The sequence below is a fragment of the Scomber japonicus genome, chromosome 21, assembly GCF_027409825.1.
Source record: "Scomber japonicus isolate fScoJap1 chromosome 21, fScoJap1.pri, whole genome shotgun sequence".
Lineage (NCBI taxonomy): Eukaryota > Metazoa > Chordata > Actinopteri > Scombriformes > Scombridae > Scomber > Scomber japonicus.
In genome coordinates this window covers 27,172,542-27,244,630 of record NC_070598.1, presented here as the reverse complement: position 1 = coordinate 27,244,630, position 72,089 = coordinate 27,172,542, and the positions used below count along the sequence as shown (strand labels likewise).

Here is a 72,089-nt window from a genome sequence, read left to right as displayed (position 1 = left end):
ACCCCTTGGCCTTTGCCCTCAGAACAGCATTGATGTTCATGGCGTCCTGGGACTACAAACAAAACAACTGCATTATATCACAGACAGCATTTAAAACTGATGAAAAGAAAAAAGAAAGCAATTATAATATAATTATTAAATTATCCATCTAAACCGCTGGTTTTAGTAGGCTATAAATTAACATACCTTCTCCTCTAAGTGGCGTACAATTCCAGCATATCCCCTGAGAAAATGGTCAAGTGCTTTGAAGAGATGTGGTAGCCACCGGGTTCCACCTACTCTGGTTGGCATCAAAGCCTTCATATGGAGCTCCCTGAAGTGTTGCTTTAGGCTGGCCCTGTTTACTCCACTCTTATGATGATGATAGAGGTGTAGAGTCCACTCAACAGGTCCTCAACTTCCCTGACCATCACATTTTTCCTTATTCCGTCTGAAAAGGCGAGCTCCAGCTTATGGGCCATGCAGAGGATCCCCAGCAAATTTGGTCCGTCTGCACGCAGTTTTGTAACTACACCATTGTTTGCTCCTGTCATTACAGATGCTCCATCTGTGGTGAGGGCCACCTAGCTTGTCCTTCCAATCAGTGCTGACTTCACTGTCCATTATACTGCACACAGCTTCAGCTATATTTGTAGCATCTGGCTTTGAGACAGCTTTTACCCCGACAAAATCAACTCTGACCTTCCCCTCACTGGCACTCCTGATGTAGACCATTTCTTCTTCCATCACTGCACTGTCTAGAGATCCATCTGACATGACCGAGATGAACTTGCTTTCTGATAATCTTGCCCTCATCTTTCTTCTTTCATCCTCTGCTATGTAATGTATGAACTCTTTTGCCTGGTAGTCATTTGTGTACAGTATGTCTCTCCTATCTTCAAGCCCTTCTTCCTGTCCACCCTGAAATTAATTTTTGTGTAAATGAAGCCACTGTTAGCGCCTACAACACAGTACATTTCAGTGAGATTTTTTCTTTTTAAACCCCCCAAACGTAAAGTTACATCTGTGTCTATGGAAGCATGTATGTCACTATGTATCGTATTAAATACACTGATTCTGAAACATGTAAATAGTAACGTTAATTCACTTACTCACACATCCATGCGAAGTCAGTGAAAGGCCTGCCCTTTTTTCCGATGGCGAAAATGAGAAAAAGCTAAAGTTAGATAAGTTAGTGTGTAGTGTCAATGTGGTAACCACCAATGCTTACCACATGGTTGGTAAGCATTGGTGTTAAGAAATTGTGGTGTAAAATTTGAAGCAATTTCAAACTAACGTGAGCCAAATCCTTATGCTGATAAATTAAATCCTCATTTGATATGCTCTCTCAATAGCCATGCATACGAGAAGGGGTGCTGTGAATCCTGCGCCACCGAAGGGCGACAACAACCCTGTTACGCATGAGGAGAACATTGGTATGTATTGCCATTTAATTTGCTTCTTTTTCTGTACGTTGTCCAAACCATATCAGTCACAGTGGGCTTTGTCATATTTTTTAGGGTTTCAAGCATGTAAGTTAGAGCTGAAACTTTGGTTTTACTGTAACAGTAATTTTATCCTATTGCTACGGTACAAATATATATATAGTAATTGTTGTTGTTGTTGTTATAATTATCATAATTATTATTATTATTATTATTATTATTATCATATTACAGTGAGTTGGTAAAGTTAGAAATGTCATAACAAGCAGCAGAGTGTGTAGTTTTTTAGTAACAACATACACACAGGATTAAGGGCTATGTGTACTTCTATTCTATTATGCTTTAAAATTGCTCAATTTGAATGCATATTTAACGTGTTACAGGTCATAACAACCAAGTATGGAGTTACAGAGTAATAAAATTTATGTCAGCTAATGTAAACTAATTTGTATTTGTTTGTGATCTGTTATGTTGTGTGCAGCACCTACAATCAAGCATGAGCTGGCCTTGATAAAAATTCAGCTGGAGGCAGAAAAAGAACGAGGGCGACTCAGAGAAGAAACTGTAGCAATGCTGAAATCAGACAAAGACTACCTTCAGCAAGAACTGACCAACAAAGATGATTTCCTGCGAGAATTACTCAAGACTGGGAACAGATCGATGGAGCCTTCATCAAGTTCAGGTGATCAATTATATGCCAGGTTGTGTTGCTCATGGGTCATTCCATATAATTTAACACATAAAGTGGATTTTGGACCACCATCTTGAATTGTTCTAAAATGTTTAGTATAGATAGAAACTTAAGCATTCATGTGTTCATAATTTTTTTTTCTTTCTTTTTTTTAAACAACAAAAAAAAAATAACTCTGTGTTTGAGTGTACCTGTCTGATTTATTGCACGAGAGTCTTCCAAGGTTGAACGTCAGTTCAAAAGAGTCTTGATCTCTGATGAAGAGTCTGAAGTCGCTTCGACCTTAGCCATCAGTCATCATTGTCGGACTCATCCTTGGAAGATGACTGCAAGAAGGAGAAAAAATTCAAGAAGAGATCCCCAAAGTTGGTTGGAAGCCCAAAATCAGAAACCAGTCGTGTTTGTGGTGAGATTGTTTTATACATCAGTAATGAATAAAATTTGTGACCTGTAGAATTGGGCACTAACTTGATAAAAAAAATAAATACATAAGGATAAAACATTGGAGAAATCAGTACATACACAATATATATCAAAATGTAATCAAGTCAAGTAAACAGGTCATCTCTTCCAGTGACATTAAGTCATCTTTAAGTTAGTCCCAGTCATTTCTTCGAATTTCTTCTTAGAGACTGACTTATCCTTTTAACCATTTTGTATAGAACCATGTTGCTATATTAGAAATATCGACTTGTGTGTGCCCCCCGCTGATGACGATTTTATAAGGGAGGCAGACTGGCATTCTGCTCAAGGGATTGGCATGAAATAATAACGTGGATATGCATTTAAAAACACTCTTTTTCTTTCAGTGAAAAACTGCAGAGACATCATCAAAAGGTACAAGGCAGTGCTGAAGGTCTACAGCGAGGGAGGGTCCATGAAAGCTACCTTTGAGGAAGTCGGTGTTGACCGCAACAAAACAGCCAGAACAGCAGTCATCGCAGAGCTTAGCCTCGCAGCCCCTGAAGCTTTCAAAGCTGTAGGCCAGTGGAACGAGAAATCCGAAAAGCTCTCCACATTTGTTGATAGGTGTCGTGCAGCCATTACAACTGACATTAAAACGCACATAAGCGAAATGAAGGCGAATGGTACTTTACTGCCCATTGCACATTAAATGTGGATTATCAGCCTCAGAGCTAGTTTGTTTTTGTGAGGTTATAGTTTATTCTCTGAAAAAGAAAATGCATTATTTAATAATTAGATGTTTGGGTTGAAGTTTAAAGATGAATATCTAGATCAGGGGTGTCAAACATGCGGCCCGTGGGCCAGAACCGGCCCGCCAAGAGGTCCAATCCCACCCAGTTTCCTTCTTCCTCTTTTCCTTCCTTCCTTCCTTCCTTCCGGTCTTCTCTTCTCTATCTTCCATCTGTCTTCTCTTCCCTTCCTTCCTTCCTTCCTTCCTTTCGGTCTTCTCTTCTCTTTCTTCCATTTGTCTTCTCTTCCTTCCTTCCTTCCTGTCTTCTCTTCCTTCCATCTGTCTTCTCTTTCCTTCCTTCTTTCCTTCTGGTCTTCCCTTCTTTCCTTCCATCTGTCTTCTCTTCCCTTCCTTCCTTCCTTCCTTCCTTCCTTCCTGTCTTCCCTTCTTTCCTTCCATCTGTCTTCTCTTCCCTTCTTTCCTTCCTTCAGGTCTTCTCTTCCTTCCATCTTTCCTTCCTGTATGCTCTTCCTTCTCATCCCTCTTTTCCTTCCATCCTTCCATCTTTTTAATGATCCCACATGAGATCAAATTGGTCTGTATGTAGCCCTTGAATGAAAATGAGTTTAATTGTTGAGAAGTCAGGTACATTGACCTTGATGGCCAACAGCTGGGTGCTGCTGCTGCGGCAAGTCCTGGCCCTGGTGGCCTTACTGTTTTATTTTGTGTTGAAAAGCTTTGAGCTGTTGAATTATGATTTTATTTTGAAAAGAAAGAATTGAAAGTGAAAATTGAGAGAATACAGTCATCTCAATAACATTTCACATTGGTGTCACTTTACTTAAAGCTCTTAAAGTCATCCTATAGCATATATTGATGTTTATAAGGCATTATTCCACTTCAGAAACTAATTATATGTCTGAGCCGTTTTTTGAGTCTTTATAACTGGATTAAGTTATGATAGTTATAATGTGCTATGTAACTCAGGACTTCAGTTTCTTCCTTCAAACACTGTTGTCACTTTGGCATGGAATTATAAAGCATTATGAATGCTGAATTTATAATGCATTAAGTCTTATAATACTTTATAAACCTTGTTATAAGTTGCCATACATGATTATAAACCTTCATAACGGCTTCTATAAAGCCTTATAAATGCATTATAATGTCTTATGAATGTGCTCATAATGCGCTATACACAAGACCTTCATAGAAAGTGTTACCATCGGTTCTCTTAGAAAATGACCTGCCCATTCTTAAAAGATCCACATTGGTGCGTGGATTGCGAGAGGAGCGCTTAGGAGAGCAAGAATTTTTAGGGATAGATGCAATTTTTTAATTGGCCAAAATATATATTAAAAAAATAATCCTTGAGGCACATGAGGGATATTATTCTGTAGTTTTGACATCTTGAGATCAAAGTGTCAGGGAGCATAATAACTTTATTTATTTATGTGTTGTAATTGTAAAAAAAAAATGACGAAAAGAAATATTAGTAAAATAATCCTTGAGGCACATGAGGGATATTAGTCTGTTATACAGTTGGTTTGACATCATTCACTCAAATGGTTGAAGCGCATAATAGGTTTGTATTTTGAATGTTGAATATTAAACTAATTTAATGTCTCTATGAAAGGAAGGGCACTGAGGAAGCGCTCTGCCCGAAACGTCTGTGCTGTAATAAAGTGACATTGTGTGATCAGAGTGCTGTCCGTTTATATTGTCCAATTTATTAATATTGTAGCTATAATCTCACGAATTTACGCATAAACAGAGTCAGCTATTTTCTGCCAGCATTCCCTCCTGGCCTTTGCTGCTGCATCAGAGTTGCTTTTGGCCTGGATGATGTGTTTGAATTCTTCATATTTTTGAATAATAATTGTCTGCTCCTCCATGGTAAAGTAGGCTGCTCTGCAGGGTTTCTCCATGTTTGTGATTGGTCAGACACTGCAAACACCTCCCCTTTACATGAGCGCACAGTAATTCAGATTGGAAAACCCTGGGTTGATTTACCGAGTTGATAACCAGCTTCGTAGTACCGCTTATCAGGATTGCGAATGTCTGGGTAAGTCAACCCAGGTAACGGAGAGATATCCTGGGTATGTTAATCCAGCTTCGTAGTACAGGCCTCAGGTCTCAGCTCGTCCTTTACCACCTATTGCTGCTGAAGCCGGTCCGGTCTAAACTGCTTTATCCTCTTTCTCTCTTCAAGTGAAAGTCTTATGAAATCATGTTTTTGTAGAGAAATAACCAAATAATCTTCTTTAATTTCTGCTGCTCCACTTTAACGTCATCTCCTGAACAGCAGCAGTTTGTGTGACAGCAGCTGACGGGAGGGCGTGAATGACAGCCAGAACTGTCCAATCAAAGTAGATTAAAAAACATAAAACAACAACAATTCGCTGGAAACAAAAGTGGGTGTGTCCGCACAGAGCTGCGCCCATGGGAAAACTGAAGGAGGCCACTGGATGTCTTATTAAGGTTAGAGTACAGTTAAAGGAGAAGAACTTGACTTGGACTTCTTGGTGAACAATCACATCTCACTTGGGAAACATTTTATTCACAGATGTAAATACGTCAAGATACACATCAACGGTTGGAAGAATGAACTCAAGCTATACAAGCTCAAGCAATAAAAGAAATCCTTGTACTACATCAACGGTTGGAAGAATGAACTCAAGCTATACAAGAAATTCTTGTATTACAAGACAAACAATATTTTTTCTTTTCTTTTGTTTTATTGTATTGGCTTCTCTTCATATTTTACAAGCTGATTCAACATCTATTATGGTATCACAGAATGTGCCTTTAATGTTTATATTGTTATAATACTGGAATAAAAAAAATTAGGCCAGCTCCCCGCACACAGGAAGTACATATAGAAATTAATAAAATACCATTTGAAATCAATTTATAATGAATGCTGACAGGTGCTGAGAGACTAACAAGCAAATACTTTTTATTTCATAATTATTTAGCATTATCTAATTAATTTATATTTAATATGTTTAAGTAGACTTTCTCTAGATATTTGGAGGGGGCCGCTCCCGAGAGCGACTTTCCATTGTCCTCAAGCTGTGGTGGAAGGTAAACATGGTGAAGAGTTGTAACGTGAAGAGGGTCGGTACTATCTAAAAGTTCAACATTTTCCATAAAGATGAAAAGGTCTTTAAAGTAGTACCACCCTGTTTACTTCTCCCCACAATCTTTCAATTCTTTGATTATGAACACTGTGTCCAACCATAAAACTTCTTCTGTTTGCCCCTTGATTCTCAATCATAACCCGTGCAATGTTTTCACTGCCAGCATCACCTCTGATATGATGCAGGGGTCCAAACAGATCAACAGCACCCTGGAAAAGTTGCAAGGCAGTCAATGCTTGGTTGTCTTTGCAACATCTCATGTAGGTAATGCAGCGACTGTAAAATACAGAAATACATTATTATTATTATTATTATTATTATTATTATTATCATCAAGTAGGCTATTGCTACTTGGTAATAAATTTTTTTAAAAATGTTTAAAATTCATCTTAATTTTGTAATTATAATGTTCTTTCATCATGTTTATTTTCCTAACATTTTAAATATTATTGCATTATCTCACATTTTCATCCTAAATCCTTACATCAATCTTTATGACTTGCTTCATTGACCAGCCAGGGAGTAATTACTGTAATCTTATTTAAATTTACAAAACAACACATACCACCCTTGATTTGGGACAGAGACATTGTAGACCCTCCGCTGAATTGCCTTTCTTCCTCATAAGGCTCTTCCCACTGGATCAACTATTCTTAAACGCTCTCGCACTCACCATCGCTGAACTCTGATCCCGCTCTCTCTCCAACTACCTGTGGTGTAGTTCTCTCCTGAACCAGGGGTTTGTCTAAGAACCTCAGTAATAAGATGATAAAGATCAGCATTTGAAACGTCGGTGAAACTCCCATATAGTGGACTATGGTTGTGTCCTGTGGTTGTACAGTGTTCAAATGTTTACAGACAGCATCTGAGATATGGCCATCCAGCTAAATCCTAAATCCTGCATGTGAGTCAGCTGAGCAGCTGGTATGTTGTATGTTGTATGTATAAAATAAATGTATAAATAAATGTGTTAATTCACAGTGTGAATAAATTGTCTTATTACCTTGTAGCCTATTAATAATAATCTAGTTCATGTACTAAGTACATGTTACAATCAATAAGTTGCAATACAGGTTATGTATTCTTGGCCTGCATCAACCTCCATCCCCAAACCCTTATTTAATTTCTATCACTTACCTTGGCCTTCCTCTCTGATGCAGAATATGTGCCCATACCATGCACTTGTATATCAGCTTCTACCTGAAGTGTTATTTCCATCGACATCTCCCTTAAAGATGTAAATTAGAGAGTGTAAATTCCTTCAAGAATGATGCATAATGTTCTTTCAGCAATGTTTTGTTGAACATGATTACTTATAAGCACTTTGAATGTTGCAATAATGGAAATATGATCCTCAAGGTGATGTGATATAGACTCAAAACTGTCATATGGAGTATCACCTGTGGCAAAAACGTTTCCCAGTTCAACAAAGTACTGGTATATTTCAGCAGTATACACATATACACATACTTATACATACTGTATATGTATAGTCGACTTAATAATCATATATATACATTCATACATATATATAGTCGAGTACATAGTCAACTTAATGTGTACGTATGCAAAAATATTTGGACAAGAGATGTAATATTTCAATCCATATGTCTTTAACTACTATTTTCCTGCTAGGAAGCGCCAGGGCCGGTTCTAGGCAGGCATATATGAGGGGGCAGTCAGGGGGCATCATGTGTACACATCATGCTCCAGCACTTTTTTTCTGTGCTTATAGTAACAATGCTTTCTTCATTGAAAGGGGTCTATGTGTCCAACCCCAACCTGGAGAAGTGGATTGCACTTTGTCAGGCCTCTACCTTCAGACCTGTCCAACTTGGGTGTCCCACCTGAACACTAACTGAGGCACGCAAACCCCCTGACCACAATAAGGTGGCAATCCCTCAGGGGGGAGAAACTGAAAAATATAAAAATAAAATGAATAAAATAAAAAATCCTTCATCCAGATTGTATCAACCAACAACATAACATTTATCTTAACTGGATGGCCTAATTCTCAAATACATTTTAACCTAAAGTAGGACTTCACACACTATAGTTAATATTTACAAAACTGAAAGGCAGTCTTATGAATAATAATAATAAATCTTCTCAAACTATTTTATAAAACACAACAGATGTACAGCAGAACATTTTTTTTTGGTTGTTTTTTGTTTTTTTGTTGGCAGCTTAACTTGTTGAGGGGATGGAGGGAGCTGGTGCAGGAGAATCAGTGCTTCCTGATGCTAAAGGTGCAGTATTGCTAGCTGCTGTGATTATTTAAAAAAAACAGTAGAGAACTACAGCCTGGGGCGGGGCTTTACGTAGGGGTCCGTCCATAGACTGTATAAAGGGTCGGTCAGACAGTCTATATACAGTTTATTATATACAGTCTATGGGTCAGACACAGGTCACTTGTCTTCAGTTTGTCACATGCAGTGGACGTGGGCACTCATCTCTATGCTTGTAACGCTGCTGCTCCTTCAAAGTCTAACCCACTCCGTGGCAGTGCTGAAACCAACTGTCAGGGTACGTCTTGGCTCATTTGCATAATGCAACAGTGATTGGATGTTGACTGAGGGCTGAGGGGTGTGTGCGGGTGTGTGTGTGTGCGCTGCGCAGCCTGTGAATACACGCACAGCGGAGGGACAGAGAGATGAGAGGGAAGCCGATACTGTAGTAGGCTATCGTGTGTGTCCCTTTTTCGGCGGATTTTTCCGCTACTGCAGATTATTTTGTCAACTTGTAATGTATATTAATTTTGTGAGTATATTAAAATGTGCTTTCTCAATTTACAAAATTTTGATTTGAGGGGGCAAGACATTTATTTAAGGGGGCTCTGCCCCCTCTTGCCCCTGCGTAGAGCCGGCCTCGGGAAGCGTTGTTTTAAAAGGTATTGGTTACTGATTAGTACATTTAAAATAATGTCTAAAAAGTCAACTAAGATGTGTTTAGTGGATGCATGTCTAGGCGTGTCCCTTATTCTGTTAATTGATTAAGGTCCAGTCTATATAACGACCTCAACCCATGAACTGTTTCTGTTTGTCACTGTGTGTCCCTTCATTGAGGAGTTTGAACATGACAGAGCTGTCATAGTACACAGGGCACTGCAACAAGAGCACACCTTCACAGACAGATCAGACCCATCCAATCGATCAGCAAATTCCTACCAGCCAGAATTTAAACATATGATCACAAAAAATAATAAATAAAACCCAAGATTTTTCTTGGGTTTTATTTATTATTTTTTGTGATCATATGTTTAAATTCTACATATGTGTCCAGCAGAAGTGTGTGCTGCAGACTGCTGCTGCTCTGTTCTCTGCTCTTTTGTGGTGGATTCTGCCATTGTGAATCTGTTTGATCTGTGTTCGACATCATGGGCTGCTCATGAATGGCGTGCACACGCAATTAGTCTGAATACTTGAGCCTATCTTGAATTAGTTCGGCCTTTATGGAACCGCTTTAGCCTGATTTGTTAGGCTCATTCAAGTCAGTTGTTCGACAATAAGTGCAGCTTTTCTGAGCCTGCTTTATGGAACGGACCCCTGGCCTTTATGTCCTTAATGCATGTTTGTAGTTTAGTTAACTGGTTGGATTCATCTGGCTTTATTGATAGATACAATTGAGTATTGTCCGATTAATAATGAAAATGTATCGAGTCTTTTAGAATAATGTTACCTAAAGGAAGCATATATAAGGAGAATAGTATTGGTCCAAGCACTGAACCCTGAGGAACACCATGTCTAACTTTTGTTTGCATGGAGAATTTATCATTAACATTTACAAACTGAAATCTATCAGATAAATATGATTTAAACCATTGCAATGCTGTTCCTTTAATGCCAATTAAATGTTCAAGTCTCTGCAACAGGATTTGATGATCAATAGTGTTGAAGGCAGCACTAAGATCTAACAGGACAAGGACAGAGAGAAGTCCATTGTCTGATGAAGTTAAGAAGTAATTTGTAACTTTTACTAGTGCTGTCTCTGTGCTATGATGAGTCACACAAATGATTGGTGACTGCTTTCTTAAGGATCTTAGAGAGAAAGAGGAGGTTAGATATAGGTCTATAGTGGGCTAAAACCTCTGAATCAATAGTAGGCTTCTAAAGAAGTGGTTTAATTACAGCTACCTTAAAGGACTGTGGTACGTATCCTGTTACTAAAGACAGATTGATCATATCTAATAAGGAAATGCTAACTGAGGGAAAGACTTCCTTAAGCAGCCTAGTTGGAATTGAGTCTAAAAGACAGGATGATGGTTTGGATGAAGTAATCATTGAAGTTAGTTCTGTAAGGTCTGCTGGAGAAAAACAGTCTAAATAAGTATCAGGTTTAACAGCAATTTCTAGGTATCCTGTGTTACAGGATAAATCAGTGCTTATTGAGGGCAGGAGGTGATTAATTTTGTCCCTAATAGTAAACCTTGTATCATGAAAGAAAAAAAATTGATCATCACGACTGAGAGTTATAGGAATAAATGGATCAGTAGAGTTATGACTCTTTGTCAGTGTAACCAAAGTGCTGAAAAGAAACCTTTGACTGTTTTTATTCTCCTCTATTAGTGATGAATAATAGGCTCTGAGGGCCCTCTCAGAGCCTATTATATTTGTCAGACTAAGCGAGATTCTTCTAGTTTGGTGGAACATCATATTCTTTCTAGTTTTTGTGCAGTTTGCTTTAATTGTTGAGTTGTACAATTCTGCCAATGCTGTTCTCTGTTGTTTCATTACCTTCTTTTTTAAAGGAGCAATGGAGTCCAGAGTTGTTCTCAGTGAATCTGCAGCACTATCAACAATATGGTCCATCTGGAAGGGACTAAAATCAGAATAAGAAAACTCTGTCAATTGACACATGGTATTGAATACCCTTTATCATCAATGATAGTTTGATCCATATGCTTACCTTGAACAGCTGTTGACAGAAAGCAGAGCTCTTTACAACAAACCCTCTTGGTTGGCATAGGCAAGCAGTTGCTGCACAGACTCCATGGATTTTGCCCTAGTGTCACCTCCTCACCTCTCTGATCATCTTCATTTTGATTTAAATTTTTTGCTAATGTATGTTATGTTGTCCTCATCACTAACGTTGTGCTCATCTTATAATTGAAAGGCTGAGGAGAAGACATGTTAAACCTGTAGGGTCAAGAGTATGGGACCAAGACTGGTGCACATCACTACTGTACAGTGCTGTCCTGACTGATTGCAATGTGAAGGCTTTTTTTCAAGTTTTATAAAGGCTAAAACATTAGTATAGTATTTTTTATATCACATTTATAAACCTGAGGTCAACGTTAATAAGGCCTACAAGTCTTCATAGTCTTGAGTCCTTTTTTAAAGGGGATGAAGGTAATGAATGTGATTCGCCATGATTGTTACAGCCTCAAACACAGCCACCTACTATATAATGGATTTTTTCGAAGCTAACTATATGTATTGCTAACTATTGATCCCACCCCATATCTATGTGTGCTACACTTAGATATGGCACTGTGCATGGAGATAACAAAAAATAGCACTCCACATGCAATACTTAAATATGTCTCAGCCATTTTAATTGATAAATGAGGAGGTGTAAGATGTAGGAGATGTAAGATGGAGACTCATTTTCAAAACAAACCTGCCCTTCTGAGGAACAAGAAACCAGTCAACCCAATACACAGACACAGTGTTATTTCTATCCATTTAATGGAGACATTGTTGAGGTAACAGTACACAGGTGACTGTTGTAAGACAGTTGTAAGAGTGCCAAGTTTTTATAGTATTGCACACACTACCCTACATATACCTTTGACACCAATACATTGGCGAGGATATAACTTCAAGACAATCGTTGATTATTGAATAAATGGGTTGATTAAGTATTTAAAATCACTTCCTCTGTGCTCTTTCAGCATTCTGTACATGAGATTGACAGAAAAAATAACATCAGTTTATACAACTACAGTATTTCAGTATTTACACGATTTTGTAGATTAGATAAGATACATATTACTGTACATTGATGAACTGTTATTCTCCACTTCTGCATAGTGCCTTTATTTCAAATTGTGAAATATACTTCCAAGGAAAACAAAATCTAAGTCACAAGCTCACTGTATATTGTTATGGAAGGAGGTGCTGATGTACGTATAGCATCTTGACCTTGTTTGCGGACTAGAAGAGGTGTGTATATCAAAACTTAGTGCCAACTACAGAGAACCTAAAAACTTTTTCAAAGGACAAAGACAAAGCAAATCCACTCACCAAGATTGAATTTGGAGTGCATGGCACTATGTTAGCTTAGAGGTATTAAATCCTGGCACCACCATACTTGCTATATATATATGTCACTTGCTTATACGCTGTAGAAAAGCAGTCATAGTGTCTCTTACATACAGTATGACATGATTTACAGAGGAGACCTCAAGTCACACCCATTTTGTCAGTTACTGGAAACAGAAAATCCAAATTTGGTCAGAGAGATGGAGGCCTTAAAGGGGCTGAGGTAGGACCAGCATTCACCAGGGCTGAAACACATCAAACAAAATGTCCCAAAACTTTTAAACTAATGATACAATGATTTTTGAAAGTGTAACCATAGGCCTGTACTACGAAGCTGGATTAACCTATCCAGGATCTCTCTCCGTTACCTGGGTTGACTTAACCAGATCTTCGCGGTCCAGGATAAGCGGTACTACGAAGCTGGTTATCAACTCGGTAAATCAACCCAGGGTTTTCCAATCTGGATCAGTGCGCGTTCACATAAAGGGGAGGTGTTTGCAGCGTCTGACCAATCACAAACATGCAGAAACCCTGCAGAGCAGCCTACTTTACCATGGAGGAGCAGACAATTATTCTTCATAAATATGAAGAATTCAAACACATCATCCAGGCCAAAAGTAACTCTGATGCTGCAGCAAAAGCCAGGAAGGAATGCGGACAGAAAATTGCCGACTCTGTTAATGTGTAAATTCATGAGATCATACAATATTAATTTATCAGACAATATAAACGGACAGCACTCTGATCACACAATGCCACTTTATTACGGCACAGACGTTTGGGGCAGATCGCTTCCTCAGTGCCCTTCCTTTCATAAGAGACATTAAGTTAGTTTAATATTCAACATTCAAAATACAAACCTATTATGCGCTTCAACCATTTGAGTGAATGATTTCAAACCAACTGTATAACAGAATAATATCCCTCATGTGCCACAAGGCTTATTTTACTAATATTTTATTTTTATATTTTTTAAATATATATTTTGGCCAATTAAAAAATTGCATCTATCCCTAAAAACTCTTTCTCTCCTAAGCGCTCCTCTCGCGATCCTCGCACCAATGTTGACAGGATCTTTTAAGAATGGGCAGGTCATTTTCTAAGAGAGCTGATTGGTCAGGAGGTGGTGCTTTTATACTCGTTGATCTCTTATCCAGATCATAACCTGCTCCGGAGCAGGTTAGCCGTTCAGCATAAGTTACCATGGTGATTTACCCCGGTAAGAAGTGAACCAGCTTCGTAGTACGGAAAACCCAGGGTTAACCCTGAAGTTACCTCGATAAGAGAAAATCCAGCTTCGTAGTACAGGCCTCCGGACACTCATTTGGCAAAGTAAACATAAACACTGTAGCATCTTGAAGACGAAAAACAAGTCTTCCTTGTCAAACAAAATCCATGGACTTCTTGGAGTTACTCAGCCATGGTGATTGCTGCTTGGTTGGAACTTGTAAACAACTCAAGTTACCATATTTGATGTGATTCCATGGGAAGAAACTCCCAGATGAGGGAATTCTGTTTGTAATTTCCAGATTTGTTGCCAGTATATACGAACACACTCTATGTGATCTGTTCCAGAAAGAGAGGTAACTGAAACTCAGAGTCAGTCACCATGGTAACCAACTCTGCGAACATAACCTGCTCGCTGGCAGGTTTTCTATAAGAAACTCTGAGTTTCTACCTGCCAGACAGGTTTTCTGTTTCTTCGCAATCTGATAGATATCGAGGCAGAATTCAATGCCTTATGTTGGGGATGTATTCAGGGCTCGATTGGATGTACTTTCATTCCGAGATGAATATCTGTTAGAATGGTATCACTGTTCATTACATCATTTTATATACAGTATTATATCGTCACATTTTAGTCTTAAAATCAATGACTCCAATAAGTATATTATATGTAAAATTGTGTTGAATAAAAGTGTTAAAATTGTGTAAAATGTTAATGAGGATATTAGACGAGAGGACATATGTGTTAAAACAGCTTTCTGTTGGGGGTTTACATTAGGCTACTACTGTACATGTTGAAATAGAAACAGAATCAATATGTACTTTGTTTAATAGCCTACGTCAACTATGAAAAAAATTAAAGCGAGGTACAATCACAGCCTAGCAAAATGTGCCTTACTTTTCTGAATTATGTTTTCTTATTTCATTTTTAGCTGATTCCAATTTTCACCTGTATGCTACATTTTTAAATGAGGAATGTTAAGTCAGTGGAGTGCTTCATTCAAACTTAAGCATTGACTCGGGCAGCAGTTTTTCTCCCATGCTGCTTCTCTCTCCATAGTGTCTGCAGCGGTGTTACTTTTTGTGAAATAAATGATCATATTCACCCTGTGGTGAATGCCTGCAGGGGGAGCTCCAGTCACAGTGAGGTGACGTAACTCCATCTTTTTTTCTCAGTAGTTGCCATGGTGAATCGCAGTATCAGGGCTCCATTGATGATAGCTTTTGATAGCGGCCGTGCTAAACTCAAGGTGAACATACTCAGAGTTGATTGAACTAATTCAGATCAGCTGTTATGGAACCAAATACTCAGAGTTTTCCATCTCAGAGTTCAGGGTTAGACTCAGAGTTTGTTGAACCTTCTTGGAATACCCCTCTGGTCTCTTACCAGCACAGAACAGGGGTTTATAGGTTGTTGTTTAGATTTGAGCAAATTTCTCTTTAATTCCATTATGTTTTTGAACCAGACATAAAGTCACTGTGATACCCACTGTACCTAGATCATGTATGGTGGTTTCCAGCATTTTGTGCAATACCTTACATATTGACATTTCATTACCTGCAACTGAGCAACAAAAAAGAATGTGTAAATATACAGTAGTGAACATTCAGTCCATTACTGCTTTGGCAACCTCTTCTCAAAGGGAAGTGAGCTATATGCCCTTAACAACAAAAATATTTGGCTTTTTAAAAAAAAATAATAAGAACACAATATTACAATACAATACAATACAATGTTTAAGATGGAAATAATACACCAGTATTCTTAAAAAATAACTCCTCCAAATATGGGTGTGGAAAGTTTTCTTTTGTCATTAACCAATTGGTGGAATAAAACATGCAATTGTAATCTGTTTTGGACTCATCTTCACAGGAGTCTAAATTTGAAGCATCACATCTTTATAGTATTACTTTTGATATTAATTAGTGCGTCTTATTTAAATAGTATTATATCAAAGTATATTTACTTTCAACCCTGTACCTTAGAAATTATTTATATAAAAATGAATTGCAAAAGCAACATTTTAGAACACAGTGCTGTTCAGATTACTTTAAAAGAAAAACATAAGGAAATTATGTCAGTTAACAGAAATGTAGATATTGAGCACATCAGTAAAATGTTCACTGGCAACTAGCACATTTCAGTTGTTCTTTTCCAAAATATCAGATGTCACAGTATAATATCGTCTCAATCAACATTTTTATAGTTATGTTTAGTTACTCACAGCACAAGACCAGTGTTTAATACACAAAAGCGAACTTAACTTTAACATTTAACCAAAATCACACAGTCGTGCCATGTATGCCTAAGAATAGATGAGATTCAAGATGCAAAATCCAGTCTCTGCGTGTTCCTGAGCCACACCCTTCTAACTCTGGTGCAGTACAGAAATGTAATGCTTCATTCTATCAAAAAACATTGCCTGTGAACATAATGCAGGCACTGATTATGTTTGCCACCACAACTTCATTTGTAAAACTATTTCATAGTTTATAAATTTAATTTCTGGGACACAGGGCTATTACTTTGGCAGTTTTGTGAGTTTATACAATTCCAACCCAGTCTCACAGCAGGAAGTGAAATAATCACAAAATGTAATCTATAGATTTTTGAACATGGACATGAATTTTCCAATTTTCCTGACACTCAGCACAACTGTCAAATTAATGTATTTCAATTGAAACATCTTCCATGCTTGTATGATGTTTGTTTTCTTGAGCAGAGAAGATTTTTTTCTCGTTTGTTATTCTTTTTTTTTCATTATTCAACATTTAATCTTATGCTTGTTTTTATTTCTTTATTTTAATTTTATCAATGCATTGAAGTCTGGTGGGCAGAGAAAACGAAGGTTTAGGTTTCTCTATCTTTAACATTTTCCACAAAAAAACCCCACAAACGCCACCATGATGACTCATTAATACAATGGGTTAATGTTAAGATCATCCATTTTAATTTTCCTTTCTGAGAAATTGTTTTTTGTAAGGTTTTATTAGTGGGAGGCTATGGCAGAGCATTGTGTTGTCGGCACATTCAACTACTGTTTTGAGTTGTCGGTCATCAGTGTGCTGCATTCCATTTCAAATTCAAAGGCATTTATAGCCTGTGATTGTCAACTATGAAGTTGTTCATTCAGTTTTATATTTCAAGGAATATGTGGTTGAGGTTTTTTTAATATGAAATCAGATAAAACACAGTCTTCCTCAATTAATATTGAGCCACGTCATCCAGCGAAGCACAACAACATTTTGTGTGTTAGTGTGTCATTACTGTATATACCATGGCCATATAAACAGGATGAAGACTGAATCTGGACTTTAAATGTCATATCTCTCATTTAATCCCTGTACTTATCACTTCTATATATTTCATCAAACTGAGCATTGCATTTAACCCCCACTGTTAATAATTTAATTAATCATTTATGCATGTCACATTTAATTTTTGTTCATGTCAACTCAGTGTACACAAATTTATAGATTCAATTTCATGACTATTTCACAAACTGCAGTGAGCCTGGGTTGTGAATGTGGTAGGTAGTTATACAATAAAATAACCTAAATCCCTCCATTTAAAAAAAAATGTTGATCTATTTCATATATTTAAACCATCTACCAAAAATATTTTGAGCCCAAAGAAGAATCACTATCAGCCTTAAAACCCAACACAACCTTAAACAACAACACAGGCATGACCTCCATGTTATCAAATGTATTTTCTGCCCTGGCTGTATTTCCTAATGTTACAGTCATGTTTAACATTTTATTTTTATCATTCACCTTCTTTCAATACATTAATCAATAAATATCCCCATGCCAAGATTTGTTTTACAAGAAGAAGGTTCCTGTTCTTTTCTGGACAAAGGAAAAAAAAGAATGACAAAATGGTGATGAAAATATTGTGCTTATGATATGGATTAAATACTTGATTATGTAGTTAAAATACAAATAAACAAGGTTAGGTAAACTAAATTAAATACAGATTGTACCTTTAGCTGTAATTCTTCTGTTTTTTTATTGGACAATATTGGTGTTCAGTCTGAGACTGGTTGTGACTGGCAGTAGGTGACGAAGAGAAGAATGTATGAAAGCATTTCAATGACACTTTAGTGGAGGTGATGATAAAATCAATGATAAATAATCACAATATTAAAATCACTGTATGCAATGTAAAATAATCTCAACACTGTTGTTTCATGACACATTGATAAAAAATTATTATTTTATTAATGACATTATTGTATGAAAGTGGTAATTATGTTTATAATGGTATTATCATCTGCCACCAGTGTATCATAATGCACTATGTTAAATAAAATAATACTGTATGTGGGTTACAGAGGCTTATATTGGTTTCGCCACACATGTTAGCATCTTATTTGTAGAGGGAAAATACTATAAATGTGTTTTCTAGTCAGCATAGATGATGAATCCAGAGAAGGTGCTGTACTTATTGTTGTTGCCTCCATGAGCTTTGCCTCCATCTAGTTTAATGTAGACCTCGTCTCCTGGCTCCAGATGCAGCACAGCGCTGTTACTGGCATAGTCATAGTTCTGGTCTGCATCCTGGGCTATGGCACTGGCACGCACCTGCAGGAATGCACAAACACACACAAACACACACACACACACACACACACACACAGAGCATACACATTAAGTAAAAATCTAATCTTAAAAAGTCTGAAACCCTGCGAGGGACCTTGAGAAGCAATATTCATGAAGTGTTGCACCTGTTCTAAAAAAAAGAGTGACAGTAGTGTGTGGCAGAGCAGATCTTGTGTAGACAGTGATAAGGACTGCAGTCGCTGCTGAGGTGCTGCTACCATTACATGCCCAGTGTAGGCAAGGTGTAATGACACAAGAAAAAAACAGTTTTGCTATTCTAACACTGTCTACACGGGCAGAGTGGTGAGTTTCAGTCCTCTGTCAGTTGCCTGCTGTGATTTTAGCATGCTGATGGTGACCAGGCGTCCATCTTCAACATAAACTACCAAATTGGCACGGTTTTCACCATAATTCAAATAGTAATTATAACAAGAAGAGAAGGTGTCACAGTCATTTAGGCAGCATGTAGGGTGCTTGTGCACACTGACAGACATCTTGGGTTTTTTTTCATCTGCTGAGGTGCTGTTCATGCTGTTGAAAGCTTTGTAGGTGTGCAAAGCACTGAAATAACTGCCCCCCATCCTGATGAAAATGTGTATGGTGTGTACATAAGTGTATACATGTGTCTGCATGAATGCTTACACTAACGTTCACTAAAGTTTAGGGGTAAGAAACATATCAGGAGGGTTGACAACAGCATGTCAGTAGTAGAGCAACAGCAGTTCCAGTCCTCTATCAGTTGACTGCTGTATGTGTGTACTGGTGTTTGCGACCTGCCCCTCTTCACTACGTTACCCTGTCATACCCCTTCAACCCACCCAACACATTCCTAATCTGAACTGATTCACCTGGTGTCATAAAATATGTGAGGAAACCCACACCAAGCTACTAATTTATGACAGCAATGTGTGTGTTGACAGAAATGTTACCAAAACAAGCTTCAACACAAGATGAGTAATGCTAGTGTTAGCAGATAATGCTACTTCTAACTGACCCTGAGCTCTTCCAAGCTGAGGGCAGATCCACTGAAGCCACAAACTGTTTTATTTACAGGAACATTAAAAATATCGTTTATTGTATTGAAAATACAGAGTCACGTATAGAGTCACATGTACAGCATTTTTGCAGTCAGCAGCATTTTGATGGCTATCATTGTGTTTCATTGCCCATATATATTATTCTTGACATACTCTCTGCAATATGTATAATTAAGTATTGAAATAAGAAATAAAGAAATAATTAGTAGGTTTAACTATATTTAACTATATTTAGATTTTGATTTACCACCACCTGCTGGATGTTTTGAGAGGAGAGAGAAGCACATTAATCTCATTGAAAAAAAAACATTGTTAGTTAGAAGGTCCCGGACAGGAGAATAGTGGGTCCACAGCATGAATCTGTCATCTACAATCCCAGATTACCTGTGAGACGAGAAAGCACAGAGAACTCCGGGGAAGAAGTTTAAGTTAGTGAATGCAATTAATAGTACATGAATGTTAATAGATATAGATGGATGGATAGAGAGAGAGAGGGAGGAGGAGAGAGGAGCTCAGTGCATCATGGGAGTCCCCCGGTAGTCTAAGCCTATAGCAGCATAAACTAGGAGCTGGCCCTAACTATAAGCTTTATCAAAAAGGAAAGTTTTAAGCCTACTCTTAAATGTAGGGAGGGTGTCTACCCCCTGGACCCAATCTGGAAGATGGTTCCACAGGAGAGGAGCCTGATAGCTGAAGGCTCTGCCTCCCATTCTACTTTTAGTAATACTAGGAACCACAAGTAAGCCTGCATGCTGGGAGCGCAGTGTTCTGGTAGGTACATAAGGTTCTATTCTTTAAGATATGATGGAGCCTGATCATTAAGAGCTTTGAAAGTGAGGAGAAGGATTTTAAATTCTCTTTCTAGTTTTTGTCAGAACACGAGCAGCTGCATTCTGGACCAGCTGGAGAGTCTTTAGAGACTTGTTAGGACAGCCTGATAATAATTAATTACAATAATCCAGTCTAGAAATAACAAATGCATGGACTATTTTTTCAGCATCATTTTGAGACAGGATGTATCTGACTTTTGCAATATTAAATAGATGAAAAAAGGCAGTCCTTGAAATTTGTTTTATGTGGGAATTGACATCTACCATAATGAATATGTAATATGGGATGTTTAAACCCCAGTGTGCACAATACAGAGAGGAGAAAATGCAAATATTTTTTTAGCACACGCATTGTGATTTACCAAACCTGAAGGTAATTTTACTGACAGTAACTGCGTCATATACACACTATATTGCCAAAAGTATTGGCTCACCTGCCTTGACTCGCATATGAACTTAAGTGACATCCCATTCTTAATCCATAGGGTTTATTATGATGGTGGTCTACCCTTTGGGGCTATAACAGCTTCAACTTTTCTGGGAAGGCTTTCCACAAGGTCTAGGAGTGTGTTTATAGGAATTTTTGACCATTTTTCCAGTAGCGCATCTGTGAGGTCACACACTGATGTTGGACGAGAAGGCCTGGCTCTCAGTCTCCGCTCTAATTCATCCCAAAGGTGTTCTATCGGGTTGAGGTCAGGACTCTGTGCAGGCCAGTCAAATTCATCCACACCAAACTCTCTCATCCATGTCTTTATGGACCTTGCTTTGTGCACTGATGCACAGTCATGTTGGAACAGGAAGGGGCCATCCCCAAACTGTTCCCACAAAGCATGGAATTGCCCAAAAGCTTTCAGAGTTCCTTTCACTGGAACTAAAGGGCCAATCCCAGCTCCTGAAAACAACCTCACACCAAAATCCTCCCTCCACCAAACTTTACACTTGGCACAATGCAGTCAGACAAGTACCGTTCTCCTGGCAACTGCCAAACCCAGACTCGTCCATCAGCTCACCAGATGGTGAGGCACGATTCATCTCCACTGCTCTAGAGTCCAATGGCATCGTGCTTTACACCACTGCATCCGACACTTTGCACTTGGTGATGTATGGCTTGGATGCAGCTGCTCAGCCATGGAAACCCATTCCATGAAGCTCTCTACGCACTGTTCTTGAGCTAATCTGAAGGCCTCATGATGTTTGGAGGTCTGTAGCGACTGACTCACTGAAAGTTGGCAACCTCTGCGCACCATGGGCCTGATTTACTAAAGGTCTGCATAAAATATGTTCAAACTTGACATCACCCGCAAAAAATATGCAAACTGATCTACTAACGCTGTGCACTGACGTCTGCGGCTTTCAACTGTGCAAGATAGTACGCGCTTACACAGTTATTCTTAGTAGATCACCTGCAAAACGCATACAAAGGAAACACACAATCTATTGCACTGTGCACGCAATTTAGTACCCTTTATCTGGGATCTTAGTAAATCAGGCCCTATGTGCCTCAGCATCCGCTGATCCCGCTGTCATTTTACATGGCCTACAACTTCGTGGCTGAGTTGCTGTCATTTCCAATTGCTTCTACTTTGTTATAATACCACTGACAGTTGACTGTGGAATATTTAGTAGCAAGGAAATTTCACAACTGGACTTGTTGCACAGGTGGTATCCTATCACAGTACCACACTGGAATTCACTGAGCTCCTGAGAGCGACCCATTGTTTCACTAAGGTTTATGGAAACAGTCAGCATGCCTTGGTGCTTGATTTTATACACCTGTAGCCATGGAAGTGGAATTGGAACACTTGATTTCAATTATTTGGATGGGTGAGTGTATACTTTTGGCAATATAGTGTATATCTTTGAAGGGCAGGTATTAACTAGCTGTGCACTGCATACAGTTGACTGCTGTCACTGTGAGAGGAGGAGACGGAGGCACAATGACAGAATATGCAGATAACTGATTTATTGTTTGTTAATATTTTTGGAGTGGAATATTTTTGGTCTTACTAACAACATTGTCAAACACTCTTTTTCTGGCAATATTTCTTTGCTATATCTGAATATATTTGTTAGCCTCTTCCACTAGAACCTCTTATTCCATGGGATCACATTTTAGTTTGCACTTGCAGGCTTTATGCTTGTCGAAACTCTCTATTAAGACACACACAAGCATCATTTAAATACTGCTGTCTGCACCCTGTTGCACCTGTTTTCATTTACGCAGTCATTCTGAGGAGATCACCCTCAAAATGCATGCTAACTAAACACACAATCTATTGCGCTGCACACGCATTTTAATTCCCTTTATTTGGGAGTAAATCAGGCCCTAAATGCATTAAATTTAGCAATCACTCATATATGTAGGCTACATCTCCCAATTAGCAGTATACACACAAAGCAGAAAAGTCTGCAGTCTGCTGAGGGAGGGTGTACAACTAACAGACATAGTTTAGACACGTCTTTTTCATTCTTCATCTAGTATTGATGATTAAAAAAGAGGATGAGCTTAGTTTTCAATGCATGAGCAAGGTTCTCTCAAATGTCATGTTCATGTTCTTATAGAGTTTATATGTTTTTTATTAAATAGGCAGGAAAATGTCAAGTGATATAACCAATTAAAGAGGAATGCTATATATTTTCATGTGCATTAAATACATCTGAGAGATATTAAATATTTTATCAAAAACAATTATCACTTAAATATCAATATTATGTCTATTTTAAAGACAGTTCCTTTGCAAATTTTAAATATTTTCAGAGTACAAGAGATTAGATGATTGAAATTATATTCTGTATAGTTTTGGTCAATCAGTAACAACATCCAATATCACTGATTCAGCGTTACTGCAAACAGTGAAGCATATTCAGTGTCTAAACAAAGACACAAACAGACATAAGAAATGCTACAGTAGCTGAGCCAACTGATTAGTTAAAAATAAGTATAATTAATAACGTAGTACAAATCTGCCAGTCAGCCTATATGTTAAGCCACTTATTTGCATATTTATAGTCAAACTGTAGTGTTAATAAACTAGTTTGGAAAAATACAATTTATTTGTCACCCAAAGGTGGGGGTGTAAGAAATGTAATTAAATTCTACTTAGTGTTGAGAAAGGTGGTGTTGACTTCATGACAGTTTTTGCAAACTGCAAAAATGTAGGCGTAAAGATAAATTAAGTAATTTACAGCAGCAAAATACTTGAAGCCTGAAGTATTCGTTAGTGGGAAATGGTAAATGGACTGTACTTAAATTGCGCTTTTTCACACATGATCCATTCACACATAGTCATACACTGATGGCAGGAGCTACCACACAGGGTGCTAACCTGCTCATCAGAGGGAAGCTAACCATGCATACACATTCATGCATTGGCACAGCAACACAGCAAAAGGAGCAATTTTGGGATGTCTTGCCCAAGGACACATCGACATATGGACTGGAGGAGCCAGGAATTGAACTGGCAATCTTTCAATTGGTGGATGACCGCTCTACTTCCTGAGCCGCAGCCGCCTGCTGTTAGTGGACCCCTTCTTGGCGCAGGATGCCGGTCAATAATGGTCAATAATGGCTGGGGTCAGTGATGGTGATAATATTCTCTGAAATTTAACCACTGTGTCTGGCCAAGCATAGTCTATGGATCTGGGTGCCAGTGGTTATAGATGGATAATGTGTGGGCTGGGACCTGAAGCTTCAGGGACAAAGATGACCATGACCACAGCCAGAAGCCACACATCTCAGTCATTGAGGCTTGACTTGGGGTCCCCGAACTGTTTGGCTGGCTTCCTGCTTCCACCTCCAGCATGACCTGTTACATGGCCTTTAAGGTCCATTTCCTCATCATTCTATTTTTCTGTTTATTTGCAAGATGTTTGGGTTAGAGTATATATAATTTTTTTCAGTGAGAATTAAACTCAAAATTAGCCATTATATACTGCTTATGACGCAGTGTGCTGGGGAGGTGGTGCAAATAAACTGAATAAGCTGGTGAGGAAAGCTAGCTCTATAGTCGGGACAGGACAGTGTGGAGAGAGAAGAGAAGAGAAGAGGATGAGAGGAAAGCTGGAAGCTATCGTGGACAATCCTTCTCATCCTCTCTATGTTGAGCTGAGGCAGCTCATGAGCACGTTCAGCCACGTGCCTCAAAGCACTTTGGGGTCAGCCATCAGACTGTACCACAGCACAGCTCTAGGTACCTCCCACTCCCACTAATAAAATCCTTACTGTTTAATCCCAGGAACATTGCAGATTATTTTAGAGATGGTTTACAGTATTTTATTTTATTTTAAATACTTATACTGTTGTGTCAATTTTGAATTTCCTCCTAGGGGGATCAATAAAGTTTACTTGTACCCTAAAATTATGCTGCAGCATGCCTGGGTAGGCATATGGTTAGGATGCCTGCTTGCCTTATAGTATAAACTTTGAAATGATAAGGGATTCCTTTCACACATGCATGTCGTAGACTAATGATTTGGTAACACTTTATTTGACACCTATCGCTATAACGCATCATAAATATATTTATAATGTGTTATAATGATGTTATAGCGCTGTATAACTATAGTTATAAGCACTCATAAATGATCATATTGCTTTACAACAATAATCATAACACACTATAAAACATTTTATTATGACTTATAAGATCAGGTAATATAATGTGTTATAAGGTCAGGTATTATGATGCGTTATAACTGTTATGACCAGCTTCTAAAGTGTTATATCAGCCTATACCTGAGCAGTTTCATCACTTTACTTGAAGCACCCAATGACCATTTACAATAAGTTATAATCACATTATAATGCATTATACCAGTGATTATAATGCATTATAAAGAGTTTTAATATATGACAACTATATAATTATAATAATACCCTTTGATCCTTGCAACAAAAACTGGTTAGCAAGGGACCAGCAATCATTAAGTATTATAATTCTAGACCTTAAGCCTTATGATAATTTATGAGTGTTTATAATGATAGTTATACATGTTTATAAGCCAATTATAATACATCATAAATATATGTATAATGCATTATCTATGTGGTCATTGTCAGTGAGTTGTTAACAGTTATAACGCATTATAATACCTGACCTTATAAGTCATAATAAAATGTTTTATAGTGTGTTATGATTATTGTTGTAACAAATTATTATCATTTATGAGTGTTTATAACTATAGTTATGCAGCGCTATAACATCATTATAATGCATTATAAGTATATTTATGATGCATTATAGAGATAGGTGTCAAGTAAAGTGTTACCAATGATTTCTCTTAAACACGGTCTCTCTGATGCACATATTTTTCTAAAATGTCATTAATGGTACATACATATCTTTGATCTCGACCAATCTAAGAATAACAATATTTTAAAAACTCATGTGAAAGCATCTTTTATTAGTTATTATATATTCATTTATTAGTATTTATTTATGTGTATTGTCATGCTTGTTTTTAACATTTCTTTGCCTCCCTCCAATTCGATTACAGCTTATATTGCTCATTATCTCATATTTTCATTTGCTGTACAAAGCATTATAAAGATAGCTACAAAATGTATGAGTGCAGTTCGTACAGATTCATTGGACATTTGAAAGTCCATGTATACATATGCATATTTTCTTAGCTATGTATAAATAATTCACACTTTGGTGGCATGTGAGAAGATCAAAAAACATAAAATAGCAGCAGAGGGTTGCCAACTCAGGACTCAGTTCTATATCAGAGGTTAAGAATCAAGATATACATTAAGCTAATTATTTTGGGTTCAGTTTTAGTAGTAGTAATTGGTTGTGAAGACTAATTTTGAGATTTAAAGTGACCTTTTAAGAATGTGGGTTCATATGCAGGTTTATTTTATTTTTTGTGGAAGCCAAGTAAGTTGTGTCTCAAACTTAACTAATATTTCATACTTACGTACTTTACTAATTGGTGATGGTGAAGTCGTTTTATTTATCTACATTTTAATATAGCATGTTTTATGACGCCTACTGTATGTGAGGTTGCTGTTTGTAGACTTACAGCTCAATACCAGTGTTCCCTCAAGTGCCCTCAAGGCTCATCAGTTAACTCAAGCATCTGGTCACTGTGGGACTGGATCCTGGACCACTGCCAGGTGGTGAGGGTGGACAACTGTACCTCTTCTCCACTGTCTCTCAGCATAGAAGCACCAGACAACTATGTACTCAGCCCCCTCCTGTACAACCTTTATACTCATGAAGACAATTGTGAAGTTTGTGGATGACACAGAAGTTGTGGGGACTTCCTCAAGGACTTCTAATAAAGCACCACAGAAAACTTGCTGACAGGCATTGGGAGGGTGGTGAACATGGCTCCACACATCCCCAATTGTGAGCTGCCCAGTCTGCAAGAGCAGAACCAGTAGTGCCTAAGAAAAATTATTGAGGGTGGTTGAGGACCCAGCAAAGTCACATAACAGCCTGTTCTCCCTGCTGCCCTCAAAAAGAACATACAGGTCTCTGAAAACACGCGCCAGCAGGCTGAGGAACAGCTTTTCACCTCAGGCCATACACACACATACAGAACAGACACAAACACACATTTAGATATCAACCCCCACCACCAGCACACACAGACCACCACACACAGAGAAACACACACACACACACACACACACACACACACACACACACACACACACACACACACACACACACACACAAACCACTGCAATTGCAGTTTGCTACACTACAGACACATAAAAGTTAATTTACATGTTAATGGTTTGCAGCAGCTCAGTGTATCTCAGGAAAACACACTGTAAATTTGAAATTCCCAGGACTGGTTCCACCTCCTCTTCTTCCTTTTAAATGCTTTAATCTCCAAAGTGAGTAAAAGAAGTTTTGTTCATTATTTAGAATATGCATAGAGAAATTATAAGAAAGTTATAAGAAAATAGACCACGCACAAATGATGATATCCCTCTTCCACAAACAACCAAAACCATTTCATTAAGCCCTTAGACGTTTCAAATCTTTCCATTGCTGCTCTGACACTCTTTTTATATTTATTGCTTGTTAATTGTGTTTTGTTATTTTAAAAAATGTAACATGATTTGTAGGCTACTGTAAACTTGTAGTTAATGTGAATAGTGCAGATTTTTAATGTTGTGAAAACACAAACGAAATCTTCAGTCAGACATTGGAGAGAGGGGACCTAGTGGGTATGGGGTAGTGGGCTTATCTCGGACATTTAGCTACTTAAAAATAACCTGACAGCTGTGATGGAACTCGGTATTCATCCTTAAGGCTACATTACTGTATAAAGCTGGAATCTGCATGTCAGTTGACCTGTGTAGCAGAAAACAGAACATTAATAAGATCTTTACTGATATTGTATTAATGAAGTTGCCACTGCTGTGCATTGCACATAAACATGCACATCACTCTCAATTTAGAGACGCATTTCTCTTTATAAACATCAGAGACAGAAGCCAAAGCTGTGGCACTGTGCTCACAGCTAACCCTAACCCTCACTGACAACACAAACAAGATGCAGCAGGTGATCTCTGTTTATGGATGTATGGTTTAAATATCATAACACAAATGTCCATTTGTGTGTAATGTACAAACCAAGTCTCAGTTCTTAAAATAGCCCCTAAAATGAAATCTGTTGATTAAAATCCAGCTATCCACGAATATTATTTAGTACTTTAAAAATATAAACGCTATATTATTCAACATTTAACCAGGAGATTTAATCTCTGTTGTGTCTTTATAAGTCCTAGGAAGACTGGATTCTAGAAAGTGGATCCTGGATAAACTCAACAAAATGCTAGGTGAATATTATCAACTCTTAACCTGATCTACTTCTAAGACATATGTAAGTCTTTTATTGATCAGCGAAGACAGTTAGTTTAGTTATTTGAAGAAAAAAAAAAGCAAACTTGAAACAACCTGGAAAAAGATATTTACTGAAAAATATCAAAAGCTAACATAACAATATATGTTCCTCAGAAATAAACTAGTTCAACTTAGATAATCATGTCTGCTTTCTTTGTTTCAGAGCTAAAATATGGACATTAGGTTTATTTTGATGGCTTGTTTGAAACATTTATTAACTGGTAACATTTATTTCCTGTGCTTTGTGGGTGTGTCATCATCATTTATACCTATACTGTATAACCAGCAGTTAAATTACTAAAGCACAAATACTTTTTTCTAGACATAACCTCTCAATGTTGCTCTCAGAGTGCACCAGAATGATGCATTTGAATTAAAATTTTACAAAATGTTCTGGTCCCACCACCATAGTCTCTCTAAATTCTGTGGGAAACACGGGGCCAATGGCACTGGAAGCAGGGGGGGCCAGGGGGCCATTGGCCCCCCCACTTTTACCCTCCTGCCACATTATTTTTAAGCTGAATCAAAGGTCCCTATATTATATTACTTGCGGTAAAAAAAGTTTACCGCAAGAGTTTTACTCATCACTTTCACTCATACGTTACGTAAAATACAGAGAGTGGCCATAGAGAGAAAGAAAACAGCCTCCAGCAGGCACTCAATTGTGCGCACAGACTCCACAAACCTTCCTGCCTGTTACTGCCTCACCAGCCCGGTAAAGCCTCGAGTGTCTTCGGCAGGCTCCGGGTAGACTCTCAGCCCTCTGGCTCTAGCACCTAGCAGTAATCCCCACAAAGAGTTATAAAAATGGAAATAAATAAAAAAGCGAGCCAAATTGTGTGTCTATCTGGTTTGCAATCAAACAATTTCTAGTGTTGTTTTTTTTCTTCTCAATGGCACCTCCGCGGCTCCGTAGTAGACAAACAAAAGAAAAGAAGAAGAGAGTAGTTACATTTTTAATCCAATAAGATCACATCATACAATTCAAAAAACAATACAATCATTTACTCGCTATATTGTGTGTTGCCTGTTTGAACTGCTGTAGCTGCAATAGACTGCATAACCTACAAAATTGAACTTCATAACGAAAAATGCTACATCGATTTCAACAACTTTATCGGAGCCTGGATCTTCATCTCAGCCAGCAGAAGAACCCCAAAGCAGCAGTTCTGTTCCCCCTGAGACTACTGCCGGAGTTGGCAATGAACCCAGCCAGGCTGGTTCCGACTGCGTGGGGGATTGTTGCCGAGATATTGAGACGGGTAAAGCTGTACAGCTAATCATCGGTAAAAAGGAGACCGCTAGATCATTTGGTCAAAGAGAGCGGTACTTCAATGCAGACTGGTACAAAAACAGAGAGTGGTTAGTCCTGTGTAAAACCACCAAGTGAGCCTTCTGCGAAATATGCAGATTTGCTGCTATCAAACAGCTTGTCACTTTCTCCAAATGTGGAGAAGACAGCTTTGTGAAGTTCGGAATAAATAACTGGAAAAAATGTCCAAGCCTACTAGACAGCCATGAGAAATCTCAATTTCATAAAGAGTGTGTCCAAAAAAAGTGTGTGTACTTCTGCCAAACACCTGTCAATATTCAGCTTGTAAAACAACAGCACATTGAGCAGGAAAAAAGAAGAGAGGGGATGATGGAGCAACTTCGCTGTCTACAGTTTCTAACCCGACAGGGACTCGCAGTCAGAGGGCATACTGATAAGGAGAGCAATTTTCAAAAGCTAGTTGAACTGGTAGCTGAGAAAAACCCCACTCTGAAAAGCTTTATGCTCACTGGGAAATATGCATCACACAAGACCATCAATGAACTTATAAATGTGATGTACCGGGAGTCTCTCACCACTCTCTTAACGGAAATAAAATCCAATGTAAAACATTACGGAATTATCGTGGATGAAACTCACTATATTGCTGGGCATGAACAGCTGTCTCTGTCTGTCCGATGGGTATCTGCTGACTATGTTGTCCATGAGGACTTCATAGGAATGTATGACTGTCCTAAAACTGACGCAGAATCAATAAACGATAAAGGACATACTACTTAGATGCGGCCTTGACATTAGTGACATGAGAGGGCAAACCTATAATGGAGCATCCGTTCTTCAGGGACAAATGTCAGGTGTGGCTAAACGGATACATTACATAAATCCAAAAGCACTCTCAATGCACTGCACTAATCACAGTTTAAACCTCATACTACAAGAAGCTGCTTCAAAGTGCAACATTGTGCGTGGTGCCTTCAGTTTAGTTCATGACATACATGAAATAATAAATAACTCACCGAAACAACTTGCCATCTTTAACACTATCAGTGCCGCATCTAATGTCACACCCACTGGCCTCAAACCGCTCTGCCCCACTCGCTGGACAGCCAGAGCCAGTGCAATAAAATTCTTGCTGGATAATTAGGAAGCGGTGTACGACACGTTGGAGGAAATAATCGGGATGGTGGGAAACACAGAGGCCTGCAAAAAAGCACCAGGGCTACAGGCACTAATGACACAATTCAGCGTTTTTCTGGGCTTGAAAGTGTCTCTAGAAACTGTTCTCTTCTGCGGAGGAGGTGGCTCGGGTGCTTCAGTCCACAGACGTCTGTCCAGAGACAGTTCAGTCATCAGTGCAGATGCTTCAAACACACTACAAAAACCTCCGGTCAACCAAGGCATTCAACAGCATCTTTGAAGATGCCCAAAAAATGGTCAATGTTGACCTGGTACAGGAACCGGCTCTGCCCCCACGGCGACGCGCACCTCCACACCGCTATGATGACGGAGACGCACCGCACCAGTGGGAAAATCCAGAGGACTACTACAGGAGCCAGTTCTTTCAAATAGTCGACCTGCTCACCTCTGAGCTGACTCGCAGGTTCAACCAGCCCACTCTGCATCTGTTGATGAGCATGGAAGAAATACTCCTCACAGCAGTTAACAACAGTTCCCCCGGATTCAGTAGCATCAGCATCCCCCAAAATGTGGTCGACATGTACACAGGCGATGTGGACATGGAGCGGCTGCGCACCCAGCTGTCAATGCTTCCAGCTGTTTTGCAGGCACATAATAGCCAAAATTCTGCTGAAAGTCCCATCAGTCAGGTGACGAAGATGGCCACACTTGCAGACATGCTGGCCACAGGTACGAGGTACGCAATCCCTCTTCAGTGAAGTCGACAGGCTCCTCCGGCTGTATTTGACGCTGCCCATGTCCGCAACGGCTGAGCGGAGCTTCTCCTCCCTCCTTCGGTTGAAAACTTTTCTTCGCTTGACAATGACTGAGCGACGCCTAAATCACCTCCTCTTCCTCCACATCCACAAACACCTGACCGATGGCCTGGACCTCCGAAAAGTGCTCCGCAGCTTTTGCTTTGCCAGTGAGCGAAGAGAAATTTACTTCGGCAAAGTCTGAGGGGACATTAATTATGCCTTAATTAGGCTAGATCAAACCGTTCACAGTTCACAGTTCAATAAGCACTTTTAGTTTTATAGTTTGCAAAATTTTAATAAATTCATAGTTTGCCAAGTTTTGTAAATGTTTTGTAAAGTTTTGTAAATGCCTTTGTGCTAGGCTATTTTTTCCACGTGTTGTTATGATCATTTTGTAATGTAGGCCTAGTCCGAATCAAATTTTTATCCAAAAATGTTCAGGTTTTTCATTAAAACACGTTAAGAAATATATTTTTTTCCTCCCAAGATAAAGTTTGTGATTAAATACATTACCTGACTTTGTCTTAGTTTCTTCATCATTTTTTTAGGATGTGCATGTCACTTGCTGCCAGATAACCCAGCTCACACTCAAACACACACTGTTGCTCTATTGAGCAAGTTTACACTCAACTCAGGCTGTACTTCAATCCCTGATCACTACGCACCTTTAACTAGTCCCTATTATTAACTGGGCATTAAACAGGTAGCTAGGTAGTTATTTTATTAGCAATATGTTAATAATAAATCTGAATAATTAAAATAACTTTAATATAATATAAATATGTATATGAGATAGAGTGTAGATAGACTGTTCAATGAAAAACCTGTATTCAAATAGAGAATTTATTGATCACTCCCACATTTCTTTCAACTGTTATATCAACTAATAGGGTTAGAATACAAAATTAGAGGTCTGATGGTCTGCATGAAAAGACTGGCCTGGAATGGAGTCAAATTCTCAGCCTGAATTATTGTCCCAGGATATTATTATAGGTCTGTAAAAGGCTGTCCACACACCAATGACACTGCTTATTGAGGGAGCGGGAGCCAATCAGGGCGGAGAAAATGCGAAATTGTTACAATCAGATATGTCAGAAATTTATTATGTTATTTCTGAGTCCGACATAATGTCCACTATTGAGCGTTTGAAAAACTTCAGCAGGCTGGTTTACCAGCAGAAGATGCTTATCAACCAGCAAGGCAGGTGTACACCTCCTCTCCGTGACCTTCACCAGCGTAAGGGACCGAAAATCGTCCGGTCATTTCAACCGGAGTGGTACTCTCGTAAAAAGAGTGACTGTGTGGATGTGAAGCTAGCAGCAAACTTTCCTGGTCTTCTCTTCTCAAAAGAGAGGGATAATGTGTGGGTAGGTCCTGGCTACAGTAATTTGAACAACTTGCCTACTACTATAACTAAGCATGAGCTATCGAGTGCCCATATTCAACATCAAATTGCGCTCAAAACCAGAAAATGCACTCCGATCAGCCATGCTTTAAACAAGGCTAATCGACTGCAAGTCTCCGTGCACCACGTCAAGGTGCGGGAAAACCGAGAGATCCTCAAGGACTCAATACGTGCTACGTATTTCTTGGCTAAGCAGGAGCTAGCATTTTGGGGAAATGATTAGCGTGAGGGCTCCGGTAACCGGGATCACTCCAGCAGAGCCTGCCACGCTGAGGAATCATCTCAAGTTAATCTACATTGGTTTTTCATTTCACTCTTTTAATACTATTAGTTGATAATCCAATCAGTTTCATAGTTCATAAGCCTGTATATACTGTTCATTTTTACAAATCTATACAAAGCCCACAAGGGCCTTTATTGTTAATATTTACAAATCTATACAAAGCCTGCAGCATATATTGTTTTTTTATATATATAAATCTATACAAAGCCTGCAGCATATATTGTTTATATATATATATATATAAATCTATACAAAGCCTGCAGCATATATTGTTTTTTTTTTTTTTTTTACAAATGTTTACAAAGTCCACAAGGGCATTTTATTTACAAATCTAGGTAAAGTCTTCATTACTTGCAATGATATAGTTTAAGTGAAGTGTTTTATCTGCAATTAAGGCTGGCATTTGTGTATGTTTAGTATTTTTGAGTCACCTTGGTTGATTCTGAAATAGGCCTGTTTGTTTCCTCAAAGATGTGGAGGGAAAATTGTTTATTGTGCAGGCGTTGGCCCTCAATTTATGCAGTGTTTCCCACACATAGACTAATTTGTGGCGGTGCGCCACAGATTCAACACCGGCCGCCACATATTGCGTTTCGTTATTAATTTTTTTTTAACGCTAATTAAAAAATACGCATCGTATTCGTTAAGCTGCATTTCCTTTTTCCTTTCTCTGCTCTCCCTGCGTCTCTCTGTCACTCACGCGTCTCTCTCACATAGCTCACACACAGTCCCTCCCCTCTGTGCACACCGCGTGTGTCTCCATCAGCGAGATCATCCCCCCCGTCGGCCGGTTTACCGAAACCGACCAACCAACCAACCCCCCCCCTCGTCGGTCGCAGGACTACCACCACACATTGCCTTCAGATCTGTGGGAAACACTGTTATGTAGGTCTGTTGTTATTGTAGTCATTACTTGCAAATTAATAATTATTTGATATACTGTATATTTCAATTAAATTTCTCATATTTCAACAAATGCCAGTGTGTTGTTAATTTATACCTTGTAATAACACCAAGATTTTATTGTATTGTAATTGTATTCTTAGCTTTTGTGACTTTCACAATGGTATAAGCTTTCATAATAACTAAACCAGACAAACAAACTCTCACATGTGTAATTTACGCCAGCATGGCCCTTTATTTCAGATATTTAAAGCAGCTGATTGAGCTTACTGATATTGGGTACAACATTTTATGTTTATTAGGGTGATTTTTGAATGCCCACTGCCTACCCAGCCACTGACCTCACCGCACGTCACTGCCACACACTAAGATAATTATAACAATAACTATAGGCTGACTATAAACATAATGATGTGAGCACCTATACTTATGAACTATAATGTCCTGTAAACAGCAGTGTCGAGCACTAGGGACACTAGTTGCTGTTGAAGAATTTACAGGACACACTGATGTGCGCACAGATGAGCAGCTTTTATTGAGCTGTGGCAGAGACACACAGTAGCATAAGCACAGATCTGAAGCCAAAAAGATTCACTAACTTTGGTGTTTTTCCACTGGATGGAACAGAGAATGATGCTCTGTTTGACTCTGGGACTGACACAGAGTCCGAGGATAGTGTGCTTGGTGAGCCTTAGGCCAGGTTCAGACCGGACGCGGAAGTGCCGTAATTAGCTGCGAAGCGCCGAGGAGAGGTTTTTGTTTTGGTGCCCATGTTAACCAATGGTGTCGTTCACATAGGAAGCACCGCAGTGCTCTGTCTGGTCTATTTTCTCCGTGTGCCGCGGCTGATTGTGTCAGGCCGGGTAGGAAGTCAAACAAAGCAACAACGAGAGAATCCAGTTGATTGACAAAATAAAGCATTTCAAAATAAAACTATTTTTCAATAATTAAACACCCCGTTTGACGAATGCGATGTGTGTGTATGTGTGTGTGTGTCTAATCAGAGCACGAGATGAACACACACAGGCACGCGTGTGCGTACACACACGCACACAAAAGAGAGAGAGGGACACAGAGTGGGTGTCATACACACGCAAACAGAGACAGTGAGAAAAAACTGCTCCAAGTGTGACAACAGAGGAGCTGAGGAGCAGAGCCGCTTGCTGACCGGCGCGGAGAAATACGCTTCTGGTGTGAACTGGAGGGCTGTGGCGCGCGCAACAATGTCCAAGCGTGGTGCTTCTGCGTCCTGTCTGAACCTGGCGTAACAGCGACTCGTGCGCACAGTGACAGCTCTGATGAAGAGTTTTTGGGACCCGAGCAAGCATACGTGTATTACATGTGTATGTAAAGTTACTGTGTTCTTTTAAAAGGTTTAATTGAAACTCAGCCTAACCTGAACCCAGTCTGACTTAATATACTGGTCCAGTTCAGCTAAGCAAATCATTACCAAACTATTAACCATTAACTGTTTCAGGTGTAATATGTGTGTTTGATTGTGTTTCAAATAAAAGTAAATTGAAGTTTTGGAGTATAAACTTGAATAAAAAATGAATAACTACTGGTACATTCATTAAACCAGTCTTTAATAAAAAAGTGTTTTTCCCAGCATGACGCCCCCCAAAGTGTCTTATTATTGAGCTTGTAGTGGATGGTGGTGGTGTGCTGAATTCCTAATATGTTATCCATTGCCTCTGGGTGGACAAAATATACCTAAAAGTAGAATTTATGGTCAAGCTGTTGTCTGTTGGATTGCATTAGATTGCACAGGTGTTTCTAATAACGTGCTTTGTGAGAGTATGTTTTACTGTGAAAGCCAGTCTTGATAGATACAGTTAGAAACTAATGAAACCATCTGAGGTGAGTGACACACTGCTGTCGTCCCTGGTGTCTCACAAGCTGTCTACTCTAGTTCCCTGAAAAGTCTGTAATAAAAGAAAATGTTTTAAGTTTAAAACAGATGCTTTAAATAACAACTCCATGAAGAAAATAAATAACTGTGAGGTGAATCATTCTTCTTTATCTTGATGGTGTGTATATCCACTGATGAACAGTACAGGAATTGTAGTTTTAGTTTTTCTATACTACATACTTCCATCCTACACACTACACGACCAGATAGGAAGCAGACCATTTACACTGTAGTAAACTATACGATAACCCACAATGCATTTTGTTCCTACCCGAACTGAAATCAGCAAGCTGAAGCTGATTTTATTTTAGCTCTAAAGCTGTAAAATATACCACTTTATCCACATTTCTAACCTTTTTAGGAAGAAAGTAAAGTAGCCCTGTAGATCCACAATGTGACGCTAATTTGTCCGAATAACACCTGTTTAAAGTTTTGTTCCTGCGAATTTGGAGCCACTCAAGTTAGCCGTAGTGCTTCCGGTCATTTTCACAAAATAAAATGCGTTGCCTTTTATTATTAAGAAAACCATAATTGGTGCTTTTATTTTGAAAACAGGAAGTGAACATACCCTCGCTGTAGCTAACTTGAAACAACCAAGGTGGTGATCTGTGAGGTTTGTATTTTGGGTTTTTTTCCAGAAGTTACGTTGCATCATGGGTAATTTGAGTGTGAGTCGTCTTAATCTAATCTAATCTAGTGAACCATCCGGGAACTTCTCACATACTCTAAATCGCATACTACAAAATTGAAACACACTACATACTTCAAATGACATCAGAGTTAGTACAAGTAGTAGGAAAGTATGCAGTTTTGAACAGACCCTATCTCTGACTATACCATTTGCATGTGGCAGTATTTTCACTCAGCCTGTTGTGGTTGTGCGGTGTTGGCTGTTTGTGTGAGGTTTCTACTCATGTGCTTGCAGGGGCTGGACGTGGCTTATTGGTGGCTAGAGTCTCCGGCTGGGCACACCTGTCTTCCATCTGGTAATCAGCACTGCATAAGAGCCCGGTCTCCCCACCCTTCGGCACCAGTTCGTTATTGACACCACCCGTGGTACAAACGTCCCTTCAGTGATTTCCTGAGTTTCTTTGAGAGCTTATGATATTGTGCTGCCTAATTAACCTGATCTGTGTCTTCGTGCCTTTCCAGCGTCAGCCCTCGCCTAGAGATCTCCGCCATCCAGCTGTTGCCCAGCCCAGCCTCCTGCTCCTGTGGAAACCCCCTCAGCCTTGTGTGATCACACTTGCCCTCCTCACCACAACCTCAGCTACCCCACTCCCTCATGCACCCTGCCATTCCACCTGGAACCTCAGTCCCTCAAGGAACCCCTTCTTCATTCTTTGCCTCCACCTTGGCTGAAGCCTCACCTGTGTGCTCACCCTCCCCAGCCACTGGCAACTGCCAGTTCCCCTCCTCTCACCGATCCCTCAATTCCCCAAACCCTTCCTACCACATTCCTGTCTGTTTAGTCTGCTTTTGGGTCCTGCCAGTTTACCAGCCATTAGACAACCAAGTTAACATCAAATTGTTAGCATCCAAATTCACACATATTGTTACTGTTTCTAGTTCTATCTCTTTTAAATGTTTCTACTGAGGAAAAAATTTGCATTGCTTTTTGGAATTACAGCACTGGCTGAATATGAGTCGGCCCACAAACTACTGCAGCTAGTCTGTGTCTGACTTCTAAGATTTTGTACAAACTTCAAACTCAGCATAAAATGGTGCAGCATAATTCCAGAAAAAATACTCAAGAAGGGCATGATTAATCATAATTGCATTTTCTTTTACTTGTTGGTTAAAATGTGCAGTGGTGTGGTCCAGAGTGTCAGCTGTGTCCAGCAGGAGGTTGGTGCCTGTATATTAGGGTATAATCAAGGACTAAGACAAAGGTCTCCTCCACATGTTTCTTGACTAAATGCCTGATGCACAGCTTCACCTTTAATGTGACAGTCTGTGCTGTAACAGGGGTTTAAAGGTGAGTTATGATGCCATGCTATTTTTAGGTTTGGAGTATAAATCCACTGGTTAACTACAGTAAGTTTTTGAACCATAATTTCATTACTTCAGTTGGATTTGATAGTTGTAGTTGTAATTATGGCCCATGTTTTTCTGTTGAATTATCAATTCAATCTGTGACTGAATGGATTATTCTGCAGTGCTATGGTGTACTTTTCTCCAATAAGTTAACCACAATTTGCCAGTGGGTGATTTACCTCTTTCTTTTTCAGTGGAAATGTGTTTGTATTTATTTTTAAAGTTGCCTGTATCCTGAAAGACTACACAATTAAGTTGATCATTGCACTACAGACAATGTAAATGTTGAATATTTTAGACATTTGTTAAACAAGGTATGTGAGTTTGATTTTAAAACTAAATAATAGACAAAATTACTTGTTAAAAGGACAAAAGTCGTGATTTATTTCAATGAAATCAAGTGAAGTCTGATTTTAATGTGATTTTAATATGGATGACAAATCAAGGATATAGGTCGGCTTGGTGTGTTGGTTTTTCCCCTCTGAACCTATTTAAAAGTCTCAGCAGTAGCAGTCCTAATTGAAACATGTTTTTCAGCATCTGATTTGTCATGGAGTGCAGCTCTGCTGGTTTAATCCCAGAGATGTTTGCTGTGTTGGCTGCGGTCGGGAGCACTATTACAGTAGCAGGCTGACAGAAAGGAGGGATGTGCTTGGCAGAGCGACGCTGCAACACTGGTTTACCCCCCGGATTAGATCTGCTGCTGAAAGCCTGATCACCACAGAGCAAGCAGGATGCTGAGATGGAGCAAACACACAGAGACAGGACAGCAAAGGGCCTCTGAAGGTCCTCAGACCTTTATAATAATTAGAATTATTAATGTTATCATTATTACTAACAAGTAGCATTCTGTGAAGGTATTTCAAAAATATCATTCATTTTCCCTGACTGAATTAACATAACTATAACGTAACATTAAAAAAAAAGCTATGTTCAGATATTCAGGTAATTCCTAGAACTAGTTAACGAAACTTGAATGGAGCTGAAATACACTTTTATTTAATTTTACCAGACAGAACATTTGGGAAACCAGAGAGTGACTATGCAAATTGAATATTTATGTATGTTTTCATTTACGTATTTATTTTGCTGCAAATATGCATATAAACTATGATGCATTTCTGCACTTAATCGAGTCAATAGTGTATAAGTCATACACTCATACATCTTCTATTCTCTCAGATCAGTTAAATCATGGTATTATGCATCAATAGAACACATTCATAATGTACTATATCAATTTACTATATTACTATAATCATTTGTCCACCACTATTATTGGGTGAGAAAAGATGGAGAAATATTCATTAATATTATATATGTGTGTGTGTGTGTGTGTGTGTTTGTTTGTGTGTGTAAGATATATTTAGACATATTGAAATTAAAGGGGGAAAATGCCTTTTCTGGTTTAGTAAATTATGGAAGTAGTCAACCTACAGATAAAGAACACATTGAAGATCATATATCAGATATAGCCTACACAAGCCCCTGAAGCAACTGCAGCATTGTTGTACTGTGGAATGCAATTAACAGACACTCCAGGAAACCTTTACACCCACAGTGCATTGTCCACATTTTAAACCGTATTCCTGAAGATTGCTCAGTGCTCAGACTTATTTCCAGTGACGACAGTAACTAGCCTACCTTTCTTCTCTTAAGATGCTGACCTCTGACTTTTTCTATCATTAAGCCCATAAACATATCGTCCATAATCAGCGTTTTGACGTTTGTCGTTATTTTTGTATTACGGCATCATCCTTACATACTGCGTGTCTGAACTGTTAACTGTAATCAGCGGTTCAGTAACAGATGGAATTTGAACGTGAGGTGTGCCGGCCTCCGACAAAAGTAAAAAGTGTTTAAAACAAACACTGTACGTCATCAGCCAACCGTGCACACATGGATGGAGCGTTAGTGTTGTGTCCGACTTGTGTTACCTGGTTGTTTTTGCACAGATCAGCCCACATGCTGGTGCCGTCTCCTCCGCGCATCAGGACATGGTAAGTGAAGAAATAAATCCCGGGGATGGAGCACGTGAACTTTCCGGTGGTCGGATCGTAGTGATTTCCTAGATTGGTCACCACGTCGTCAAACTTGAGCACCTCGTAGCCCTCGTGTTGCTTTTTTAGCCCTGCGTAAAAGGCGATCTTTGGAACGGTGCTGTAGGTAGCCGCACTAATTGCACCGGCGGCAACGCTGGGTCCCGGAGGTCCTGGTAAACCTGGTCTGCCTGGTTGACCTTTCTCTCCAGGCTGCCCGACCGGACCGGGCTGCCCCGGCTCACCAGGAGGTCCCCTTGGCCCTGCCTTACCCGGACGACCCGGTTCCCCCTTCGGACCTTGGATAAAAGTGGGTAAAGACTGCACGAGGCTGTTGTCTCTGACCGTGTCCGCCGTAGCTGTGCTGGTAGGAGATTTAGTGCCATACGGATCGCACACCATCCTGCAGGTACCGAGCATCTCGTAGTGCGCTGCCGTCCCCGCTGAGTTGACCAGAACCGGGATAAGGATGACCAGAACCAGAACCATAACGACCCCCAGGACCCCCGCCGCCACCAGCCGCTTCCTGCCGACCAGGCGCGTCAGCGCAGGACGATCCTGTTGTCTGCTTTTGGGTGAAATTTTGCTGACTAAAGGTAACTCTATAAAAGGAAAAAAAGTGTAGCAGAGCTACACTTTGTGTTAATTAACTTTTTAAAGCGAAGCCCCCCCCCCCACCCTCCCTTTGGCCTCGTCCTGGTCTCTCACCTATCCACACTTTTTCTGCTGATGCGCTGCTTGTTCAAGTCTCCCTGAAAGTTCAGCCTTTGGTGATTTCAAAAAGTACTGGATTCAGCATCTCCGAGAGCCTCTTAAATCCAGACTTCGGGTCTGCTCCCTTATTGACTCACAGATGCCGAAGTAAAGTGTTTGTACGGCAGCTGGACTCTTAATGCGGATCAGGACCAGTTAGACCGTATGGCTGTTATAGCCTAGAGGCGAAGAGTCAATAGCACAGAGACACAGTGGTAATAGAGTAGAGAGAGAGAGAGAGAGAGAGAGAGAGAGAGAGAGAGAGAGAGAGAGAGAGAGAGAGAGAGGGAGAGAGAGAGAGAGCATCCCGATGCTCCATCATTCTTAACAGACTAGCTATAGACAAATAATGCCAGATCAACTAACTTAGAAATAAGAGGCAATTAATGCCTTAATAAATACAGATGGTTACTAAATGATCAGTCAGAAACACAGAAGAAAACAGCTTAACAGGTTTTGCACAGCACTTTGATAAATATTGCTTGGGTGAATTACTTACATTGTCATTAATTGATTGTGCTCATAAGGAAATAATCATTTGTCTGGTGGAACAGGAGGATGTGGAGGCACCGACAGTGATGCCACTAAAATCGAACTAACATCATCCTCCCTGGCTTCATTAGGCCTCCAAACATCCCTTTATTGAGAGTCCCTGAAAATGAGCTGTGAAGGTAACAGAAGATCATTGGATTGCCACTTCACTCAATATCAGTGCAGTGAATGATGAATTGTTTTGGAGGGTTTATAGAAAGCAGAAATAGGCAAGGGACTAAAACAGTGTGACACAATATTAAAAATGGGACTGAACTTCAGTGGCTTCATGTAGTGAGCTGTGCTGAAATCTGTCAGATTTCAGACAGCTGAAGTTAATGTGGTTTTAGTGCAGTCCTTCCCAATCCTTCCAGCTCTGATGGCTCTAACAAAGGTTTTATTTCTATGACCTGTGAGCACTTCAAGCCAATAAAACGATTTCTTTTTATCTAGTTAGCTCTTTGTAAAGTGTTCTTAAAACAAACAAATGTCCTCAAAATATACAGAGTTGTAACATTTACAGAGCAGTTTTTGTTAGCTAAACATGACAGAACCAAAATTGAAAGGAGCCTTTTGCTCATGAGAGGGAGAACTACTATCTTTCCCTCTCTGCCAGGTGTCAGCAACGGTGGAAAACAGTCTTTAAAAACGTTCATTCTTCATTTATAATTCATATATTCACATATTCTGCTACACCTAATTTTCCCTCTAACTGTTCAAATAAACATTTAGAGGTGACAGTGAGCTTTACAATTTGAGCTTTGACAATTACTTTACAGTGAGATCCTTATTAAGTTATCAAGGAGTTGCTGTAGGAATTCATTTTGTTTTTGTTATAGATTTCAAAATGTTTGTTTTTTAATCCATTTCATTTCATTTCATATTAGTATTTTCTCTCTAATGTCAATTTTCAAATAAGAAAATTGTACGGTTGATTCAGACAATTTGCAGAGGAGCATTTATTCAAAAGTTACCCAAAGAAAAGAGTGTGAACAGCATGTCTTTGTGTTTGACATGATCTAGCTTGTAGCTGCTGATTAAGAGTCTGGAGGCACATGATTGGCTGAAAGATGATGAGGGGGGGACTGGAACCTACAATATAAAATAAAAGTGTCACTGGAAAAAAATCCACAGTTAAATAAATAACTTTAAAAATATGTTAAATAAAATAACTACATTTGTTTTTTTTTGTTTGTTTTTTTTAAACTTTGTTTATTGAGGTTTTTCCACAATAAAACACATACATACAGGAACACTCAGAACAGAGTCCCCACCCCATGAAGTGAAAACAAATAAATATATAAATACATAAATGAATAATAATAATGATAAAAAAATAAAAAATGGATGAATAAATCTAAGACAATGTATGTTAGGCATGTCATGTCGTAATAAGGGACGTATTAACAAAAAAAGGAGAGAATGTTACAGAACACACACCCCCCCCCCCCCCCCCCCCCAAAAAAAAAAAAAACAAGAGAACAAAAAACATTAAGTACAGTCCATACAGGATAGTATTTAAGCGGGTTGTCATCTGGACATAATGAAGTCAGTGGTTGTCCTAATTAACTTGATTTATCCAGCTCTGTTTTCTCTTCCACATATCTCAGAAGGGGTTGCCAAATCTTATTGAATTTACCAGTTGAACCTCTAAGCGTGTGTTTTATTTTTCCCAATTTCATATAATATAAAATACTTCTGATCCAAGGTGTGTGGGATGGAGGGATGGCATCTTTCCATTTCAGAAGGATTAAGCAACAGGCGAGCAGGGTACAGAAAACCAGAAAGTCACACTGGGAATTGTTTAGGCCGTAAACACTGGACGGCACTCCAAAGAGAGCTATGATGGGGCACGGAGATATAGACACCTCCTGAGGCCTGTACTACGAAGCTGGATTTTCTCTAATCGAGGTAACTTCAGGGATAACTCTGGGTTTTCCGTACTACGAAGCTGGTTCACTTCTTACCGGGGTAAATCACCATGGTAACGGCTAACCTGCTCCGGAGCAGGTTATGTTCTGGATAAGAGATCAAGGAGTGTAAAAGCACCACCTCCTGACCAATCAGTTCTCTTAGAAAATGACCTGCCCATTCTTAAAAGATCCTGTCAACATTGGTGCGTGGATCGTGAGAGGAGCGCTTAGGAGAGCAAAAGTTTTTAGGGATAGATGCCATTTTTTAATTGGCCAAAATATATATTAAAAAAAGTAATCCTTGAGGCACATGAGGGATATTAGTCTGTTATACAGTTGGTTTGACATCATTCACTCAAGTGGTTGAAGCGCATAATAGGTTTGTATTTTGAATGTTGAATATTAAACTAACTTAATGTCGCAACAAGAGGAAGGGAACTGAGGAAGCGCTCTGCCCGAAACGTCTGTGCCGTAAAATAAAGTGACATTGAATGATCAGAGTACGTTTATATTGTCCAATTTATTAATATTGTAGCTATAATCTCACAAATTTACGCATTAACAGAGTCGGCAATTTTCTGCCAGCATTCCTTCCTGGCCTTTGCTGCAGCATCAGAGTTACTTTTGGCCTGGATGATGTGTTTGAATTCTTCATATTTTTGAATAATAATTGTCTGCTCCTCCATGGTAAAGTAGGCTGCTCTGCAGGGTTTCTCCATGTTTGTGATTGGTCAGACGCTGCAAACACCTCCCCTTTATGTGAGCGTGCAGTGATCCAGATTGGAAAACCCTGGGTTCAATTACCGAGTTGATAACCAGCTTCGTAGTACCGCTTATCCCAGATTGCGAATGTCTGGGTAAGTCAACCCAGGTAACGGAGAGATATCCCGGGTCGGTTAATCCAGCTTGGTAGTACAGGCCTAAGGACCTCAGAGAGTGTTTTCCAGTCCAGTAGGTCGTCAGCTTGAAGCAGCTCCAAAGCGTGTGTATATACGAGGATGGGGTCATTTTACAACGGTTGCACGCTGGATCTATGTCTGGAAATTTCTTTGATAACTTCTCTTTGGTCCAGTGGGCTCGATGTAATATTTTGCATTGTATTAGTCCATGCCTTGCACTGATAGAGGAGGTGTGGACTCTTTAATATTGCATCCCAAGTTTCATCAAGTATGGTCTCACCTATATCCCGCTCCCATCTATGTTTAATGGTGTCAAGGGATACATTTTTTTGGGATGAAAGTGCACTATATAGGTTAGATATTATACCTTTAAATGACTGCACAGGTGCCAAAAGAGAGTCAATATCAGAGCTCGGGGGACATTCTGGGAAATGAGGCAGCTGTTTGCGGATGAAATCACGCAACTGTAAGTATCGAAAGGACTGTGTATGCGGAATAAGAAATTTAGTGCACAATTGTTGAAAGGAGGCCAAGGAACCGTTTATGAAGAGGTCCTGCTGTGTGCGCAGTCCTCTGTTTTGCCACTGCAGAAACACGCTGTCCTAAAGAGAGGGGGGAAACGTGATTTGCATGGATTGGGGATCTCAGTGAAAAACTATGCCATCTGTAGTGCTGGCGGACCTGCTTCCATATTCTAAGTGTTGTTCTGACTAGGATATTTCTTGTATACGGGGCGGTGTCTGAGGCTAGAGGTGCATAGATTAATGCTGACAATGAGGACGGGGCACAGGATCTAGCCTCAAGAGTGCACCATGAGGGGGCGTCAGCACCTGGATCCTCGTATAGCCATTGAAGAATAGGTCGAATATTAGCAGCCCAATAACACAATTAAAAATTGGGCAGAGCCATACCACCTAACACCTTTGGACGTTGTAAATAGGCTCTGCTCAATCGTGGACTCTTATTATTCCAGATGAAGCTGGATATAAGAGTGTCCAGGCGTTTAAAAAAAGACATGGGAATATATACTGGAAGACATTGAAAAAGATAGCTAAATTTGGGCGAAACATTCATCTTTATAGCATTTATTCTACCAGCAAGTGACAGTTGTAGAGGCATCCAGCGTTCAAAACCCTGCTCCACCTTGGCCACCAGTGGGTTGAAATTCTCTTTGAAAAGTCTGCCTATACTGTTTGTGATTTGCACCCCCAAATACGTGAACTGATCAAGAGTAACCTTAAAGGGAAATGTGTGGAAAGAGAAAGAGCGGGCCAGGGAGTTAATAGGAAACACCTCACTTTTCTGAAGGATTATTTTATACCCTGAGATTTTACCAAAGCTCTCGAGGATGGAGAGGATCCTGGGCATAGATATGTCTGGGTGCGAAACATACAGAATCATATCATCTGCATAAAGTGAAATTCTTTGCTCTATTCCCTTCCTGAATAAGCCAATCATTGTAGTATCCTGTCTTATAGCGATAGCTAAAGGCTCTATGGCCAATGCAAAAAGTAGAGGTGATAGAGGGCAGCCCTGCCTTGTTCCACGAGAAATTGCAAAATACTCAGAGTGCATCCCATTGGTACAAACCAAAGCTACTGGCATGCTGTATAAAAGTCTGATCCAATTAATAAATTGTTTCTCAAAGCCAAATTTATCCAATGCATAAAACAGATACCCCCACTCCAGCCTATCGAAGGCTTTTTCATCATCCATGGACATGATAAGCTCTGGGGTGGTAGGATCTGAATCATGATAAATAATGTTTAAAAGTCGTCTAATATTAAAAAAAGAAAATTTATTTCTTATAAATCCTGTTTGGTCAGGGGAAATTATCTGGGGTAAGAATTTCTCTAATCTCAATGCTAACACCTTGGCTAAAATCTTGACATCTACATTCAGTAATGAGATGGGACGATAAGATTCACAATGATTAGGGTCCTTATTCTTTTTCAGGATCAAGGATATAGATGCCTCTCTTAGCGATTGGGGCAGTACACCTAAGTCAAGAGACTCGTTATACATGTTTAGCATGTGAGGGATTAGGTGGGTGGAAAATTTCTTGAAAAACTCGGATGGGAACCCGTCTGACCCCGGACTCTTTCCACTCTGAAGTGCTTTAATAACCACATTCAGTTCTTCAGCAGTAATGAGATTTTCTAATATGTTCTTAGACTCTTTGTTAATAGTGGGCATGTTCAAATTTTGGAAAAAACTGTCAAATGTGGGACAAGAGTCATGCTCAGAGGAATAAATTGAACTATAGTAGTCCCTGAACATATCATTTATTATTTTATTGTCATGTGTATAACCATCAGCTGTTTGAATCTTTGTGATAAGTGAGGCAGCCTCTTGTCTAAGTTGATGGGCAAGAATCTTACTGGCTTGGTCGCCAAATTCATAGTGTGTATGTCGGGATCTCCAGAGCATATTCTCTGCTTTATTGGTTGATAAGGTGTCAAATTTATTTCTCTCAAGCAGAAGCTCCTTCAATAAGTCGGATGAGGGGGAGCCTGTGTATGCCAGTTCTAATCGTGAAATTCGGGCAGTTATGTCTGATAATTTTTGATTAGCTTGCTTTTTATTATACGATATATGTGAAATTATCTGGCCTCTCAGGTACGCTTTTAGTGACTCCCACAAAGTTGTACAAGAGATGTCTGGAGAAGTGTTAATCTCAACAAAAAATCCTATTTGGTCAGCTACAAAGTGCACAAATTCCTCCTGAGATAATGCGATGGAACTAAGTCTCCAGCGGGGTCTAGGAGTATTGTGCGCAAACCTAAAAGTAGCTGTGAGGGGGGAGTGGTCTGATATGACTATGGCATTGTATAAACAGGCCTCGACTGAAGAGAGTAAACGATTATCTACTAAAAAATAGTCGATACGGGAAAATGTCTGATGTACCTGGGAGAAAAAGGAGTAAGACCGAGTGGTGGGGTTCATGCTTCGCCATAGATCTGAAACAGCGTAGTCTTCATGAAAAGAATTGATGACTTGGGCAGATTTAGATCGATTGGAAGGGTTAGTTGAAGACCTGTCCAAAACTGGATCGAGGCAACAGTTCAAGTCACCACCTAAAATTAAATAGTGGGAGTCTAGATTGGGTAAACTATATAGCAAATCAGAGAAAAAATTATCATTGTCCCAATTGGGTGCAGATAGGTTAGCTAGTATCACAGGAATGTTAATACAACCTGTAACAATTATGTAGCGGCCCTGAGGATCTGCAATGATGTCTGAAGGGGTGAACTGCAGAGATTTATGGATAAAAATAGCTGTGCCTCTTGACCTGCTATTAAAGAGAGAGTGATATGATTGTTCTAGCCAGCGCCTGCATACCTTCATGTGATCAGATTTGTTTAAGTGCGTTTCCTGCAGGTAGGCAACTTTTACTCCCAAGCTACTGTATCAAGATGAGAAAGAACCTTATTTAACTTGGTGGGTTTCCCCAGCCCACGGACATTCCAACTGGCAAATGTTATTGATGTTCCTGTGGGGCTTAGTAACCTATTAGGTAGTACCATAAAATAGAGCTGTTAGGTAATATGTCTCAATGTCTGCACATAGTTTGACTCTCGCCGAGATCATCTCAGAAAATGTACTTTGCAAAGTATCAGACAAAAACAAAGAAAAGATAGACAAAGTAACAAAACAAAAAGAAAAACGAAAAACACCCCCCCCCTTGCACCTCCCCAACATAGGTGCCTACAAGATCCCATCAAATGTTCTATTAAAATAACACTCAAAAGCGTCGCAGGCTAATGTCTAGTCTATACATTAACTGCAAATCTGTCAAAATTTGTCAGGAAAAGAATGAATATCTACAAAAAAGTAAACCTGTTTTGCTCTCATATTACTATAGTAATAAATTCAGTTTATAGATTAAATTGTGAACAATATAATTGCATATAACAGCACTCACAAGTCCATGTGCTTAATTACATTTCACATTGCAGTGAACAGTCAAACATTGTGTGCACAGGCACCAGGTAGTACGCAGTAATAGTCCCGTTGCTGATAATATCAAACTCACAGTGCCACACGGAACCATATGTGTAACTTGTAATGAACAATAGCAACAGGAATAGAAAAGGAGTGAGAAACATACCTGTCTGCTGTCGATATAACTAATGGCAGCCATACTTACAGTTCCATAGCGTGACAGTCCAACAAAGAGTAATGTCCCAAGGAGATGACCAGCATAAAACATCTGTGGCACATGGCTTGTTTTAATTAGCGGCAGTACTTCTTATCCCGGTGAGAAAGATGCAGGCTGTATCACTCATTTGGGTCGGCATCTCGTGTCCCACGATTAAAGAAGTCCAGTGCCAGGTTGGGATCCTCAAAAGTGTGCTCCTTACTCCCCGGGGGAGTGACACGGAGCATGGCCGGGAATCGTAGCCCGTACTTGGCTCCCTCTATGGATCTCAGCCTCTTTTTCACGTCTCCAAACACTGCCCTTTTCCTCATAACCACAGTGGTGTAGTCAGGATAAATATGGAGCATCTTTCCTTGGTACATCAGGGGGCCCCGAGCGGACTTGCGTAGTATCTCATCCCTCGAATGTGTGTAGTGCACTCGCATGATAAACACACGCGGGGGGGTCCCCGGGTTTTGGTTTTGCTCGTAGTGATCTATGGGCTCTGTCCAGCAGCGGGGCCTCGCTCAGGTTCAGTATGTCTTTCAAAAGTTGAGACACAAACTGCATGGGCTGGCCCTTTTCAAGCCCTTCCTCAACACCAGTAAGCCGCAAATTCTTCTAAATCCTCACATTTTGCCTGCAACTCCCTCACATCACTTTGAAGTTGGGTCGCAGTGGCACCGAGTTCGGTAGTGCAGTCACCAGTGTAGTCGGCAGCTTTCTCCAGCTCCTTTAGTCGGTTATCATGTGATGCTAACGAGGCCTGCAAGCTAGTGACCGCCACCGATAGCTCGCTCCTCACAGAGGCAATATCCAGCTTAATATCTTCCCGTAGTGTCTGAATGGCTGCTCCAATCTTTCCACAGACAGAATCCTGGAGGGAGTTGAGCGAGTCAAAGAGCATCTTCGATGTGAGCGTATTGCTGCCAGTCGAAGCATCGGGTGAAGCCGGGCTAGCCGCAGCGTCCGACACCGTGTCTGGTTGGGCGAGGTACGTTGTTGTTTCGCCGACTGGTTTCGAGTGTTTGGCGCCACCATCGTAGTCTTGAAACGGTTTCAACTTGTTGTTAGATGTTTAAATAACTTTAAGACATAAGAATGACTTATTTTGACAGTTATATTACATTTTAAAGAGCGACCTTGTCGGAGCTTGCGAGAGACGCGTCTACATTCTAGCACGCTCAAACCGGAAGCCTCCTACAATACATTTGTTACCATGAGAGTGATTAAATCACATTTTAATATATGTTAAATAACATGTCTTTGAATTGTTTCACAATTTTTGTCGGCGTTTATATATTTCATTTTTACATTTTTGTATTTATTGAAAGGAAAGGCTCACATGCCCATTATGTGTACTGAAAGAGTTATACGTTATTATGAACATTTCTCCTGACTGACTGGCAGAGAGGTTTCTACTAACTCACTCTTAAGTTTCAAAATTAACTTTGTCCCTATTTCCCGCTCAGGTTTTCATTCAGGAGCATTCCATCAAGCCTCTTATGTTGTCACCTTGCCTAAATGTTAAGACTAAAGCTGTCCTGTAGTTACTCTCATAATACAGCACATTTTTACTCCAGTTACCATGGTTATGCTTCACCCGAATCATCATCCTTAAATGTTACTTGTCAGCATAGCTATTTTCTCCAAAATGGACAACAAAAATAATAAACAAAGAAAATTTCAGTAGTGATAGGACACAAAGTCTTCACAGCAGCGTGAACCCAGAGAGAGAGAGAGAGAGAGAGAGAGAGAGAGAGAGAGAGAGAGACTTCTTCATCATGACTGCTGTCTCATTTGTTTAAGATTTTTTGTTGCAGGGCAAATAGCAGTGCAAGAGTTTCCTTCTCTATGGTTGAATACTTAAGTTGGTGTTTATTGAACTTTCGTGAGAAGTAACTCACAGGATGAACGATGCCCTGGTGGTCCTCTTGTAGAAGAACAGCGCCAGCGCCAACTCCACTTGCATCAACTTCAAGCTTGAAGGGCAGTGAGAAATCTGGTGCAGACAAAACAGGGGTGCAACACAGTAGACTTTTTAGATTCTCGAAAGACTGGTGACACTCATTGGACCAACTGAATGGTTTTGAGGGACTGGTTAGGGAAGTCAGCGGAGCAGCTACAGAAGAGAAGTTTTTGCAGAACCGTCGGTAGTAGCCAGCCATCCCAAGGAAACGGCGCAACTCTCTCCTGGTGGTAGGTATGGGAAACGCAGCAATGGCAGAGACCTTTGCATCCACGGGACGCACCTGTCCTCGACCAACCTGCTGACCAAGATAAAGCACAGTGCCTTTTCCAAATTCACATTTGGCGAGGTTGAGGGTGAGAGAAGCACTGGACAGACGGGTGAAAACATCTCTCAATGTAGTCATGTGACTAAGCCAGTCATCTGAATACACAACAATGTCATCCAAGTATGCCCTGCAGTTCGAAACACCTCCCAGTACCTTATTCACTAGCCGCTGAAAAGTAGCGGGTGCATTGCACAGACCGAAGGGCATCACAGTGTACTGGAGGAAGCTGTCAGGGGTTACAAAAGCTGAAATTTCAGAAGCACGTGCAGTTAAAGGAACCTGCCAGTATCCCTTTAACATGTCAAGTTTGCTGACAAAGTTTGCTGGACCGATTTCATCAATGCAGTCATCAATAAGTGGTAATGGATGTGCATCTGGAACTGTTACAGCATTTACCTTGCGGAAGTCTGTACAGAATCTTGGACTTCCATCAGACTTTGCATCCAGAAGACAAGGGGAACTCCATGGACTAGAACTTGGTACTGCAAATCCATTCTGTAGGAGATAGTTTACCTCTTTCTTCATGAGTTCTCTCTTAGTGGGATTAACTCGGTATGCATGCTGTTTGATCGGTGCTGGGCTAGTCAGAACAATATCATGAGTGATGACAGAAGTTTGGGAGGGAATGTCATTGAACAGGTTTGGGAAATCACAGAGAAGTTTCTCAACATCACAATGCTGGTCGTCAGAGAGATGAGACAAGTAGTGGGACAAATCAGACAATATCTCAGTATTACTGAGCCTCGCCCCCTGTGGAGTAGCACTATGTATCACCAACTCGTCATCATCGTCATCATCATGAGAGCTCACCTTCGAGACAGAAGCCATAGGGGAGACGGCAGTCTGCAGATTTTGAGCTGTGGATGGCCCATTCTGATTCTCTCTGGAGGAGTACCGCTTCATCATGTTGACATGACACATTCTGGACCGCCGCCTGCGGTCAGGGGTTTTGATGACATAGTTGGTGTCACTGAGTTTTTTCTCTACAACATAGGGACCAGAAAACTTAGTTGAGAGGGTAGAACCAGAAACAGGCAAGAGAATCAGAACTTTGTCACCTGGTTGAAATGAGTGTGCAGTCGCTCTCTGATCATAATGTTTCTTCATTTTAACTTGAGTAGAGGTCAGAGCTTCTCTAGCCAAAGAGCAGGCTAACTGGAGGCGATCCTGGAGCTTGGTGACATATTCTGGAATACGTGTGACTCCTTTTTCTGGTGTAACCAGATGCTCCTTAAGGACCTTTAAAGGACCCCGGACCTCATGTCCAAACACTAGCTCAGCGGGACTGAAACCTAGTGACTCCTGTACAGCCTCGCGGGCAGCAAACAAAACAAATGGGACGCCATCATCCCAATCCTTCTGAGACTCATGGCAGTGTTTGCGCAACATGGATTTCATGGTCTGGTGAAATCTTTCTAGTGCCCCCTGACTTTCAGGATGGTAAGGATTAGACATTACATGGTCAATACCTAAAGTTTTAAGTGCCTGGGCAAACACCTTGGACTTGAAATTGGTGCCCTGATCTGACTGGACTACCCTGGGCAGACCAAACACTGTGAAAAACTTTACCAAAGCCTTGGTGACAACTGGTGCTGTTATTCTACGGAGTGGGATGGCTTCTGGGAACCTGGTGGAAGCACACATTATTGTTAGAAGAAACTGATTTCCAGACTTAGTCTTTGGTAATGGTCCCACACAATCAACAATGACTTTCTCAAATGGCTGTCCCATTACTGGAATGGGACAGAGAGGTGCAGGAGGGATAACTTGGTTCGGTTTCCCTGTAACTTGACACACATGACAAGTACGACAATGACGAACAACATTAGATTTGAGTCCTGGCCAAAAGAAATGTTTAAGGACTCTGTTGTAGGTTTTGGTTACCCCCATGTGTCCTGACCACGGGTGGTCATGAGCTAAGGACAGCACCTGCAAACGATAGGCCATAGGCACAACGACCTGGTATGTTGTACTCCAATTTGCATCTTGCTCTGAAGCATCACCAACCCAGCGACGCATCAACAGGCCATCATTATAAACATAGGCCACTTTCTTCATCTTGGCCTCCTCATGGCTGAGAACAGAAGAACAACATGTTGAAAGAGTGCTATCACCTTGCTGTGCTGCAATGACTTCCTCCCGGGTGGCTGGTAGGTCCATAACTTCCAAACTGGAAGAGGATGACCTTGCATCAGCAGGTTTGGCCTTTACCTTATTTTCGGACTCAGGTATCACAGCATCAGGATCCTGCTCAATAACCATAAAAGAGTCAGACAAGTCAACATCATATTTTTTTGACTGGGCTCTGGTTACCACACAAGCAGGAAAAATATCAGATTTCTGGGTTGTGTTGTCAGACTCAAGGTTCAGATCTGGTCTGTCTAGTACCTCAGGGGCCGGCACAACCTTGTCTCCAGCTATGTCATTGCCAAGAATGAAATCAACACCTTTAATGGGCAAGGCAGGAAGAACAGCCACTTTAAATAATCCACTGACCAGGGGAGACTGAAGATGAACTTTGTGGAGGGGAGCAAGTACGAAGCCCATCTCAACACCCCGGACAACTGCACTTGAGTGACATGATGATTCTGATGTTAAAGGTAAGATGCCCTCTAGAATAATGGACTGGGCGCCTCCTGAATCCCTAAGGATGGTTACCGACTGTTGATCTGTTGGAACCCCAGTTAGTGAAACAAAGCCTTCTGAAATATGGGTCATGGGTCGAGACATTGAGACTCTGTCAGGGCGTTAAGATGACATAAACACATTTTTATGTGTTAGAACAAACTCATCGGCTAAAACAGCTGCTTTAGACAGAGTAGTCACTTTTTGTTCATTTAAGAAAATCACCATCTTCTCAGGCAAAGCATTCTTAAAGTCCTCTAACAGCATCAGCTCGCGAAGGGATTCAAAACTGTTCTTGACATCATTAGCACTGCACCATTTGTCAAAAAGAACCCCCTTTTCTCGTGCAAATTCCACAAAGGTTTGACTACTTGACTTTTTATGATTTCTAAATTTTTGCCTGTAAGCCTCTGGCACCAGCTCATAGGCACGCAAAATGGACTCCTTCAGCACATCATATTTCAAGCTGTTTTCTAAAGAAAGAGATGACGCTGTGCTTTACCGACCAACTTGCATTGAAGCAGGATAGGCCACATGTCCTTCGGCCACTCTAGCGCAGTTGCAATTCTTTCAAATGCGCCGAAATAAGAGTCAACCTCTGTTTCTCGAAATGTTGGCACCAGGGCAATATTTTTACTCACATCAAAATGTTTGTGGAAAACTGCCAGATTCTCAGATGTACGTGCCATCATCTGCTCAGAGGAGATTCTCATAGCCTCTACATCAAGCTGTCGCAACTGGACCTCCTTATCAGCCTCTATCTCTAACCTACGAATTTGTAATTTAAGGTCATAATCGGCTTTACGCCTGCTCTCCTTTTCCTGTGCCTCTAGCTGAAGGCGGGCTAAACGAACCTTCAACTTGGCATCGGCACTAAACCCATGACTCTCTGGGCAACGAGGCAATGTTGCAGGAGGAGTCTCACGAATAGACTTCAATTCATTTTTTTAATAATGGAAGTCTATGGGAGCCATTTCTTTAATCTGACACTACAAAACAACTAAAAACCCCTGGAAATCAGTCGTGTTACTCATCAATTACATATCCAAGACTGTTATAATCCCCCCAAACCGAATTCAATTTGCATTCAGTATATTGGAAATAACCACCTTTTCATGTGCTTTTTTCACCACTTTTTTACCAGGGACTCTATTTTCTGGCATTGAAGGGGTTAAAAGTCTGAAATGAATTAAATCAATGGTTTGGATCGGATCAATAGAGGATAAGTGGATTAGAAGATGCATGCAAAAAAAAATGGGGAAAATCTCAAATATGCCTTTTTTATGGCATCAAACATGGCATCTTTTGTCCAATGTGGTAAATGTGCCAGTAAAAAACATTAGGGTACAAAGGTTAACAGTGCAACTTCATTTTAAAAGGCAGATTTCTCTCCCAGAGCTGCGCTCCGCTGCCGTAACTCACACACACAGTGTGAGTTGACACCGGGTAGAGGAGGGAGCTAAACCGTGGCGCAGCCGGAAGTCCTGCACTGTGCTCTGTGTGTGAGAGGGGGAGTGGCCAGCGACGAGAGCGGCAGCAGCAAATGTGTGCTTCTTTTACCCATATGTTTATCTATATCTTTTACATTTATAATCCAAACGTCAAACTTGGCACTGCACTTACTCGTGCAAGACACGTCACGTTTGAAATCAATCGGATGAACGGTTCGAGAGATATGCGAATAACAGACAGACAGACGTTCCTGTCATTTATAGATAGATAGATATACGCTGTAAACCTCCTTACCTTTGTTTACAAAGCCAAACTTGATGAAGTCAGGAGTGTTCTTTTCGGGGGGTCGGCACCACTTTTGTCTTCATTTTTTTAGTTTAAAAAAAATTCTCCATCACTTTTGCTACAGGTGAGCGGCTAGCTGAATGTCTTCTTCTGTTCTGTGAACTTGTTAAACAACTGTCTGACGCATTACCACCACCATGTGGTCGGAAGCTGCATTGTGACTGAGCATCTCATGGATAACAGCCTATGGCTGTGTTCGAAACCGCATACTACATACTTCTATACTACATACTTCCATTCTACACACTACACACTAAACGACCAGATAGTAGGCAGACCGTTTACACTGTAGTAAACTACATGATAACCCACAATGCATTTCGTTCCTACCCGAGCTGAAAACTCCAAATATACCCTTTTAGGCGAGAAAGTTTAGATCCACATTGTGATGCTAATTTGTCCAAGTTTAAAATTTTGTTCCTGCAAATTCGGAGCCACTCAAGTTAGCCGTAGCGAGTAACGCACTTCCAGTTATTTTCACAAAATAAAACACCTGTTGCCTTTTATTAGTAAGAAAACCATAACGATAGAATTGGTGCTTTTATTTTGAAAACAGGAAGTGAACATACCCTCGCTGTAGCTAACTTGAAGCCACCGAGGTGGTGATCTGTGAGGTTTGTATTTTGGGTTTTTTTCAGAAGTTACGTTGCATCTTGGGTAATTTGAGTGTGAGTAGTCAGCTTGATGCATACTCTGCGTTTCTGGTGAATTTGGTAAACCATCCAGGAACTTCTCACATACTCTAAATGGCATACTACGCAATTGAAACACACAACATACTTCAAATGATGTCAGAGTTAGTACGAGTAGTAGGAAAGTATCGAATAGACCCTATCTTTGGTGTCTTTAGCTGATAACCTATGCAGTCCCGCGGCCCACAGGTGCAAAACTGAAAGGGTTAGCCACTTCATTTATATGTTTGGGAGTAGGTAATATGTAGTGTGGTTCGAGTATATTAACAAGTCATTGCAAGCCATCATTTTCAACAACGGTGCATGGGTGTATTCCCTGCACATGAACGTCGCTAGAGCCTCAGTTGTGGCATGTGGAGAATTTTATTGTAACTTGACTGAAGATGCCTTTTCCAGTGTTGTTTGGTTTGGCACGGATGTATTTGTTGATAGTGTGATGTATGGTTAAATGGTTTTTGAGATTTATGGTATTTCCAAAATATTTTACCTCTACTATGCACATCTTGCATATGGCTTTGCTTCTGTCCAGCTCTTCTCTGTCCTCACACTTTTTAAATCCAAATAGCTGACATCTATCTTCAGGCCTGTTGATGCTTTGAGCGGAGCAGCTTCTGCCATGTTTTGGTTCACCCGCCTGGGTGGGCAGATTTAATTGTGCAGTCATGCAAGACTAGCACAGAGGATACAGGAAATAGCATACATTAAAGATAGATCTTAGGATTTTATGAATCAATATTGGATCTTTCAAATGAAAATTGATATAAGAGAGAAGACCCGCACATCATGTAAATTCATGTTAATTGGATAATGTTAGTCATATGAGGCTGACTTGCACTACTATTACTCTTACTCTTAAAATTACAACTTCCAGTTTCATGGTGAAACAATGGCATTCAATGAAAACTTAAGATTTTGATCTGATTTTTGATTGCAAAGGTCTTTAGATAACACCAAACATCATAGAGATCATATAATATCATAAGATCATATATAGGAAGAGGTCATTAAAATGTAACACCTGCTAATTTAGTTTAGTTTAGTTTATTTGTATCCCCATTAGCTGTTACCCAGGCAACAGCTACTCTTCCTGGGGTCCATGTTAAAATAAATACAACCAATTACAATTACAATTACAATATAACATAAATGCATACCTAGAGTTTCATTCTAACCCTAACCCTTACCCCCACCCCCCATTAAAACAGTGAAAAGACAACAAACTCGGTACAATTACACTCAAACCAACTTACATTTTTGGTATCCAAACACACAGATGACTGTGCACAATAACCTACATTACAGAAACAACAAACAAACAAAACAATGATACATATTAAATATTTTTTTCCGGCCTCTACCCAAGAATAACCTTTTTAGATGCTTGCAAGTTGGTTGTTTAAAAACACATATATATATTCCAGAATAATGTTATAAAAGACTCCGTCTTATTTTTCTTATTGAACACCGGAGTGCAAGACGGACTGCTGTATTTTGTACTAACTGAAGCTTATACAGCTCTTTATTAGCTGCACTAGACCAGATAGCTGAGCAATAATCTAGATGAGACAGTATTAAAGCTTGAATAACCTGCAATGTGGTACTTGGTGTAAGAAAAGAGGAGCATCTTCTCATAGCAGATATTCCTCTCCCCATTTTATCTATGTGATTCTGCCATGATAGTTTACTATTAGGTAACCCTTAGAAGTTTAGCCTCATTGACCTGCTCTATACAGCTGCCCTTGATGGATATGAATAACTGCTTCTCCTCCCTGCATACATTGATCCAAAAACAATACATTTGGACACATTAGACACATTCAAAACTAAATTGTTATTATCTACCCAATCTGAAATATGTTTAATTTCATTTTGTAGGAGAACATTTAACTCTTCCACACTGCTTGATGACATGTATACTGTAGAATCATCAGCAAACATAGCTAAACTGGCTCTACTCAGAACAAGAGGCATGTAATTGGTAAAAATAGAATAGAGCAAAGGACCCAAGCAACTCCCCTGGGGAACTCTACACTGTACTGTCTTGACAGTGGAAAAACTACCATTAAAAACACTGTTTGTGTTCTATTGGATAAATAGCTCCTCATCCAGTTAAGAGGCAGAGTATTAAAACCATAAGCAGTAAGTTTCAAATCACTCATTAAAGCACTATAATCAAGCAGAACAGCACCTACAATTCTTTTCCTGTCTATATCACTCAACCAGTGATCAGTCATCTGCATTAAAGCTGTACTTGAGGAGTGACCTTTCTTGTAAGCATGCTGAAAATCAGAGTTAAGTTTATTAACTGAGAAATAATGTGTGATCTGGTCAAACACAAATCTTTCTAACAGTTTACTTAGCAGAGGAAGAATCCTGATAGGGTGACTAGTGGCACCTGTAAACACTTCATTCTTGTTTTTGGGTAAAGGAATAACTTTTGCAGCTTTCCAAGCCTGGAGGCATACACCTTCCTGCAAACTTAGAAACTTAAAAATATGACAGATGGGTAATGCAATAGGGCCAGACACCATCCCCAAGAGTGTTCCGTAATATTATCCAATCCTGAGGGTTTTTCACCATTTAGATTTAGCTGACGTTTTTCCACCATATTCACTTGAACTGGTTGAAAATAAAATTTGCAATCTTTATTTTTCATAAGATAGTCATTGATTAATTGTTTTGAACGTTTTCTTACCTGAATTTGTCATTTCATTTTTAAGTTTTTAAATTTTTCCAACAAAATATTCATTAAGATAATTGGCAATATCATGAGGTTTTCTAATGAAAGTGCCGTCTGACTCTAGGAAAGAAGGTGTATTATCCCCAGATCTATCCATTATGTCATTTAGTGTTTTCCACAGTTTCTTTCCATCATGTTGAATCTCATTTATTCTATTTTGATAATACCTACTTTTCTTTTTCCTATTTACTTTTGTGACTTGATTTCTGAAAGAACAGTATGACTTCCAGTCAGTTTTATTGCCAGATTTAATTGACACCATTTTCATTTTATCCCTTTGAGTCATCAAGGCTTTCAGTTGATCATCAATCCAAGGTGCTTTTCTATTTCTCACTGTGAATTTCCTAATGGGGGCATGTTTATCAGCTACCTCTAAGACCATTTCTGTAAATAGTTCCAGTGTTGTCCATATTTTTTATTGAACAGACTTTATCCCATTGTACCTTATTTATGTCCCCAATTAATTCATTTTTCAAATATCTCTGTAAGAGAACTTTAGGTCCAACCTTTGGAACTTTGGATTTCCTAACAATTGCCACCAGATTATGATCACTGAAGCCAATTGAGATTAATACAGCCTTTGAGCACATTTATGTAGCATTTGTAAAGATGTGGTCAATACAAGTAGCAGATTTTTGTCCTGCACTATTTGTATACAATCAAATTGGTACGTTCAACATTTGAGATAAGTTACACACTTTTGCAATCACACTCAGTTTTCTTGAACATGTTGCTGACAGCCAGTCAATATTCAGATCCCCAAGAAAATAGATTTCTCTATCGCAGTCTGTAGCCTTCTGCAACATTAAGCATACTGTATTTCTTCTAAGTACTGAACATGTGCGCTTGGTTGCCTATAACAATACCCTAAAAGAAATGGTTTGGTGTGAGGTAAATGTATTTGAAACCACAGTGCCTAAATATCTGACGTCAAAAGGTGACCTCTTGTCTTAACAGGTATCCGTATGGATATGTCCCACCTTTTGGACACCTTTTGGACATATATTGCCACACCACCACCATAGCTGTTCCTATCATTCCTGAAAACATTATATCCTGACACAGCAATTTCATTTACAATTTCATTATTGCTGCTGCGGGGGTGTATTATCAGCCTGTCGTGTCGCAGAACAGCAATGTCCCCTCTGTCTCGAGCAGCTCTCAATTTAGGCATCAGTTCTTTTCTTTTCTGTCATCAGCATCTGTATAGTCCTCATTTATGTAGATCATTGAGCCTTTGAGGCATTTGACTCGCTGGAGAATCATTGATCTGTCCTTGTACTTTACAAACTTGACTACAATTGGCCTGGGTCTGTTGCCCCTGGACACAGGTTTCCCTGCACGGTGTGCTCTCTCCACCTCAATCATCCCCTCCGAATCTGCCCAGGTTTCTCCCGGTGTCTCTTCGATTCCATCTATGATCAAGTTGTTTCTTCTGGATTGACCCTCCAGATAATCCAACTTGTCGATGGTGGCCAACAGACTCTCACATATCTTAAAAAATTCTGATTGCATGCCTACAGTGATCAGTCTTATTTATAATACCCATTTTAATGTCATCCACCTCTTTCTGTGTGTAGTGAATGCTGGCTTTAATTTCTTGAACTATCCAGGCGTGTGTTTGTTGAGTCCAGGATTATTTTGACAAAGCCTTTCAAGTTCTCTTGCTGTTGGTGCAAGAGCGCTAAAAACATCTCTCTGTGTCCACTTTGTTTGATCTAAGAACTATTGTGGTGCATTGAATTAGAACTTTGTGATACTTTAAACTTAGGAATTCACTCCAAAATCAAGGTGAGGTGCCAGGAACACGGACAGGATTTCATTCACCTATGTCAAATGATAGGAGCTCTGACTTTTTTTCCCCATTTTTAAAAATGGGGCTAATGTGCAGAGCTTGTCCAATCCAAAATGTTAACAGAATAGCATCCAAATCTTAAATGGGCTGGTAACAACTGGATTTAAGACATTTTATGTATTTTATGGGGAAGTTGGGCAGTAAGGAGAGACTGCAGGACTGAACTTTGTAGTTCCCATGAAGGACATAGCCAGGGATTAAAGTTCTCCGTCGCTACAATGGATTTCCGTCAATTGGACTGCTGAAAGGCCATATATCAATGCAGATCCGATGAGAATTAAAAAGGTATAATAATAATGATCATTACAACAGACACACAGCAGATATGGGCAGCCCGCGAGTCAATTTCCAAATATAATATAAATTGTTAAAATGGTGTTGGAAGTCAGCAGATCATTACATTATCTAAATGACTGAGTTAAGTTGTGACAACCCCCCACCTCTGTCTGTCTGTGTCTGCTTCATGGAGGACTCAGTTCCGCCCCGCTGAGACGGAGGAGAGAAGCCGCTAATGTTAGCCTCTGCTGCTGTTAGCTGTCATCGCACTGCTCTGCTTGAGAGTCTGTTCACGGCAAGAATACTACTACTTTATTCCTCCTCACTGTTCTGTATAAAAGGTCTGGACACTGAATGGGGGACAGAGTTGCTCTACCAGTAAGCAGCTACAGAGGTAGCGACTGTAGGACGCTGTTGTGTTAGCTGTTAGCTTCCCCACACACTTCCACTCAACCCTGCAGCTCCACCCCAAACACCTGCGTGCTGTTTAAATGTACACAACAGCAACGTTATGCTGGTTTTGGTTGGTTCAAGAGTTTTACCTCTGGTAGAGCTGAGCATCAGTGTGTGCCAGTGTTGCCAGATCTCCCCAGACAAATAAGCAACCAGGCCTGTGAAAACAAGCCCAAAACAAACGACTTATTCTACGGAGCCCCCCTAGGTTCCGGGGAGAGAAAAATAAATGTGTACACGGTTTTACAATCCGATTGTCAAATTACATCCATGGACAGATTGGTAAACTGTGCGAAGTTTTGCAAAACTGTACCCACGATACACAGTTAATTTATTCTTCTCCCCCCTGAGCTTCAGGACAATGACCACAAGAGGGAGTTAAACCATCTTTTAACATTATTTAACATTAGAAAACAGATGGGATAGTCTGATGTACCAAGTACATTATAGTCCACCATCAGTTGCGTGTATTTTCATTTAAAAGTCACTGACGTTTTCCAAACCAGAAAAAAATTGCCTCTGATTGGCTAGTACTCATTGCCATCTGGGTCAGAGCCAATTAGAAGCAGGATGTGAGTGTGTATGGGGAAAGGGGGGGGACAGAGGGAACAGGCAAGACAAACTATCCTACGTTTAAATATATCTAATAGAAAATATCTTCTTGACAACTTATTATGGAGCTGGAAACAAGCCCAAATAAGCAACTACCCTTTAGAAACAAGCCCAAAGAAACCGCAAACCGCGACTACCAATATTTGTAAGCTTTACAGAAAAACAAGCCCAAAGTCGCTTATAAAAAGCGGACTTGGCAAAATGGTGTGTGCTGCTCACACACAGAAAGTGAACCAGGTGAAAACTGGAGGTGACAGCTACATCGTTATGTTACTGTAAATGCAATAAAAGCTTCCAGAGTAAAAAAAAAAGAAGAAGAATTTAATTTAATCCACCTAAAAAACTAGTGGTTACTTGATTTTTATTTTAAAATACAAAATGTTAAATTGAAATACAATTTTTCCTTTTCCTGGTCAAGGAGCAGAATGTTAAAAATGGTTAGATTTCCTTTTCCTATTAAAATAATAAAAAATAAAATCACTGGCAAACCAACAAAACATGACCTGTTTTCTCATCTGAGACTGGATGTTGTCATCAAGGCAAGAGAGCAATAAATATAAATTAAAAAAAAAATCCTCTCTGTGTCACTGCAACGGTCTGATGGACCGCTTGAGTTTTTATAATGTTAACTATTTACTGAAGCCCATAATGTGCTAAAATAAAACATTTATACTTCTGACCCCCACTGTGGTTATACCAAGGGGGGAGTTGTGGGTTCTCCGAGTGAAGACCACTTCCGCGTTCAAAAAGCTGCAGTCCCCCCCGCGGCCTCTGGGGGCTGGCACCAGAAGGGAGCAATTTCCCATTGAGCCCTACAAAAAGGTTTGTGACCTCTGATCTATAAGTTGCTGAGCACCTATATGTGTCATTTTAAAGTTTCCCTCTAGGTGATCCGGACAGGCTGGACAAGTGGGTCGTCAGCATGAGGAGACAGAACTGGACCCTGCTCTCCAGCCCCCATCCTCCCCTGTGCTTTCAATAAAATCTGTATTGAGCATGAACTCAGCGTCTGCCTGCCACCTGTTGTCACAGGCACTCTTTTTTCTGACTTTCTTAAAACTAGATCTATAACATGCATCTTAAACCTTATTTAAATCAGTTAATCATGTGGAGAGATTTCTCATGCAAGTAGATAATTATCTACATATTAGAGTTCCACCGTTAGTAAAGGTAAGACATAGACATATGATTTAATACATTTGAAAAAAAATATTTACTGGTAAAGACTTTCTAAGGTTCCATGGGCACCCTGGAAAGGTCAGAAAACAGAAACACTGTTGTGAGAATTTTTACAATTTTTAGTAAAACTTGACTAAAAACTTGAGCTTTAATGCTTAATATTTGTGTTTAAGTTGATATTCCTTTTAACTGACGACATTTTTAACATTTTCAATAAGTGTAGAAGACAAAAGGAGTGCAATTATGAAAATAATTTATTTGAACATGAGGTACTCTTTAAATGAACAGACAATGAACAAACAAAACAATCAGTATATATAATAAATAATAAATAAACTTAAAATAAAATAAAAAATAGGGGCGGTATTTGGCTCGGTTGGTGGAGCGCCCGCCCCATGTGAGGCTGTAGTCCTTGCTGTGGGCGGCCCGGGCGTGGAGGCTGGCCGGGGCCTGGTCTGGGCAACCAGCAGAGGCTGGCTGGGGCCTGGGCGCCTGGTCTGGGCGACCGGCAGAGGCCTGGGCGACCGGCAGAGGCCTGGGTGTGGCAGTCGGCTGGGGCCTGGGCGGCTTTCTTTTCCATTTTCTAAATATAAAGAAAGACAAACATCTTGTAACCAGTGGTGTACAAAGTATTGAAATGCCTTACTTCAGTAAAAGTAGCCTACTAATACCTCACTGTGAAAATACTCCACTACAAAGACCTGCATTCAAAACCTCACTTTTGTCTGCAAAATGCAATTAAGTATAAAAGTAAAAACAAGTAAAAACGGTCCCTCTCTGTTTTACTGTTATAGAATGTTTGTGGATTGATATCATTGATGAATCAATGCATATGATGCATTTTATTGCTGAGGCTGTTTAAGTTTAGCACAATTTAACAATTAAATATACTATTGAGTAGATTTATCTATATCTATCCCTGTCATGTGAGAACCCTGTATCTCACTTCTTTAAAAAAAATATTTTTAGTGTATGAAATGCTTAACAAACTTTCTTTACATTATTCTACATAGTAATTTCACAGAGTAGCAACGTTTAACCCTCAGATCCTGTTGCCACATTTTATAGACCATCAGATTTTTCATTTGGCTGTCATTTTGGCTGTGATCATGCTATAATGTTCATAGGTTGCAGAGAGGTGGCTTTTGCAAGGTACATCATGCTCCTAAAAGATCTCCTGTCTGCACCTTATAATTCTCTGTGTATCGCGGCTCCCGGGGTAGCTAAAGCTACTCGCGCTGCCCCCAGGGGACTCAATGCCCCCGGAGCCGCAACTGGGGCGCAATGGGGGGGATCGAGCTGAGGGATTTCATCGGGCTGATGATACTGGAAGTGATGTTGTCTCTGATTTTCACCAGATTTAAAATGTTATCAAAATTTGCCGTAAAAAAAGCTGTAAAACGAGAACCAGTCCCAGAAGCTCCAGCTCTGGAGAAACAGATAGCGGACACTCCCAGAGCGCTCTCTGAGAATGGTGCGTCGTCACCTGGATAACATACGTGAGGGAGACGTCTGCTAGATTTGGCGCTTTTTTCAAAACTCTGATCTAAAATATCAGATTATACCACTTTCCCTTGGTCGATTGAGGTCCAGTAAAAAGTATGATGGTCTTTTAACTCTTCTCTAGCCATATGTGTATTATGATGTCATGTTTTTTACACAGAAAGTCACGTGATCATGCGTTTTAGCCGACATGTCACAAAAAACTGTACGGTACATGGCCATATAAAATTTAAAAAATGCTCCAGCGAACTATAAGCAAACAAATCAATGTTGGTCCCGTTCAAAGGCAGACATATGACTGTTCTCATAGTAGCTGGAGGAAACAAAATTATTTTATTTTTATCTAATCTTGTTCAGCAGGAGAACAATTTGCTGTTTTCTCAGCAGTTTCCACTTTGTTTTACCTTAAATCTTTGGAAGTGACTGTAAAAGGGTTTCTATGACAAGGTAAATGGTGAACAGTTTATGACTTGGTCAGAAAAAAAATTTCAGTCAGAAAATATTTTTTTTGCTTTAATCCCTGCATACCTCAACCCCGTATCAAACCAATAACTTCTTTTGTCAGTGTACTGGATAAAGCTGCATGATGTTTTTTGTGAAAATTGCTTTTTTAATGCGTGGAGGTTTATTTGGCTTACAGAATTGAGAATATTACCCAATCTAGCAGCCGAAAGAAAGAGTCGCCATCTTGGTGAGGTTAACTCAGCCAAGGGAGAGAAGAACAACAAGTTATAAATCAACAATTGGGCAGAAGTTCCTCAAATGACGTAGTGATAAACATCCCCAAGTATCTAAAACTTGCTGACACAACTCTCGTTGATGGGGAGGAGTTTGCTTTTTGGACCTTTAGCTTATATCCAGAGTAATTAGACAGTCTTTGACAATTGGGAGGGAGGAAGCTGGTTTGGAAACACATAACAACCGGTCATCTGTGTATAGAGACAGTTTATGAGTAGTTCTCATCATCAGTTCTACAGTACACCCATCCAGGCTGGGATATTTACCATGTTTAACATTTTAATTGCCTTTTCTACTTAAGCAGTAGTTATTGGTGCTCCTAACTTGTTAACTAGGTTGGTAGTGATTCAGGTATGTTAACTACTTCAGAGGATTGTGGCCACTCTAGACATCAGGTGAGGTCTCTGAGGAATCAACGTCAGAATCAAAATTTGTAAAACATCATTCACCATTTTTGGGTCAGATGAATCTTGAGAGAGCTGCAGCTCTGGCCTGATGAGTGAGGAGTTCTGCTGGCTTTTCCTTTTCAAAACACTATTTTTTGTGTGTGTGTGTGTGTGTTGCAGTCTCAGCTGATGACAATTTTGGCTTGAAGCTTAAGGCGCCACGCTGTGGCATATTGTATGTCGACCCTATGGGGCTGATCTGAAACTGCCACAAACATGGCCATTTCTGCCCTTTTAGGCTGAGATGCAAAAGAAATAGGTCGTCCCCTCACAAAGAGGCACCCTGTGGGAGAACCATAAGGCTTTATGGTTCTCCCACAGGGTGCCTCTTTGTCATACAACAACAATTTATTTGGAATTGTCTTTCAGTTAGTAATGTGGGGGAGCCTCCATTGCCTAGGTGGAAGGTTGTAATTAGGAAAGTGTATCTCAACTGAAGTGTGGGCATGATCTGAGATCATTATGCTGTGGTACATACCATAATTAGTCCAATGTAAAAGTTTATTATCAACAAACAATAAATCAGTTCTCCAGTACAAATTATGAACGTGGGAGAGTAAGGAAAAAAGCTTTGGCAGAGGGATGGGAGGACCTTCAAGGATCACTTAAACCAAGCACGTCTGTGAGTGATTACATTACTAGGGCTGAGTTAGAGAGAGTAAAAGGTCTGGAGGAGGACCTGTTGAGGCTGGTCCAGTTTGAGATTAAAATCGCCACCTAAAACCGGATAATGACTATCTATATCTAGGAGGGAAGGGGGGAAATGAGCAATGAATCTGAAATCTGAAACTGAATACTAAACACATTAACTGAGAGTTGGGAGTGGATGTAAGGGGAAGGAAGAAAACTTAAATATGTCTTGTGCATATTTTAATATCAGAACCTGGTCTCACACATTCTCTTGTTGTTCATCAAAAAAGATAGTATTACATGATCAAGTTGTGTATGACAGTTTTTGCAAATGAAACATTTTGTAGAGACTCAGTCTCTTCACTTTTAAGTTATTTGGGAGTCAAAGACATATCATCCCTACAAGGTGTAAAAGAGGGGCTTAGGCCCCCTGTAGATGATGGTGTAGGCTGAGGTAGTATCTCTCTTGAAAAATTCAGTGCTTTGGAGAGACAGGCAAAAAAAGGTTTGAGTTGCAGTGTGTCAAGTCCACCAAAGCAGTGTTATTTGCAAAAAAAAAAAAAAGATCTAGATGAGATCCAGAAAGGTTATTAAAATGATGTACCTGTTACTTAAGCTGGGTCCATGCTAATATGGTTAGCCAAGTGAGAGTGACATAAACAAGCAGCCCTGATATGTCCAATGTCCTAAAGCCCTAACCCATTACTGTACGTTACTTGAAGTGCTGGCTAAGTTTAGCAGCTAGTACTGCTGAAATATTGATTTATGTTTGTATTTGTGTTTTCACAGTTTTACAGATAGGAATAATTGTGGCCTTGTGGTTATTGGAGGACCACAATAATCGGTTAGCTAACTGTCTAGCAGTGGAATAGGACTTCTCCTTGCGAGGGCAGTATAGTGACAGTAATTACAACACAATATTCCAATCTTTTCACCACTCAAATCCATGCTTCCTTGTTTACCAACTTAAATTGATTTGGTGCAACAAATAACAATTCATCATGTACGTTTTATCCTTCTGTATCAAATAACAAGTTTAAAGTATAAGTGACCATAAAGTTGTCCGATTTTCTGTGTTTTTTAGCGTCGCTTGGTAAAGAAGAGCAGGATACAAGCCCTGGTAGTAGAGCTTAGCCATGATATTTTGGTAAACTGACCACTGTTCCTGGATCTCAGGGCAGTAATCCTCCTAGATACAAACTGGCGTGTCCTGGTACCTCAAGTCGTTCCTCCATTTATGGGCCTCTCAGACAACTAGCTGCTTAGTTTGATGTCAGTGAAAGTGTTATGCCCCTGAAAGGGGAAATAGAAAGAAATTAAGCAGGACACAATGTTACTGGCTTCAGGTTCAAACTGTAATGCATCAGCCAATACACACATTACATGTTCATTAAACCCCAAACAACCAAATGTTTACACCTCACTTTCAAAAAATATGTACTGTATCTTTTAACAGCTAACATTCAAGAAAATACATATACTTTCTCTTGAATAGACTACAACTCAAAATGTGTAGTCCCTACTACACAATTAGAAAGATACATATGCTTTGCTCTTGCTTTAAATTTGTCAGACAAATCAACGAAGCATTTGCACATTTAACAAACACAATATTCTTTAAACTGAAACATATTCACACTGTTATTTTACTCATACGTTACAAAATGAATGTAGACAAAACCCACTTTCTTACTGAACAATGCTGAGCACGTCTCTATGACGCTGTCTACGTGACTCAAACTAGCAAGCATGCTAAACCAGGACAAACATTTCCATGTTGTTTGAGTGAATTCACTCACTAAAGTTACTCTCGGCACAGATATTTTATCAGCAGTGTGTTCATTGTAACATAGAAACATGTATACTCAGTTAAACATTATTTACAATAATTTTCCTCATCTGAAAGGGGAAATAGAAAGAAAAGAAGCAGGACACAATGTTGCTAGCTTTAGGTTCAAACTGTAATGAATGAGCCATCAGCAACACACCCCCTACAGGCAGAACCCGGAAGACCAGAGCAATCAATCAAATCGCTCAAACATCTGATAATTAAACCTGGAATAAAATATTATTCAAGTGCATTTTCTCAAAACATCAAAGAAAGAAAATCAGAGTGCATTTTAACTGTTGTCTCAACCATTGTTTCTTTTAGTGCACATTTTTACATCCATTAGAAAAGCATAGCCAAGCACAGGGCTGGACTTGTCTCCTTGTTGTAGCTTAGCAGCTAGCATACAGTGGGCATGATCTAGTTCCAGGGGAGTTTGTTGTATTTGATACAATACAATACAAAATACTTTATTAATGCCCGGAGGGGAAACTGAGTGCCACCAGATGGACAAACATCAGGTAGTTGAATATCTCCACCAGGAGAAGAAGATTGTGGGGCAGGGGGCCCTGAATAGACTCTGGTAGTCCCTCCAGGTCAGTTTAGCACAGGCTTCTATTAAGATGGAGCACAATCTGGAGTTGAAAATATAGAGTTGCGGTGCTCCTCCAGCAGGCTAGGTCAGAGGAGAACGTTTTCCCAAATTCAGAAGACTTTGGGAAAATGAGAGGAAAATGTGCTTAGTTGAAGTGTACACAGAGGGGAATCAAAACAGGCTAAGCATAATCTGATCAGCTCTGGTGGGTGGATCAACTTTCCTGGCATCTTCTTTCTTAGCTTGCTTGGTTTAAGAGGCCATAGTACATATTAGGGATATTGTCTGCCCTTACTTAAAGGAGAGTGGTTACGTTTCTGGTTTGTAAGAAGTTGAAAATGTAACAATCACAGAAGGATGTGATAAATGCATTCCACTTTTCACCTCCACATGCCGTGTGAGTAAGCCAGTGATTGAATGTGGACAACCCACTCTACCTCCTGAGCAACAGCTGCCCCTAAAAAATATATTCAGGGCACATATACCTTAATATCCAAATCCATATGTCATATTATTGACATCACTAGTTGCTAAGCTACCTTGTAAGCATGTAATGATATATTGTAATACATATACAGTACAGAGTAAGGCTTCAGACGAGTTTGGGAGAAAGTTCTCCTCAAATGGAATTAGTCTCAACACCATCTCATTATTGGATAATACATTAATGCAAAGTCCGTAAAACAGTACACCAGGAACACAAATTGATATAATTAAATAATCCACTGATATAGTAAGTAAACTTTAACATTTGTGAGTGGCTGACCTGAAACATTGCACAATATACAAAGTTGTCTGGCTATCGTGTATTGTGTTAGCTCACTCTAGACAAGGAAAATCCTCTTTTCCCTAGATAGGTTTCGGTCAATCACTGACAATTGTTCTCCTAATATGAAAAATTCAAATTAAAATATTTGACATTCATTTTATGGACATTATAAGCAAAGAAAATACATATTGCCATACATATGTATACTGTGTATAACAGCTTATCCTGTGGTGGGCGGGATGCTTGCTTCTCTGCCCCGTGTCACCACCCTCATTAAAGTGGCACAGTGCAGCCCCTCTTAGACAATCAAGCCTGCCCTAACACACACACCTTCTATAAATCACCTTGTGAAAATCAATTGACTTTGGTTAGCCTGGGACTCATTGTGTCCTTGGAAGGTGTGAGATGAATTGAGATGAAGTGAGAACAAAAAAGAACAACATCCACCAAAAGGGACAATGGAGAAAGCCACCACAGGAGTAGAGCAGTGAATATAGCTAGAATGGGCTTTAGGATGGAGGTGATAGTTGGTGATAGTTTGAAAAGGTCACTGACTTGTCTTTAGTTTCTCATGGCTGAACAACATTCTTTTCACATAATGATGCATTCCATGGCTGTGTTAATTTTTTAGGCTAAATTTCTAACCTTCTAGCCTTTCTAACAGACTCTTGACAAAACAGCTGAAAGGCAATAGCTTTAGATTCTCCCTGAGATTGATGGAGGTCTTAAATTAAGGCTACCGTATTGAAAATTTGGGAAACTTTAAAAGAAACCCGCCCTCTGCATCTGCACAACTTTATAGAATAATCCTCTTTCTCTGCAGATTAAATTTAAGAAGTTTCACACCCCTTTTCCAAAAAGCTTAAAAAGCAATGTAAAACAAATTGATCTGTGTGGTGCTCTGAAAACAATCTTAATTAAAGCTACATTTAAAAACATAGATTTGTGTTAACGTCCTCATTGTAGGTTAGGATAAGCAGCTCAAGCAGTTGCAGGACAAATAAACAAAGCATCATTTCCACAGGCAGCTGTTCAAACTTATACACAGTGCTTACAGTGGCTTGGGCCCCTGCTCCTATGCCTAAGTAATTAAACATGATCAAATTGTTGTAATTATTAATAATACAGCAATTGTTATAACTGCTGCTAACACCAAGTAAAATTATGTCAAGACAATAACATGTGGTGACTGGGTATCCAAACTGTGTTGCTGCCTGCTGATGTCACACTTCTGATGAATACACTCTATGTATCTATCTCACTATGTTTGAATGTATGGGAGAATTTTTGCCTAACGTGCAGTTTTTAATGTGATGAACTGCAGTAGGAATCTAGAAAATAAATGTAAGTGAGCAGGTAAAATAAGCTATCTACCTGTGTGGTATGTTGCTCTTTGGGGTTTCTGCAGGTAAACTCCCATTACTTCCCAAAGCAAAGAGCGTAACAGAGTTAGAAATAACCTCTGTTTTCAATTTCTGCATAATAGATATTCCTGTTTTGCATGTACATAGTTTTAAAGCCACCTGGTGTATTAATAGTGCAACTGCATAGTGGTTCCTCACTGCATACCGTACATGCCTCAGCAAAGAGAAACACTTTAAAGCTGTAGGTGGATTCACATGACCAATGCTGCAACCAATGTTTCTACACTGCACAAGCAGATAACACCCCTCCTATGGAGATAAACTGCCATTTAAGAAGCCATATTTTGCAGAGGAGGAAGAAGTAGCCCTGCCTTCACATTTGAATTTATTCAGAAGGCGTTTGCTTCATTAGGAGGCTAATCTCTGAAACTCAAACGCCGTACACAGAAAAAAACTGCTTCTAACTTGTTGTCCACAGCAAATAACTTGAGTGTGATAGTGGTTCCTACTATTAAAAACAAGTGCTGTACTTTAAATTGAAGGATTAACATTGAGGTCCCAAAGTAGTGATGCATTACACACAATCTACATCACTAATTTAAGTTTGCTGAAGTTTGAGAAAGGTATTATTTCTTGGACTTTGTTTACGGTAATCAGACATATCCTGTTGTTTTACCATACTGGCTACTGCAGTGCACATGCACATGTACAAACAAACACAACCAGATTTTTGCATACATCCAGGTGCATACAGAAACACACAGTACAACAACTTCCCCATGATAACAACATTTAGCTTTCTTCGAATCAGACTCAACTAAATAGGGATTATATTTAATATATTATATTTAGTTGGGATTATATTTAGTATATCCAGAGTATAATCTGCCTCACTTTTATTAATAAGTGCAACAATTTTTGGTGCTATAAACCTAAGTGTATTTTGCAGTTATTAATTTGACATTTGATTAACCAGATCTGAAGCTGTACTCTATAAGCTCCAGCCATAAACTAAAAACTAACATAAAGCACAAAGGAACTGTGTACTGAGTTCAGTTACACAGTAAAATCCAGGCCCAACAATGTTTAATACTACTTTAAAATTGTTTTTGCAAAAGTCAGTAGCATGTGTTTTGATTCTAAACACTAGTAGCATGTAATGAGACATTTATGTGCAGGAATATTAACTTTATCCATGATGTTCAGCTAATGCTAGTTAACCAGGCATGTGCCTATTGGTCTGCTCTGAGGCATACTGTAAAGTAATTCTTTTCTATGGCTATTTTGCAGTTACATGATACACTGTTGATGGTGACTGTTTAAGTCACAACAGTAAGCTTTTGTTAAATTTGGGCTTCACACAATATTGTTACATGAAAATCTTGTAATTCCAGTTTTGTGATTTCTCATGCTTTGTGTAAAATGGGTTAGACTGTTCTTC

At 39.7% G+C, this 72,089-nt stretch overlaps 1 protein-coding gene across 1 annotated transcript; it reads right to left on the bottom strand.

The window, feature by feature from the left end:
• Nucleotides 1-18,290: 18,290 nt before the first annotated feature.
• c1ql3a (complement component 1, q subcomponent-like 3a) lies at nucleotides 18,291-40,525 on the bottom strand. The gene is made up of 2 exons (XM_053342038.1): nucleotides 39,911-40,525; nucleotides 18,291-18,470 (listed from the first exon to the last, which is right to left on the bottom strand). Exons 1-2 carry the CDS (start codon nucleotides 40,499-40,501, stop codon nucleotides 18,291-18,293), a joined length of 771 nt encoding a protein of 256 aa, XP_053198013.1. The 5' UTR covers nucleotides 40,502-40,525.
• Between the last annotated feature and the right edge of the window lie 31,564 nt (nucleotides 40,526-72,089).

Excerpts from the sequence above, each read along its gene's own strand:
- c1ql3a (XM_053342038.1), bottom strand. The coding sequence starts at position 40,501 with ATGGTTCTGGTTCTGGTCATCCTTATCCCGGTTCTGGTCAACTCAGCG. Across the intron at positions 18,471-39,910 it reads ATCTGTGCAAAAACAACCAG|GTGCGTGCCAGTGCCATAGC; the intron begins GTAACACAAGTC and ends GCATTCCTGCAG.